Here is a 60,948-nt window from a genome sequence, read left to right as displayed (position 1 = left end):
TATATATGTGTGTGTGTGTATATATATAAAGCTGCCTAACAACTACTTTGATCAGCAGTAAATGTAGAGTGTGTAGCAGAAAACACAGAATATCACAACAGGACATCATAACCAGTGAAAGGGCTATCATGAACAAAAGGCATTATTCACAAATTAAGAATATGGTGCATTATTTGATAGATGACCATGAATTCTAGTCATGACGTCTTATATTGTATACTAGGCCTACACATTATTATCCTTTGCAGTTCAATCTAATTTGATTCAAGATACATTTTTTATTCCTATCAGACCAACTAATATACTTGAGCACATCATCTACCGGTACATATTATATGGTACATGATAGCTAACAAATGGTGATCTGAAAAAGAGGGCACTTTCCAACAAGTTACACAGGACATGTAACTTAATTGTGTTGGGACAAACAGACATAAAATAAAATTGTGAGTACCAGATAAATTTGATCTAAGAAAATGACAACAAAAATGATTAGAAAAGAAAAAGAAAATCCATGTTCACAAACTTTTGAGAAATAATGAACATTCATGAATGTTTATACCCTTTGATCAAAAGGCAATACTGAGCATATCTCGCTTTTTGCAGTGCACTGAGAACGAGTTCATCTAGGTAATTCTTAATATCTTAATTTCACACTTGTCATTTCCATATGCTAATTCTAGTGGTACATGTATTTGAAAGAAATCCTCAAACCTTGCACTTGAAGTCTACCCTCCCGCTTGCCTTGTCCCACAACACACCAAGAGGGGTGGGGATGTGTACTAGTAGCGGGTGCCCAGTCAGGGGCTACTTTGCACAAAACATATACTAGTAACTAGGATTACGTCACAATACGCAAACCCGGAAACATTACGCACGTGTGTAAGATTTGTTTACAAACATCATCACGCGCGCATGCTCAAACGAAGCGGCGGGCCATTCGGTCGTAAGAAGGCCTGTTCGCCCCTCCTTTGGGGTGAGAAATCCACTATGGCGCTTTTAGATTCTAAATTCCAGCCTTGGACCACGGTCCGAGAACACCTCGATCATACCGTAAGGACCACTGATCCAGAGGAGCATTCTGTTATGGTCCCATACGGTCTGCAGGTAAGTGAATTGAATGGGCATGGGCTATGCTATGCTACCCACTCCTAACCGCAAGTTGCAACAAATTAGTGCAGTCCCACATATTGCAAACAGGGGATGGTAAACTGATCTTGCCAAATAGACCCTAAACGTACACTGTATGCGTAAAAAGTACACACACTTCAGCTTCATCCATGATATGCGGTAAAACCAGTTAATCAACACATCATCTTTCTATCAAGAGTATTATAAGCAACATTTTGCTCGGAGCAACAGTATGATATAGACAGTGACCCCAGTCTTCATCACAATTTACTGGGCTAGAGTCTAGTGTTTGTGGGCATGATTCATGAGTCAATTTGATATTTTGTGAAAGTATATTTCATGGTGTAGAACTATCTAGTGAAATGTAGTAGAACAGAAGTTGGCATTGTTAGAACGCTATATGAATTTGATCATCAATGAGTTAAACCATTAGCAGAGATGCCAAGTTCAAAAAACTTTTATGAGTGAGATTTTTATGACTCGGCGTCTCGGCGCTCGTGCGCATGCGCACGCGAACGAGGAGGGTGTCCCCCTCCCATGGTAGGGAGCTTTTTTTTAATTATTAGCTCTTAATGGTGCATACTTAAGTGACTATTTTTTACTATATTTTGAAAGGCAAAAGGGAAATATACCTATAATTGCAACTATCACTCTAATACTTTGTCTTTGAGCTCTGCTCCTTAATTTTGGCCCAAATTGCAGACTTCACCAGATGCGTGAGAAATATGGGTGCCATGCGTGAGATCGTGAGACAGACCCTAAATGCTTGAGTCTCACGCAGAATGCGTGAGACTTGGTAGCTCTGCATTAGTACACCACCAGAGCTGAGTGTAGACTCTACTAAGCAACTGGACAGTCTAGACTTCTTGATATTCGTGATTGATGGGCAAGGGGTAGAAATTACAGTTAGACCTCGATTATCCGGCCATGTCGGGACCGGCGCTCATCCGGATAAGCGAATTGACCGGATATGGGAGACACAATGTTAATGTATATAGCTGCCATCCAAGCTGCCGTCCCAGTGCACTAGCACTAGCAGCTAGGCAGATAGCGTACCCCGCAACGGTTGTGTAATCTGTGCTAGCCTGCGCAAAATTGTAGTCCCTTCTTCACAAAAATAAAGTATATCTTTATGTGAAAATCATACATGTTTTACCTCAGTAGATATTGAGAAACCTATCATGCACATCTTATGAAATTAGTGAAATAGATCCATGAAAGTCACTGTTTTTTCTCAATTTTTGGATGAAAAAAAAAAAGTCCTTCACTGCGTGAACGCGTCCGGATAATAGAGATTTCCGGATAAAAGGAGGCCGGATAATCGAGGTCGAACTGTACATATAAATTAAACCCTTCAACTTAAATGAGTATGATGTTGATGAACCATGTAAATGTTACCATATTTTGAAATTCTACACACTGCCCATGATTTGTGCATCATGGGATTCTTGCGCACACTTTAAAGCAGTTTAATCTATGAATCTTGTTTTCTTTTCTTTTTTTTAAAATGATAAATGCAGACAAAGACCAAAGTAAAAACTGATTGCTTTTCTCATTCCAAAGAAGTTCTGTGTAACCGTGTGTTGCTTGGTTGAAAAGCAAAAAAGGGTCCAGAATTACAGGAATTAAGGCCCTAATGGATTAGATCTGGCATTGCCATCTACAGCTTCAATGTACAACCAGACATCTGCATCTGCCCTGCCTTGTGAGGAGTGACTTTATAGTCGTCTATCAATGAAGATTTGACCTGAGTGTGCTCAGCTCAGATAGTTTGTAACATGTGTATAATAATATACTAATAAAAGAATGTTGTTATGGGAATTTTAGTGGCAATCAACAATTAGATATATTCTGCAGCAATAATGATAGCAAAACTAACATCGTCTTTCATTCCAACAGAAGACAAATAGTCAGGTGGTATCCATAATGTCTTTTTGCTTTCGATCAGTTGGCTCACACTCTGCACCACGCCCACGTCCTCCGCTGCTTGGCTTTCTACCACTATGGTCCTAATGGCAACAACTACATCGCGCATGTGGATACCGGCTACGTCAAAGAGTTCCACTGCTGGTCTCTAAGCACCTTGCAGGATGAGCAGGTCAAATGTCATAGGTCAGTAGGACAAAAAAAAAAGAAGATCACCATACTTGCACCATTACTAAATCTTGTTTTTCATCAGCAGAAGGCCCTACAGCTAAAATCGTTTAAAACTGGTCAGAAATGCATATCTGCCTGTCCAAAACAGTCATACAGGTTTTTATAGTAAAAAGTATGCTACAGTACTCTCTCCTTGAGTTAGTAACATCCTCTCTAGTTTTTGTACATATGCTATTCTAAGATCAGATATTGTAGTCATCATAGTAGGAATAGATTGTGGATGGATTATTGTTCAGTATCAAGACAGAGGAACTTTAACCCGTTGAGGACGAGTCCCGAGTATACTCGGGCAGGGGTCTATGGGAAATGCATGTTGTAGTAAAATCAGTCCGTCCTCAACGGGTTAAATGGCAAGTTGTTATTGAAAGAAAAACAACACCAACATTACCAAGTTCATCGCAGACAAGCTTGGATATGTTTTACAGTTTCATGTCTCACTTTAGTTCCCAATGCCAAAAAAAAAACCTTCAAAAAAAAAAAAAAAAAAAAACCCAGAGAAAATAAAAAGTGATCGTGAATGATTAATATGATTTTATTCACCTTAACTGACTTTGTCAATTAGTCCAATTGTTTCAAGTGATTGGAAACATCTTCCTTGAATCACACAATTTCTGTAGTCCTTATTCATGCATTCATTTCATAACTCATGTAAACCACTGAGCAACAACCACAACAAAGACCCAATGAAGAGCCTTACAATATTGTTGTTTTTGTTCTGTTTTCTCCACAGGATCAAAGTCAATTTCCTGATATCCAAGATCATCTTTGTTCCTCAGCACAGGGTGAGATTTGAGTCTAATTAGATGTCGATCAACTTGACTGGCAGATGAATATTTTTACATCAAGAGTGGCAGCACTATCAATGGCTTCTATGATAATGGCAGTAATTTGAGATATTTGATATTATATATAGTTTTCACCATGAATTAAATGTCTTGTATGTGCCATGCACTTTGTAACCATGAGAGGTTGAACATGTGGGATATGAGTCCTGAGGTTAAAGACTAAATTTTACTGAATTTAACAGCTCAAGGCTAAAATTCATTGTTTAGAAATACTGACTAAGCAGGCGAAATTTTATAATTGCCTAATGTGGTGTGCAGATGAGCTCTAAAGCATGATAAGTCAGACTCTAAATGTAGGTAGAAGGATAGACGATGATGATATACTTTAGTAATGATTACATTTGAGACTTGCCGTTGCAAATTTCGTCAGCTACAAAGGTCTTAAGGTCGTATGTCAAGACAAAGAGTTTGAGAGAACTTCACAGGCTGAAGTGGAGACACTGATGCACAGGCGAGATAAAGACAAAATGAAATCAGTGAAACAAAAGAGATGTTGCAGAGTCATATTTTTTAACGTCATCGTATTGTATATTTCTGAGTCTATAACTTTTCCTTTTAGATTCAACAAGTTAGAACTTCATTGCACAAATCTATTCTGAAGTTTTCTTGTTTTTATTTAATCAATTTTCAATTTCTTGTTTCCATTTAGTTCTCACTTTTACCACTGGAAATAAGACTAATGTACTTGACATCATTATGTAATCAGGAACTTCTTTTTGCCTCTCCATGCCGTGAGCAGGTGTTTGTTGGCTACTCTCCCGATGTCACCCTCCACGTGTTCAGCGACCTCATAAATAACTGCATGGAACTCACCAGCGCCCACTGCACAGAAACGGTTCTCTGGTATGAACAATGGCAGAGATGCCAACCAATACGATTTTATAATATTTTGTACGATAAACAGAGTAAAATACGATATTGCCACTTGAAAGAACTACTTTAATCTTTCAAGTATTGAAAAATATTAAGCCAATATAAACTGCAGAAAACTGGAAAACTGTGTCATCATATAGAAAGATATACTACTAAATTCCTGCAACCCCTACAAAAATTTTGAACAATGAGCCTCAATGGGCAGGAAATATGTGGATGCTTTACAATTTTGTCATCAATGTTAGTGATGTAGCAACATTATATTTGCCCATTCTTACCAGGAAAATATTTTTTTTTTCCTGACATTTCACTGGCCCAGGGCCAGTGGGGTAGTGGTGCAATTGTGTCAAGATTTTGTGAAAATCTGATTTTTTTTTTTTTTTTTTTTTTAAAGGATATTCCATGTGTGTGTGTGTGTGTGTTTTTTTTTTTTTTTTTCTGATGTCAAGAAGTTGGCATCTTTCAAATGGCATGTATAGTATGTGTTGATATGTGATCACTTTCTTGAAGTACGGAAGTCTGTTTATAAGCTTTTTGAAAGAGTTATTTGCCTTTTGACGAGTATTGCGTAGCACTGGCTTGCCCTAGATGATATGCAATTACACTATTGTATTTCTGTTGACATTCTGAATTATTTCAAGTGCAGTGATGGCAGAGTAGGAGTTGATGATATTTGTGCAAGTTTTCTTTTTTCAAATGATTTTGCAGCATGGTGTATAACGAAGACACAGATGAGCTGATCACAGGAGGACGTGGCTTTATCCAGGCTTGGAAGATGGCACATGTTGAGGTATTAAACATGTCATCTTAACCCGTTGAGGAAGAGTCCCGAGTATACTCGGGCAGGTGTCTATTGGAAATGCGTGTTGTAGCAAAATCAATCCATCCTCAACGAATTTTCCGCTGTCAACGCTACAGCCTTCATCAGCGGAATGACCTGTCTTCGCCTTGATCACATGACGCTTACTTGGGACCAGATTGCTTGAATACAAATTCCCCAGCTCCACCTCCTCTGAAGTTTCATAGCACATGCACTCGGAATCTCCAGGCCACCACGTGAACCTAGATAACGTGGAGGTTCTGGACTGGGAACCTCGATACTTCAGTCTTCAGTACTTCAGGGGAGTTAATGGATAATGAAACAACCTACATCAGGGCCTACCAACCTTCTCTCAATAAAGATGGGGGCCTTACAAACTTATGAAAGTCTATGACCCACTTATTAACTGTCGTGTGATCAAGGTGAAGACGGGTCATTCCACTGATGAAGGCTGTAGCGTTGACAGCTGAAAATTTTGGAGGTAAATATTTTGTATTGAGATTAAAAGTTTACCACCAATTACAAGTCGTAATGTTCATCCGATTTTGATCAAATTTTCACTGGTGTGTTTCCAAATTTTTTTTTTTTTTTTTTTTTTTTTCAGGCTAAATTTTGACTGGTTCGGAATTCCCCTTTAACAAGTATCGATATTTTGTTTGTGTTCTCATGATTCATATTCTGTCAGATTCGCGATCCGTTAGTGAGAGGGCGCCCCATCGAGAGTCAGATCAAGGAGGAGGATTGGGTGAGGGACTTGCGTGTGGATCGCAAGCGACGCCAGGTGGTCGCGCTCTGCGATGAGGGTGTGCACATCATCAACTATGACACCAATCGCGAGGTCTACACGATCAGGAATTGGCACGCCTCAGCCCTCACGTGGTAAGAAGTGGTCCGGGATGTTGAGCCCTTTGTGTGCCCAGTGCCCAGACACTTGTATTTAATTTGCCAAGCTGCTTCATCAGTATTCGATTAATTCCTCCAAGTTGGACCTAGTAATAAGTTAGCAAGCCCGCAAGGGTGTAGCAATGTTCTGCAATCAAACATGAAATGAAGGTTATGGTGACAAGATAGGGATGTGGGGGGGATGTGTTATAGGGATGGTACAGCTTCATTTGAGATGGGGCTTCAGGTTCCCAATTTTTTGTGATGATAAGTTTTTTAGATAATGAGAAACCTCTTAATATGAAATATGAAAGTGCACTCCATGTAATTCTCAAGGAATTCAAAGTTTACTTGATGAAAATTGGTTTTGAAATGGCCGAAATATCCCAAACAAAGCGATCCCAATGAAAGTTGGGACCCTCCTTTTGTTAGGATTGCTTTAGTTTACTTTTTCTTTGGCTACATCTCAGCAATTGCAAAACCGATTTCCATCAAATAAACTTTAAATCCCTCTTAATAAAATTGTATGCTCTTTAACATTTCATGAAGGGTTTCTTAAAGTAGGCCTACGTCACAAAAAGTTAAAAGCTAAATCCACACCTCAACCAATACTATACCATCCCTTTAAGTAATCTCTATTCATTGACAATATGGTCTGTAGACACCTGTTCCAAACACCAAAGAAAGCACTCCAGCTTCAGGAAACAAAGCATATGAACCCAATGTTCTTTGCATTTTACTACTTCTACTCAATTGCACTGTTGGTGATGTTTCAGTGTTTTTATAGACTGCAAACATATATGTACAAACGACAGTAATCTGCATTGTTGTTTATTCGTAAGCTAAGGCATAATTGTTATGTTTGTTTTTGTTGAAGAAGTATACTTAAGCTTGCAAGCTCAACATGAGTAGTTGCCTACTAGGTCTTCAAAGAAAAAAAAAATTGTCATTTTTTACTCGGTATTTCCCTGGTAATATTTCTTTTGATCTAAGCATTTTTCTCTCTCTTTTCTACTTTTTTCTTCTCATAAAATATTGGTAAACAGATTCAGTCATGGATGAATACCAGTAAAATGTACAAACCAATACAGGAAAGGTCTGAGGTATTGCATGCATTTGCAGCTCTTTGGAATTATTTGATTTTTCTAACATGTAAGAACACCCCCCCCCTAAAAATAGGATTAATTTCCAATTGCTTTTAGATGGTGGCACATCCTCATTCATTTCAGAAGTGCTGGCAGTGATTTGAGGAAACGTCTGACACTTTTCTTCAAGCACGTGGGCGGGATGACACATTTCAGCTGCCTCTCATTAAAAGTCGCTGGTATCTCAGGCAGGGTGTGACACGCACATTCGATAATTTCTCATTCACACCCATCGCGGCAATGACATTTAAAGTCTGGAGCTGTTGACTGTTATTTCAGCTAACGCGTCGATGGCGGGAAGGAGAAATATCAAGTATACTTCCGACTGCAGGGGTCGATGGCCTCTGGCGTAATGTATAGACGGTTTTTATCAAGAACACTCAAGAACCTGCTGATGCTGTTGTTGTTTTTGTTGTTGTTGTTTTTTATCGTGCCCCATTTAGGAAGTGGAGTATCCATGTTTGCTAGATACTTGCTGGTAGGACATTCGGGTTGATTCTTGATTTACGGCATCTAGTGTTACTCGGATGATGCATCGCATGTTTCCATCCTTGATACCCGATCCATTGTCAACAGTGCAGATCCTCAAAGAAATATATTTGAAGGGTATTATGCTCGAAGCAACAGTTTGACATTCATGTGCCTCGAATGTCATTCCGCTTGCTTTCTTTTTGAAGCAGTCCTGTTGGGGTCTGCAATGAAGGGTGTAGCCTGCAACCGTGCTTTCCGGCTTTCCAAGAATATAGGCTAGGAACTTGAACTCATAAGTGGGCTAAAGGCGGTAAAGAACACTTGTATATGAATTAGCCAGACAATCATCCTCGCAATGTGGCATGAAAAATTCTAAAAATGAAAAAAAAAATGGCTTACTGAATGTGATATCATCAAAAGAGCCCATAAAATGTTAATGCTAGATTACTAAAGTTCATGGCTCATATATATTATATATATATGGCCGATGGCAAGCCTGTATGTACTTTTAACTAATACCCCCATTCCACATGAATTTTCTCTCACCGGTCACTTATCGGAAGCAACGTTTATTACCTTCCGATGAATCCGACCTGTGTTGGTCGATTATCAGGTCAGTGTCAAGACATGTCGGGCAATAATCTGATGAGGCAAGATCGTCCGATAAAGATCACATGCCACACGTCTGACATCTGATAGTCGACCAACCAAGTCGGATTCATCAGACTGAGATCCGATACTCTTCAGTGGGTGGCTAGAAGCAACAAACTTTGCTTCCAATGAGTGACCGATGAGAAAAAAAATCTCTGTGGAATGGGGGTATCCTCTGTTGCAGGCAAAGGTGTTGCAGCTTATGTAAGCACTTGCCCCCTGTGATAGTTCAAAATTATTTGTTGTGAGGTAGTACCATCACGTCTTGGCTGCAGTTGGGTCAGTGGGACACTCCAGCTGTTGCTATACAATGTTTGATTATCATGGGCTGATTTTAGTCCGAACAAGTGAGGTAAAGACACAGCTGCTAGACTGTCTGGACGTGTATGGGGAAAATTAATTTCAGACATCACTTGTATGATGCCAAAGGTTACTGGAACCTGGTAGATCCCCCGCAGAGTCAGGGAGGACTTCAGAATTTGGTAGGAAATTGGTTAAGATGCTGCTGCTTCACCATCATTTCACAAAGCATTGATGTATCTTGCCTCCAGAAAGTTGCTGGTATCGAAACAATATCATCACTCTTTCATGACTCATATATATATAGTTTCAATCATGGGATGTGCTCTTTGCTCAGCTGACATAGTTTTTGAAGTCGTGAATGCATGACCTGTCGGCGACTGACTAATCAGATTACATTAAAAACAAATGATATGGCATATCAAAGTACAGTTTTTATGACCTACAGTTTTGATGTAGGGGGTATTGATGTACAGAAAACTGCATGGACCGACCAGAATCGAATGTGCTGCTTTTGTGAAAGAGTGATTTCACACTGGTGATTATGATAATGATCATCACAATATTTATTGTAATTGCAGTAGTAGCAAAAATGACAATGACAATGATGATAATGATAATGATAATGATAATGATAATGATAATGATAATGGAGATGATGATGACAATGTTAAATGAGGATGATATCTGGATGATGCTGAATCTGATCGTCAGCATCATCATTATCATCATCATCATCATCATCATCATCATCATCATCATCATCATCATCATCTTCATCTTCATTTTCATCATAGCCATGAGCAAATCTTGCTCTTGATATCAAATTACTTTACACAGAGCAGCCTCAGATTTAAGTGTGTTGCTCTGATTACATTGCGAGATACATTGATAAATGTTTGGCCATTTTCCTGATTCAGCATTTCATACCAAAAAAGCAAAATTATTGTAAACGCCATATATTTAGTGAGTCTGATTTTTTATTTTATTATTTTTTTTTTTGCGAATCGGGACTTCCTGACAATTTCGCGAGGGGTTGAATTCGTGATCTTGGAGACAGCACACTAATGAACGGAAAGGTTATGCATGACATCACATTCATGTCAGCATCAGAATTGATATTTTCATGAGATTTTTAAAATTGTGAACAGCACCCAACATGTGAAATTTGCAAAAATGATAACCTTGTGACATATATGGCATTTGTAACATTGTCTTTCATATTATGTACGGTGATTATGCATCTATTCGGTATGGTTTAAATGCACACCAATTCAAGTTATCAAGGCCTTCAAGCTTTGTTTTTCCAACTGGCAGAGGTCACCTTGTATTCTCACATTGCTCTGTTAAACTGTAATCCTGTCTGCACCGTTTCAGTTTTGTCTTCTACCGCAAGCTGGAGTACTGCATCACGGCGTCCATGGACGGGGAAATCAAAGTGTGGAATGCGGTGGTCTTCAAGGAAGTGCATCAGTTTGTCGGCCACTACGACAATGTCACAGGTAAGTGGGGGCTCTTAATGCCAGGGAAGGGAGGTTGCCATCTGTTTTGTCACGTCAAAAAGTAAAGGCTGCGAACCAGTCAGAATAGTGCCTCGAGTCTTATTCTCATAGTTTTTGTCTTGCAGCAAAACCCAGCTCTCTGCACAAGGTTATGAAATTACAACAACATCAAAAAAAAAGAGAAAAGTTTGAATGAAGTAAAGTTGTAGTATATATATTTATATGTCCTCCTGCTTGTGATGTACGGCATACAGCATATATTTAGTGAGTCTGATTTTTTTGCGAATCTGGTCTTCCCAACAGTTTTACAAGTGTAAATTTGCTATCGTGGAGTAGAGTATCATCATGTACTGTACTGCATTCCAGTGCATGTACACATGGCACGTTGCACACTTGTCGGGACCATTTTCACATGTTCTTAAATTTGCAGATTCTAAATGGTGGAAGATGAGTTTTGAGTCCTGGCAAGTATTATGTTTTAGCTTTAATTCCTGTATTGTGTTCCCTCTGCACATGAAATGTGTGCTTCAGTTTCACTTTTCTCTTCTTTTTTTTTTCTTTTTTTATCATCTCTTTCCTCCCACCATACACCCCCAGGGTTGGTGATCCATCCGGCTGACCCACTTCTCATCTCCAGCTCCAAGGATGGTACGGTCAGGATCTGGCGGCTGGACACGTTTGAATTGGTGAGTCGTGGGGTGTCGCTCATCTCTTGACATTGAATTCATACACATACAATGTACAATGTTGTCCAGTAGTACCGTATCAGGGCAATTACCCCACGAGGACAATTATCCCCCCCCCCCCCCCTCGCTAAATACTGGTTAGTGATAAGGTTAAAGTAAAGATTAGGGTTAGGTTTATGGTTAGAGTTTGGGTTAGGGTTAGCATTAGGTTCAGGATTAGGATTAGGGTTAGGGTCAGGCAGGGGAAGGGCCTGGGGTAATTGCTCAGGGGGTAATGCCCTAGACCCCTGTAATACTTGTATATGATACATGGGACCTACACATACAAATATATACATACCTGTATATACATATATACAGACAGACATGGAAACATATATATGTATACAAATTGTGCTTACATACAATATCACATATATACACACACATATACGACCTGTACATACAACATGCATATGTACCGGTATATCTAAGGTACATGTAAATCAAAGCAAAAGTACTTGATTGTGTCCTGAGTGTCGGGCATATTGCCCTCTTTACATTAGCTCCCTTTGATAAGCTGTCATCAAAATCAGAATTCAAATCACAAAGTATTATACACAAGAATGCTTGACGAGGCAGTGATACAAGCCCAATGTAAAGTACATCTTGTGTGTAAATTGACTGTTGAAATATGCCATTGCTATTCCACTTTCAAGGATACTTACACAAAACACATTTCATGTGATGTGCAGTCTAAGCCCAGAAAAAGTACCCAAAGAATACCATTTCATTATTAACTATTCTAATGACTTTTAATACTACTGAATCACTTATGACACAAAATGAATGTTGCACATTGGTAGATTTATGTCTCCTGAGTCTTATGGCAAGTTCATAAGCAAATTATCCAGTTGTTTGTTTGATACCATACGTGCATCTTTGTTGATTATGCTATCAAATCAGACTCAGAGACTGAATGTCGGTGAGAAAGTCCTGGGAATGAGACTAGCCAATCAGAACCAGCTTTACTACTACACCTTGAAGGACATCAAAGTGTGGAACTTCAACCTGGTGAGATATTTGTAAAGTCTCTTATCAACCCTTTGAATGTCAGTGTGTGTATGTGCCAGTTGTGGCACTATGTATACACCACACATCTAATGCATCTGACACTATGGGGTTTAACTTCACTAATCAGCCATCGTGGAAGGTTTGGTAACTGTAGCATTTGAAGGCATAATCACAGCAAATTCTTCTTACATACTTTTACAAGAGAAGGTGTAATGTCAGAAAAATGGCTAGATAATGTAGTAGGAGGAGGAGGAAGAAGAGGAAGAGGAGGAGGAAGAGAAAGAGGAGGAGGAGGAGGAGGAGGAGAAGGAAGAGGAGAAGGAGGAGGAGGAAGAGGGGGACCTTTGCTGTCAGATAATTGAATTGGATGATCTGTCACACTGTGAACAACTTGATTGTGACAAATAGAAGTACATTCCCAGTCTAAACATATCCCAATGGACTGACCTGAATGGGATGAATTTTTTTTCTAGTAATGACTTTTCGTGTCCATGGCATTATACAGATATCGCCTGTTTAGAGGTGCATCCCCCAGAATCCCCACAGAAATTATATTTACCCGAAACGTGCAGCACTGAGGAGAAAATGTTCTCTCGAGGGGAAATATAACCTCCAAGAGACTATCAAATGTTACTAGTATATTAGTCTATTATGATAGACAAGGCAATATTTGTTGTATCAAATTGTCTACATATAAAACATCATTTCATTCTAGCCCGGACGGCAGCCAGTAATATTCTGAAATCATGTTGCTTGATGAAGTCACAGCTCGCAACATAATCATTTTGATCTTTGCTGCCTTTAGTCATGTGACTGCGATATTGACAAATCATCACCGAACAGTATTCATGTAGACCATTTGATATAATGTTATCATCATCTTCGTCTTTTTTCAGTTTCATCACCTGTTCACACCAGTAAGGTCCTGTGTTCACAAGCTGGCCAGAATAGTCAGTCCAGCTACTCCATCCAGGATTCTATGTGCAGCAGAGGTGAGTAATGTTGTTGTTGTTGTTGTTGTTTTTTTCCTGCTGACTTGACCCAGTTATTGAAAAGTTAAATGATAACAGTATATATCGTCGCTGGGGTGATAAGACCTTGTATCTGCAATTTTGGTGAAAATGAGTTTTTTGGATTAATGGTGAAATAATGGGTTATGTGATGTCCTGTCCAAATCCCAACTGTCTTACTCCAAAAATGAAGCCACCACGGCATGTCAAAGGAAAGGCTATCCCATTCGCCACAGTGTTTTGGCCGCCATGTTTTTTGGCTCTCCTGAACATTTGACATTTTGTAGATACGAGGTCTTATCGCCCCAGCGACGATATGTTTTTTTTTTTTAAATATATACATGTATATTGTGCAAAAGCAAAGAATATCTAATTCAGATATCCCTGCAAAGGAAAGTTCCAAACCAAGCTAAATCTAACATTTCGCTGCTGCTCAAAAGGTAAACTCCAGAAAATTGTTGCAAAATGATGATAATTAAAAAAAGACCAATGGTAAACATAATAAATTATAACACCAATAATGGTAATGACTATAACAATAATCATCATCATCAGCATCACCGTTATCCTCATCAGTATAGTAACAGTATGATTTTTATATATAGTAGTAACAGCAGTAAGTGTGTGAAATGTAATGAGAAGCCTCTCAGATTGTAAATTACTACAACTGATTCTGAATTTCTGACTGACAAAAAAAAAATAATGATGATGATAACTCTTTTGCGATCCAGGATGGCGGAGTGAGACTGATATCTGCAGTCTCGGGTACAGAGCTAACCATCATTTATCCCATGCCTTCTTACCAGGTGAGTGATTCTTCCCTTTAAGCCTCCACTGGCTTCTGAAAAGATGGAGCTTAGTTTGATTGAGACTTCCTGTATATGTTTCAAACACTGAATATGCTTAATACTTCGCAAGGTTTTTATTTTCAGAAATTTTGGGAGTCGGGTGCTCTTTGTGAATTTAAAGACATTATTGCTTTATAGGATTAAAAAAAAATAAACACCTCTGAAGCGTACTGCAAAGCATGGGGTATAAACAGTTGGAAATAATAAGTGTGTAAATATTTGTGCACACACACACACACACACACACACACACACACACACACACACATTCTAATGGGAAGAGCAATCCGAGCAATGCAGGGTGATGAAAAGGAGCCATGGTTTTTTTGTTTTTTTTTATAGCTATCATAAGTAGCAGTATTTCACCATAGACACATCTAATCTTGCACACCTGTAATACAAATGTATGTAAACAATACATGTACGTGTACATTTGCATTCCTTTACATTATACACGTATATATCCAGTGCTGTTCACAGGTAGAATTCATAGGATGGTAGCTGAGTTTGTGAAAACAGAGCTGTAATCATGAAAAAGAAAAAGATATATTATACTCTGTACATTGAAAAATAGATGAAGAAAAGTAATTTTGTGAAGGGATCTTGAAATTCCCTCGATCACTGGCCAGGTGCTGACGGACATCGTCTACGACCCCAAGAACGCCCTGATCGTCACCGTCCTTGAGATGGGGGACGTGCTGGTGTTTGACAGCTCTACCAACCCCTGCCAAGCGAGGGAGCTGCTCGTTCCGCTCATCCCCGAGGAGTCCGTCACGTGTCTCGCCCTTGTGAAGCTGGTGAGGGCGCTAATAAACTGCCAAGACCTTTAGCAACACTGCCTGTCTAATCAAAGTTGTAGACTTCTAGTAGTTTGTGGTTTTGGAGTATGGAAAGCCGCCTATAGCATCATCATCAAAGGTCACAAATTTCTTTACATGCAGCATTGAGGTTTGTCTTACCTGTTCAGAAGACTGAAGCAAGTGCGCTCTCTGAGAATGCAGCAATGCAACATTATTACTGTAGCAAATGTTTAAACTCTATCTACAAATGGTATTTCTTTTCTGTATGCAAGTGGCACTCCATAGGTTAAAGTTCACATCTTCAGAAGAAAGCAACTGGTTCATGATTCTCGAGAATGAATCAGTGGTTACATATGGGTGTGCTTGTGCTTAAATATTATGTCAGTCTACATATTTTCTGTCTTCCTCGCTTCTCTACTCGTGTCTACTAATTGTTAATGTTTTCTGTGCATTTGTTATGTGCTTGTGTATGTATGTAGATATGCATACATGTAGCTGTCCATCCACATTTTTTAACCCATTCCATACTGAAATTCTGAAATGCACATAGACTTGATACATGATATGGGCCACCAGGTTCCCCTAGGGGATGGCTTAAATCTGTTATTTTGCATTCATTTATCAATTTATTAACTTTTGTATTGATGCTTGTGTGTTTGTGCTAATCAATCTGTGCAAATTAATGTGTGCTTGAGCATGTGTGAGTATACATCCACATTTGTATTTTCCCTTCTATATTTGTCAATAATAAGGCAAGCCCTGTTCTGTCTGTCTGTAGTCTTCCTATCTTCATGAAATTGTGATTTATCTGTACACTGTTTATCTACCATTTTTTTTTTTTTTTTTTTTTTTTTACTTGTTCTTCATTCCATATTTCGTTCTCTCACTCGCCACTCACCTGCTCCTCCTCCCCCTCCTCCTCACAGGACTGTGCCCTGGGGCTGGGGGAGTCCCCCGACGGCGACTACCTCATCTTTGCCGGCCACGCCAGCGGCCAGATCTCGCTGCTGGAGTGCCGCGCCCACTCCATGAAGCACCCCCTGCAGGCCCACGGGGGTGCCATCCTCGCCCTGGAGTGCTCCCACGGGGCGTGCGGCGGCGGCCGGGAGGGGTCGACGAACGAGATTGGAGCGGCGGACAGACTCATTTCCTGCGGGTCTGACAAAGTGAGTAGTCTTGCATGGAAGAGCAGCAACAATGTGGCCACAAATTTCATGAAAGCTTGATGCCACAATAGAATTAAACGAATTATTTATTGTTGCCATTCTCCTTTTTATATTAGGAACAAAAATAGTACATTCATATTTGCGCAGATGCATTTTACTTATTTCTACATGTAGATAAATGTGTATTATTTTGTTTTGAATGTCATTTAAACATATTGCAGCTGGTGAATATGATATAATTTACTACAGGTGGTACAATTGTAATATTGTGTGTGTATGATTATGTTGTTATGGCTTTACAATTTTTGTCAAAATTTCCCTTGATATACTTTCAAAAAGAAAGATTTATAAGTCCTTTTACATTGCAATTATGATCGTAATACTTTTGGATACACTATCTACTATCTAACAGCAGTGGCAATTTTAGTGTTGGTATTATAGCATGCTAAGTGTACAATATTTCAACAGATTGACAAAATACTGACTCCTGATGATGTGAGTGTTATAAATCACTTACACATTTGAAAAGGTTGTAATGTAAAGATGTGCTTAATGTTTGTCGTACTCAACCAGTCTCAAAACGACTCATACGATTTTTTTCCCCAGGAAAATTTAGGAATTGTTATCATCCTTATCATTGGTGTGGCAAAGACAAGAAAGAAGAAAGACTTTTATTCAAAATATAACATATAACAAAGAAGATGTGTTTTTGCATTAATGAATGATTTATTGGTGGTCAGCAACAAACTTTGTCTCAAAAGGTATGATTTGAATATGATGTTATCTGCAGTTGTTTTATATCATTGCCACGTTTTCATCTCGCCCAATAGATGGTGAAGATTTGGGGGATCAGCGTCAGTATAGGGGTCTCCTCCATCAAACTAGCCTGTTTGAAGTTGGTGAGAAATCCTCCTTTCTTTCCCTTCATGTCCATCAAGCTTACTTGTCACAACACACTACAAAATAAAAACCAATCAGAATGTTTTCATCAAAGCACAGTACCATAAATGTCTCATTGGCGTGTTAGAGATGGGCCTGTACTTATATGCTGTCTTAAGTATTGTCTTAGTCTCTTCATGCATTGCATTTCTTTTTATTGTTTCATTAAAGCTCTGCTGTGCTGAAATGACCTAATTTCCATGTTTTCAATCCATTCACCTGCCTGTATTCTACTCATTTGCATAATAACAACATGTGATGACTATCTAACCTGCCTCCATTCCATACTTTCGCTGCCATTTTCGTGTGCACTGCTGTGTTGCTGTTTCATGTTTTTCCATCGATTGTTCTTTCCCTTGTTCTCTTAAAACTTTGCTTCCACTAACTTTAAAACGTGTCTCGCTCATCACAAATTGCATTTATGCATGTGTGCACCATATGTGTATGTGCATTCCTTTCATCTGCTTCTTATAGGTTGCTTGCACCACACCCCCTACACATATCTCCATGCTAGGGAATGTCTTGTGCACGACACTGGAGACAAAGTGAGTCTTGCAGGAAGGCTAATCAAATTGATAGGTGATAGAAATAGTCACACATTAAATGAATTATTGAAAAAGAGGGACTTTTGTGTTCTTTTTTTTTCACACAAGAATAGATGTGGACAACTTTGTAGGTTGCAACTGATTGACAAATTGCCCTACATCGACGTAAATAAGCACTGAATTGATCAGTGTTTTAGTAGTAGCCATGATAAAAAAATCATGGGCGTACATACTCGAGCAGGATTCGAACCTACGACCTCCTGATCACCGGACAGGCGTCATCTCCACTAGACCACTGAGCTTTCGCCCGACAGCTCGACTTGTCGAGTATGTACGCCCATGATTTTTTTTTTTTTTATCATGGCTACTACTAAAACACTGATCAATTCAGTGCTTATTTACGTCGATGTAGGGCAATTTGTCAATCAGTTGCAATAAAAAACATCACGACGGAAGAATTTTCATGAATTTGAATAACTTTGTAGGTGAATGGACAACTGGATTTGTAGGTGTCTGGAAACTGGTGTCTGTAGGTATCTACAAAAAAAAAAAAGAAGAAATACAGCTGTAGATAAAACTTTCTGTACAAGCCACTAAATCTTTAAAATGACAATTTGGTGTACAAGTACTGTATGCTGAAAGCAGCCTTCTTCCATTACAGCTTTGCATATCAGTAGACTAATTTTTGTTAAGAACAACATATTTCTTTTCTTCCAGAAGAAACCAAAAATATTCAGTAAATGTTGACTGCATCTGTGATTTATCTTTCAATTTCAGTGCTGATAAGTTTGCAAAATGATGAAATGACGAAAGTCAAGAATTGTCAGAATCATGTTGCACAGAGTTCCAGGGTATTCTGGTCTCAAAACTCAAAGGGTGTTTGCGTATACAAAGTTGTAGTTCTCCAACAGAGTGCAGCATTTCTTACCACTGTTTAAACCAAATCCCATCACTCTCAGAATATACAGATGTGCTATCTGTTTTCCTGATCTTTCTGTCTATTCTATATTTCCTTTGCTATGTATGCTGCATGTTGTCTGTCATTCTGTAAATCATGCCAATTCATTATTTGTGATGCAGCATCAAATCAATATTTACGAAAGTGCCATATTATTCATGGGTCTACTGGTACATTGTAAAACCAGACGATTTTGCCTGCATGAAATTTTCATGAATTACCACTGGAATACAAAGGCATTGTTTACCATTTGCAAAAGAAACAAAATTCCAGATTTAGTGCTTCAAAATAGTTCTAAAATGTGAGTTAGGAATAGAAACAACCAATTTAAAGATTTGAATCAGTATAATTAATGAAGTATTGTAACATAAACAGAATGTGAACAATAGTTATGACAAAAATGTTTCTAGACTGAACCATCTACGGTTATGGTTCAGTGAGAAAAATATGATATATCGCCTTATATTTTAGGTTTTACTGCAAAACTTTTACAAGGTAGCATGTTTTGTGATACAACTGACCGACACATATCGTCGCTGGGGTGACAAGACCTTGTATCTCAAATTTTGGTGAAAATGACTTTTTTGCATTAGTGGTCAAATAATTGGTTAAGTGACGTCCTGTCCAAATCCCAGCTGTCTTACCCCAAAAATGAAGCCACCACGGCACGTCAAAGGAACGGCTATCCCATTCAGTATAGTGCTTTGGCCGCCATGTTTTTTGGCTCTCCTGAACATTTGACATATTTGAGATACAGTTAAAGGGAAGGTAAACCCAAAGAGCAATGTGGATTGAGTGAAAGCAGCAACATTAGTAGAACACATCAGTGAATGTTTGAGAAAAATCGGACAATCGATGCAAAAGTTATGAATTTTTAAAGTTTTGGTGTTGGAACCGCTGGATGAGGAGACTACTAGAGGATATGACGTATGAGTGGACAACAATACAAAGAAAATATAAAGGATATTCAACAAAAATTCACTTTTCTAGAATTATGAAAGAGCAGTGGACCAACCGCTTTCAGAAAGCAGGGGGAATAATTGCTACCCTTAACATATGTCAATATCAAGTTGATGGAATTTGTAATTTTCATGAAAAATGGATTTTTGTAGTATTTTCTGTATATTTTCTTGATATTGTAGTCCACTCATACGTCATAATCTCTAGTAGTCTCCTCATCCAGCGGTTCCAACACCAAAACTTTAAAAATTCATAACTTTTGCATCGATTGTCCGATTTTCTTCAAACATTCACTGATGTGTTCTACTAATGTTGCTGCTTTCACTCAATCCACATTGTTCTTGGGGTTTATCTTCCCTTTAAACTCGCATAAGTCGATCTTCTCGGGACTGAGCAAAACACATCGACTTAGGCGAGTTTCGACTTGTGCGTAAGTCGAAAAGATGGACTTACAGTTACACCACGCATACACGTGTATAATGTACATGTATGTTGTCTACTTTGGAGCTGAGAGCTGGAGCGGTGTGCCCGATACTTGCCCTTCAGCAAGACGCTTTATCCACATTGAATATTACCGTTATTCATTTCCAAAATTAAGAGCAAACATCTGACATTTATTCTAGCATCTTATGGAGCCGATTGTTACCGCTGTTCATTTCCAAAACTGAAGGCAAACATCGGGCTTTTTTGTTGTTGTTATTGGCACGGCGTGCGTTTTTGGTGACCCCGGTCGCATATTAACCATTCGCGAAATCGTGATACGATTCGCGAAAAGACTCCGCTAAGTATATAAAGCATATACATCGCAGCGGCTACACTCGGCAGAGGCGATACGTCGTCCTTTCACCAGGTCTGGGTAACGGAAACCAAAATCTCGCGTGAGTTCTTGCGTTACTATCGTTAATGTCAACGAAACATCGTTAATTTGCACTTGGGATCGTTACTCATCGTTACTACAAACGTTAGTTTTCCCGATCGTTAGTTTGCGTTAATAACGATTCAGGTGAAACCGCTTGCGTAAATGAAACGTTAATGTTTTTAACGCAAAGTTTCTTTTGGTATATACTGTATGTAAACAAAAACTGGCGTCTCAAGATTTTGACAATGATTTATTACACAATAAAATCTTATTCGACTTAGGCAAGGTGAATTCAATGGTTTTTACGTGAAAGTGTTCTTGGAATTTCATCGACTTAGGCGAGTATTCGACTTAAAAAATTCGACTTGTGAGTGAATTAATACACGTAAGTCAATGGGGAAAAATCGGGACTTTTTAAAATCTTCGACTTACGCGATTATTCGACATATGCGACGTCGACTTAGGCGAGTTTAACTGTACGAGGTCTTGTCGCCCCAGCGACGATATGCATCAAATGTGATATCTTGAACATTTTTTAAAATCACTGCTCCCAATGGTAAACAGTGCTTTCAATGCATATAGTGTAGACGAGATCTTTTGAGTGCTTTTGGAGTTCACAAATCTTGGCTCCTCACAAAATTCACAAAAATTTCATGCTGCAAAAAGGCTGTTTCCTCCAATTTGTGAAAATTTCATGTCACAAATATTTATGGATTTACAGTAAATAGTTACATCAATGAAAGGCATTTCATCATCTTATTTTTATTTTTATTGTATTTTTTTTTTCCCGACCTGCGTATCTCAATATAACTACATGTATATTTTTACAAATGACTTAAATAATCTATATCAAATACAAAAGCTATAAAAAACCCTTGAATAATATATTATTTACTCATTATCTATCTAGCGATCCACGTCCCACAAGCTTTGCTTTTTTGTGGATTACTATTTTCCGTAATCGAATCTATTTTCTGCACGCCCACGAAGTATATATGCATTGTTCCTCCTAATTATTGTATATATATATAAATATATGTTGTTATATAATTCATCATGGATACTACATGAATCTTTTGCAAATGTTTGAACAATATTATTTTATGACATGTATACTTCGTACTATGTTTTGATTTTCGTTGATTGGAAATAAACTATGATTGAATTGAATTGAAAATTGAATTGAATCAACAGTTGCAAAAAAAACAACTTGATGCAAGAATCGATAATTAGATTAAAATTGATCCTTTTTGAAAGAAAGAAGCATTCTTGATATACCAATGTTTATGACACAGTGAAATCTTCAAATTGTTTCCAGGCTTACATATTTTGATACAACATAGATTAGTCTTGGTAGAGATTTGCGTGGTATTGTAGTCTCATATCATAACAAGATATGAATTTTGTCATTTAAAACCAAAATATCAATTCCAGCGTGGTGGAAATGTACGAGCTGCTTGACAACGATGACAAGTCTCCGCCCCCTAGCGTCCCCCAACGGCAGCTGGCCAATCACATCGCGGCCGATAAGGTGCCCGGTGTCAGACTCCTGAAACACCTCAAGGACCACGACCACACCAAGCAGGTACAAAATTGTACACCCATGACGGACAGAGCTGATGAATCTTTGGGCGATGTCACGAGTTACAGGGTTGGGTTCGGGTTGGGTTCAAATACAAATTGTACATTATGTTATTCATTCAGATCATGTCAATCGCAAGAATATGAAGAGTTTGTTTGCAAAAACCGATAAGTCCATTTTTGAAGATTTTGAAGTACGGTCTCTGTCATAAAGTACAAAATAATACCTTTTAAATGATACATTGGTCACTACTATAAAGGTATATTTTTTAAGTTATGGTCAAAAGAAGCAAAAATTTTCTTATTATTCTCTTTGTTTTTCTTGACCTTTAATCGCAAATATCTCCATTTGACAAATATGGACTTATCGGTTTTTGCAAACAAACTCTTCATATATTTATATGGAATACGATAGCTATACAGAGATCTGATGAAGACTTATGTTGAGATGCCCTGATCTAATATAACAGTGTGAATGAAATGGATGCAAAAATTACCCTGTGTGTACAAACACACTTAATTACACACACACACACACATGCACACACACGCACACACACACACACACCCACACACACACAATAATATGCACGCACACAGTGATAATTGCTTGTCTTTGCACACAAACTTTTTTTCAGAATTGAGAATGATACTTCAAGTTTTTGTCAAATTTTATGAGCCAGAAGGGCATAAATGTAGGAGAGATAATTGTATTTGCAAACAAACACACTTCGTATCTTTGCATTTTGCAAAGTTTATGTCAGTTTCATGAATTTAGTAGTGATTGGGATTGACAAGTCATGTACATTCATGTATGCACACATGTTAAATAATGTAATTCCTGATTGTCATCAAATAGAATTGTAGGACCTATGCCCTTATGGTTATCCTGTTTAAAGATAATGATTTACAAACAAAAGCAAAGGGTACCAGTGAATTTGATCATCCTTCATGTAATTTTGTATTTCTCTTTAGATGTTTGTTGTGTTGTCTTCAAATGATGGCAATTACATGTACATCATCACATTTGAATGTGACTTTACAAAGTTTGGCTTATTAACTAGATATTCTAGAAACAAAATCCTACCTCGTGGAAATAGTCTGATCAATGATTTTTCTTTGTTATATTCATATGCATGCATGTTTCAATATTATGATTAGAAATTGTGAGGAATTCAGCACCTGCTGCCTGTCACAATTGTAGTAAAACATGAATAATAGTGATAATAATTTATTGTTGGTTTTATGCTTCAGATCACAGCTCTGTGCAGCTGCCCTTGCCTTGGTTTATTTGCAACAACAAGCAATGACGGCTCATTGAAGGTAATTGTTCACTGAAGACGAAGATTAATAATGAAGTTCTACTACTGATAGTGACTTTGATAATGAGACTACCTACTAGTACAATGTACTACTACTAGTTACGAGTGTGACAAAACTATTGTGCATACATATACAGTATGTAATACGCCATAAATCAAATTCAGCCGAGGAATAAAACTCAAAGACTAAATAGATTATAATGGGTTTGATGTGCATGAACTGGTTAATTATCAGATACAAAACAGGGATCTGACCTGAAATCAATTGTATTAGGTAATGGGATGACAAGCCATCTACATACTAACAGTAGAATGCAGGTTTTATATAAGAAGTATATGTATCAAGATTATAATGTGCACACACAGACTCACATAAGCACTTCGGGTAGACCCTGGCTAGAGTGAAGTTCGATCAAACACACAAGTAGTCTAATTTTAGCCATAAATGCATGTCATTTGTGTTGATGTCTCTCATTGTTCAAGATCTGGGACCGAACGAACACCATGGTGCGTGAGCTGTGGTTTGACGAGACCTTGCGAAGCGTCTGCTTCGCCAACGACAGGGGCGACCTCCTCGTGGGCTTCCAGAATCATATTTCGTAAGGAAACAACAACAAAGACAACGAAAATTGTCTTTTTTTGCTGATATTATTCTTTTCTTCTCGCTGTTGATAATGTTGTCATCACTATTATTACATTCTTACCGGTTCTGTAATCATTATTGTTATTGATGTTACCATACTTGATACAGTTTTTCTGTCTCTGTCATTTGAATTGTATTTGAATCACATTTTGTAATGTGCACAACAAGAACAAGAACAACAAATACAAAAACCGTTCTCTGTCATTGCTATAGTCATATTTTTATTGCTGTTGATGATATTGTCATTATCATTGCATTCTGTAATACCTGTTCTGTAATCATTATTGTTATTACTATTGTCATACTTTCCCAACTATCATTATACCCATCATCTTTGTCATTAAACGCTGTCATAAATTTACTGTATTAATTGTGTTTCTCATATCCAGACATTTCATCGTTTAGGTCATTTGTTTTAACTGAAATTGCATTGCAGTTATCCTTTAAAAAAAAAAAAAAAATTCTTTTTTGCGGTTTTCCTGACACAGCTATGTCAGCATTGCGTCCTACCTCCCCTTGTCCTACATGAAGGACCTTCTGGAGATGGAATTCCAAGACGAGATCGTGGAAGAGCCGTTCCCATTCAACCCTGATCTTCCCCTGTGGTAAGCTTAGAGAGTATGAAATGTTGCACTGGGATCCAGGGGAGTGTTTCATCAATTTAGTCAGTGCTGACAAGTTGTAAGTCTCTGACAATTTTAGCAAAATCCTTGGTTTTGATTGGCTGAGATGCTCTGGTCACTGACTGTTACTGAGGTGATTGTCAGAGACTGACAACTTGTTAGCACTGACTAACTTGATGAAACACCCCCCTGGCCAGTGTAAAATGTTAAATCCTTTGTAGTGCTTTTTCATAGCAGGGATGTGTCAAGCCAAACAGCTGATAATTGACCGGCCATACAGCTGATGGAAGCAGAAAAAAATTCTAAGGAAAGAAATTGAATCCATGGGACCAGTCAACTCTGTAAGCTTGGCAGGTGTAATTTGTGAAAGTGATCTTTCCCATCCATACATTGCGGTTGACTTTTTAACCGTGATTATGTTTAAGGAGTGTTCATCTTGAAAAACGAGAGAGCGAGATAACCCAGTGATCCTAAATCTTCATCTGTTTTGCTCCTTGATTCATCTACCACTTTTGCCATCCATAGGTTTGACCTGCTATCCCTCCCAACCTATCCCACGGACCTGTTGCTACGGCAGCACGTGAAGAGCAAACTGCCGCAGCTGAGGAAGCAGATCCTGGGGATCCCCATTCCCGGCTCGGCCAACAAAGAGGGCAGCAGACATATGTCGGAGGCAGGCACGGAGGTCACTGCAGAGAGCTTGGGTATGGAATATAAAGCAAGATATGCAGATAATTGAATGCCAGCTTTTGTTTAGCTTTGGTATGAGTCCCACATGCTTCTGATGATTTCAAGAGATAACACTCGTTCAGATTATCGCAGGATGTTGACACATGGATGAAACTTTACACAGCACTATAGAAGGAAGATCTTGAAACATTTGAATGCTTGGAAATTACATTTTGTAGCATTGAAATATGAAAGCTTTTGCAGTTATACTCAGCAAGAAGTTGAAAGTCCACAACTAACCACTGGAAGTTAAACCCAGCTGATGAAATGAAAAGGATGATCTACATAGGTCTTTGTGATTGGAATGACAGCATGATGGCCTTGGCAGGCACAAGCAGAAACAAGCAGGACATTACTAATCAATGTTGGAAGCTAAACCAAAATTTTAAATGTGTGTTTTTGCCATTGTAGACATGCCTGAATTTACAATCCCAAGTTCGTCATCTTGCGTGCTTTTCGCCCATTGCAATTAATGTAGATTTCTGTATGGTGAATTGCTAGGAATAATGTTGGCCACATCACAAAAGATGAGTGAAGAAGTACAGGTATATCATTTGACACATCAGAACCAAAATAAGACATCAGACAAAAATGTAATGTGTAGTCTTTCTTTCAGCATCACAAAGACATATCGTCGCTGGGGTGACAAGACCTTGTATCTGCAATTTTGGTGAATATGACTTTTTTTTGGATTAATGGTCAGATAATTAGTTAAGTGATGTCCTGTCCAAATCCTAACTGTCTTACCCCAAACATGAAGCCACCACGGCATGTCAAAGGAAATGCTATCCCATTCGCTACAGTGCTTTGGCCGCTATGTTTTTTTGATCTCCTGAACATTTGACATTTTGTAGATACGAGGTCTTGTTGCCCCAGCGACGATATGTTTTTATAATCATCTCTAGTGTGCATATTGTTGCCGTGGTAAACTTTAGTGTACTTTTAGTGCCGATTGACACAGAAAACTTCACAGTACTGTACCCATTGTCAAAAGTCTGTGGCACAGGAAAGGTTTAAGCAGTATGATCTTCCTTCACTTATACTCTCTTGTTTTTCGTTCTCTTATGTCAGACAAGTAGCGGTGATGTTTTGTGTCTTGGAATCGTCAAAAGCATGGTCATCAGCATCTATGATTGTTTGTTTGTTTTTTTCTTTTAAACTCCAGTTGGTAGGCACATTTCAAAGCTGGCATCAACCCAACAAATCAGAGCTCCGGCTAAGAATGGGGATGCAGCTAGCAACGTAACAAGCTCACAAGCGCACATCCAGAGAGAGAAGAACCAGCACAAGAAGGAAAAGAAGGAGACAGAGAAACCCGAGATGGAGAAGGAAAAATCGGTGGCGGGGGAGAGTCGGAAGGGTGGAGATGGACAGAACGTGGGAGGGGACGGTGAGGGCGTGGTCGAAAGAAAAGTGGAAGAAGAAGAGAAAGAAGGGGAGGAGATGGTTTCTGATGCTGGACCAAACGAGGAGGAGGAGGAGGAGGAGGAGGAGATGATGGAGAAGGAGAAGATTATCCAGCTCTTGGTAGCTCCCGACGGTGAGTTTCGTGCCTTTCATCTTTATTCTGCTAAACCTGTGTAGGGGCATCACCAGAAATTCTGAATTCAAATAAATTCTTATGTGCAGATGAACCTCTTTATAAAGATGTCAGAGATTGCGAGATACCTGATATAATGAGGTGATTTTACAGGTCCCATTCGTTTTTTTTTATATTCCTTTGTTTTTATCTGTGATATAATGAGATACTGTATATATGAGAGAGACACCAGACTTTGTAAAATTTTGTCTGCTTGATAGGGAAACTTAAAAGCTTTGAAGATGTTTTCTCTCCTAAAGCTTGTGAGAGTTTACTCTCTTGTTGAGTTTACACAAGCCATCTGTTTGTTGTTTTTTTTTTTGTGTGTGCCAAAGGTTACATCCCAAATTCTGTCATCAGGATGCTGGTCCAGCCACCCAAGCCTCCTACCCCACCCCCTCCACCAGAAGAATGGCGACCACGGAGCGTGAGTAGAGATCTTTTTTTTTTTTCCTCTGTGACAATTGTTTTCCAAAGTTTTTATTCAAATCCTCTCTTGCTTTGCCTGTTGACAGGAATATCATACATTGTATTTAAGATGATTCTAGAAATGTGTATTGTATACAATGATATTGCAGTTGTGCAGCTATCATTACATTATTCATACTGGTAACTATGATATGATATTTATTTATGTTAAAAGAGAAATATATAAACATTTTATGAGAAGAAATGTGGTGATACGCATTGTGGCATTGTGTTGAGACAACATTGGAGATGCACCTTGCATATAATCATAATACAATTATGTACGCCATAGCATTGCATATGACAATATCCTGAAATATTTCTCTGTAAAAAAAGAGAGAAATATAAACATTGGATTGGAAAACGGCGGAGATATGCATAATAACATTGTGTCAAGAAAACCATCATTTACATAGGATACACTGCTCTTTTTTCTCTTATTGTCTTTGTGTCATTTACTTTTTTGTTTGTGATAAAACATTCAGAGCATTTCACTACAAGTGCATTCCTCGCTGGTTATTTGGATAGAATTTCCTCACAGATGGTCATTAGTATCTAGAGTTCCAAGATGGACAGACAGCTTGATTCTTTTGGCAAGATACGTGCATAACCTTCAGCATACTTTCAATTTGTGCTCAAACAGGTTCCAACAGGTGATCTACCAGTTGCTGCACAGCGATCTGAGGACACTGAATATGTGAGTCGCTCATGGGGAAAAAATCTTTTTTCGGTCTTTTCCATCTAAGTCTCCTTAAGTCACCATTAAGCTTAGAGTATAAAGATGCCCCTTTCTGGGAAACCTATAAAACCAAAGGGGAAACAAAGCAAGGAAACGTATATACCACCACACCCATAATTAAAGTAATTTTGTCGAGGAGTAGATCATTTTGGAATAGTATCGCTGTCTTAATAATAGCATTGGTAGGGCCAATATATGAAGCTTCTCTAGCTTCTGAGGTGCATCATTGCTTTCATCAGCTTGGGCATGGAAAGTGCTTATTAAACTCAACACTCTCAGTTTAAATTATAATCTTGTTTTTTCCCCAAAGGGTAATGACACGATAGGCACCTTGAAATTAGGCTGAGTATACCCACACAAATGACCTTTTTCGTGTAGGGCGAAGAACAGACTCTTATGATGTATATGATATGACTGTCACTAATGAAATCCAGTGAAATAGCCAGTAAAAATTTTCTGCTACCGTACTACATCTGAAAATATCTGCACCGACTGTATCGACTCTCTCCCCTCTTGTGTGGCACCATGTTGACAGTCTATAGTGTTTGACTGACTACTGCTATTCATCTGGGGCGACCCACGAGGGGTCGGCATCTCCCCTGAATTGATGTCATACAGTGCTCACGTAATGACTGGAACAACTTTATAGGACAAGTTCACCTTCATTAACATAAGGATTGAGAGAATGTAGCAATATTAGTTGAACACATCATTGAAAGTTTGAGGAAAATCGGACAATCCGTTCAAAAGTTATGAATTTTTGAAGTTTTTGTGCAGTCCCCGTTGGATGAGAAGACTACTGCAGTGTATGATGTCACATGCGTACAACAATATAAGGAAAATATAAAGAGAATCTCACAAAATTTCATCTTTTGAAAAAAGTACACATTCCCTTGACTCGTTACTGACATATGTTATGGGCAATATTATTCCCACTGCCTTTAGAAAGAGGCAAGTCTAGTGCTCTTTTATTATGCGAAAAAAGTGAAAATATGTTTAATTTTCTTTACATTTTCTTTATACTGTTGTACTCATATGACATCACGAGCCTTAGTAGTCTCCTCATCCAGCGGTTCCAACACAAAAATTTTAAAAATTCATAACTTTTGCATCGATTGTCCAATTTTCCTCAAACTTTCACTGATGTGTTCTTCTAATATTGCTGCATTCTCTCAATCCTTATGTTTATGAAGGTGAACTTGTCCTTTAATGTAGCTTCACCTGGCTTTGCTTGTCTCTGTCAGGAGAGCCACGAACCATTCACTTGGGCCTCATCCGAAGAGAGCACGGCGGCCGCGGAAACACCCGTCACCACGCCCAGCCCTCAGGCGTCGGCCAACCTTGCCGCGGAGAAACGGGTTGCCAAACAACCGGGTGTTGCAGCAGCGGAGAAGGAGGAGGCAGAGGTGAATCACGGCAAGATCAGGAAGCTGAGCCTAAGTGAGTATCTAGTGAGATAACTCTTGTGATTACTGAAGTGATGTATTTCTTTTTTTTCCCTCCCTTCTCCTCGTCTTTTTCCCCACAATTCTTGCAAAATGTCCTTGATCTACGTCACTCTCTATGTGTCATCCCCTTTCTCTCTGTTAATTTATCTATTTGTCTGTTTGTCTATCTATCTACATGTATCTATCTATCTATCTATCTATCTATCTATCTATCTATCTATCTATCTATCTATCTATCAATCCGTCTATTATATCTTTACATCTACCACTAATTTATTCCCTTATGTCTCTATCTATTCATTTGTATACCTTTCTCTACGTATTCATTTATATGTCTCAATCTGTACCTATTTATTTATATGTCTATCTTTATCAGTTGATGTATATATCTATCTATTCATCTGTAAGACTTACTTTATCTATTCATCTTTGTGTCTTATCAGCCTTATAATGAAATGTAAGGAGTATGATATCACGGCTGATTTTGCATCCAGAATTACTTTTTAACAGAATTAACCAACTTAAGCTGAAAAGAATAACAAGAAATTTTGTGAGATGTGATGTCTGAAAAAGGTAAGTATTTTGACTAGGTGATGTTTGTCAATCAAAATCATATATCATAATCAAGATGAGACTTGAAGTTAATGAGTAGTCTGATAGCAATGCTATCAAAACACCTTGTGTGTTTGAATACGATATGACCTTTTATTTTTGATACTTGACGTTTCTCTCATGCACGATTGTATACCAGTGACAGAAATTAAGACTGACCATTTTTATTATTGTTATCTCTTTTTTTTTTGGGTGGGGTAATCCTATGCTACTCAGCATTACTCACATCCTGGAACATCAATGTTTCCTCATTTGACTTCTTGTGGATGATATCATACATCAAGCAATAAAATGAGGAAAAAGCAAATAAAGATATTTATTAACCGCTGCTCCCATTTGTTACATTTCAGAGACGGTTGGAAGGCTTGTCATATCTCACCCGGGGATGAGCGAAGAAAGGGAGAGGACGGTAGGTTTCACAGAAGGATTCTGGATTTATCAAACATTCTTCACAGATGAAGATCAGACATGAGAACAAATACAGAAGTAAACACAAATGCGTTGAATGTTTATACTCAACATTGTGTTTGCATGATTTGCAGTGGACAGCTGGAGCATCTAACAACCAAAAACTCAATGTGCCACCAGCGCTGAAATGTGTGCTTCTCCTGTAATCACCTTTTTCACATGTATTTTCACAAGTGTGTACATACTGCCTACTGTGTATTTCATGTAGCTGAGATAATCAATGTATTCTCTAACCCTTGAAATATAAACTAGATTTTGTTCTGACCTGTTTTGTCTTTTTTTTCCCCCAGATGCTCTCAAAGAAGAAGAGAAGAAAAGGCAGAGGTATCAACACGGAGCAATCAAAGCGGAAAAGATACGGGAAAGTAAGCACTGTCGTCTCGAAAGCTTTTGATACTTCGAATGGTATTGTTCTCGTTGGTGTATAGTCTGAAGGCATTAACTGTGTCATCCACTTAGGAATCCACATATATATTTAATAATCTTGTTTGTATTTTTCTAAGATTATAATGTCTGTTTTATGTTAAGTGCTGTCTGGGGCAAATTATTTGTATAGGGCCCCATTTTTCTCTCTCTTCTTTCTTTCGATAAAACAACAACAACAACTTAGGAATCCTACATGATAATCTGACATTTGTTTGGTATTTTTGTGAAAATTATCAAAACTTTTGTAATCTTTGATAAAATTTAGACTAAATATTCACTTTTGTGAGCACTTCAACATGAAATTCTACTTTTTCTTATCAGTCTGAATTTTATCTGGTCCTGAATTCCCTTATAAAAGGATGGTATAGTTCTGGTTTAGATGGGGGAATTCAGACTAAGTTTTTGTGAAATAATTAGAAACCATTTATGAAATATTAAAGAGCTTGCAATTCTGAGAAGAATTCAAAGTTTATTCGTTGAAACTTGGTTTTGAAATTGGCTGAAATATCCAAAAACAAAGTATCAAACCAGAGTCGTCCTGATAAAAGGAGAGTTCTAACTTTTTCAATTCAACTTTATTCAATTCAACTTTATTTCCACATAATCATTAAAAGGATACAAAGGATACATAAAATGTGATATAATAAACATCAATTGGAATATACAAACTAAAAGAACAATACACATAAGATACCATATTCACCAAAAGGTGTTTCAACAAACACAAAGTGAATTACAAAGAAAGGAAATAACAACATAATGGATGATTTGTGGAGGGATCAAAACAGGATTACTTTCGTTTCTGGAGATCTCAGCCATTTCAAAACCTATTTTCATCACGTAAACTTTGAATTCCTCATAGAATTGCGTGCTCTTTCATACATGTATTTCATGAGAGGTTTCTCAGTTTCCCTCAGAAAAAGTAGAAAACCTGAATCCCTCTCCTAACCAAAACTACACCACCACTCTTTTAAGTTCTTGTCTGCCAGACATATTGTTCTGCTCTTCCAGTGAGATGAAGGGAGGCATCTTAATATAAACATGTACAGTGTAGTTGAAGATCCTCCTAGAAACATTAAAAGAAAAGTAATGATGATAGCACGATGATTAAAATCTTTCCCAAACTGGTTTTTGGCTCTTCATGAGTATCACTTAACAATGCCCCCAGTGCTTAATGTTATGCTCAATGTTTCTCAGGTCGATGTCCTGGATGACATCCAGGGGGAGAAGGAGGGGAGCGGGGACGATGATGCAGCGGAGGATGAAGAGGAGGAAAAAGGGCCGCTGGACCGCCTTCTCAACCGCATCACCAGCATGTACTGGTATCCCAAGGGGCTGAAGATGGACGTGCTGACCACGGTCAAGACATTGTGTAAGTCCACTCCTGGGCCCTGTTTCATAAAGCTGTTCGTAAAGTTACGCATGACTCTACAAACGACTGGAATATGGACTGCCAATATGTGTGCCCATTTTTCTTTTTCCGTACGTTTTAACAAAGTACAATGGTGTATGACTGCATGTCAATATTTCATCTACATGTACATTGGGGCAGAAATACACTTTCAAATGTTAGTTAAGATGTAAGAATAATCATTATCGGCAAATTTCAACTTTAGCTATTGAAATTAACATTGACTAGGAAACCCACTTGGCTTGCCATAATATGTAAGTCGTTCGTATTAAAGTTGTGCGTAACTTTACGAGCGACTTAATGAAACAAGGCTGTGATGCTTTTAAAGGGAAGGGGTAGGGTGGGAAGTTAATGATAGTGAGAGGGGATGATAAAAATGACAAGTTGGTGTTTGTTTAAACCTAGAGTAGACTTCAGTGTTGGGACTGCTCTCCAAGAGGGCTCCTGTCCTTATCAATACCCCAGCAAGGAACACACTTTAAATGACAAGTTCACCTTCATATACATAAGGATTGAGAGAATGCAGCAATTTCAATAGAACACTTTGGTAAAAATTTGAGGAAAATTGAACAATCCGTTCAAAAGTTATGAATTTTTAAAGTTTCAGTGCCGCCATCTGTGGATGAGAAGACTACTACAGCTGGTGATGTCACATGTGTAGAACGATACAGAGAAAATACAGTACTCTCCGCTAAATCAGGCACTGCTCACCAATGATAGTCGGGTACTCCACTAAATTGACTCCATTGTCCGTCCTATTTTGTTTGCTCTTGGATTAAATCGACAAGCCCACTTGAACATGCAGGCTCATCAATGTCGTACAAGCTGTGAGGTATGCAATCACCAAGAGTGTTATCTCACATGCTTTGCCTACAGGCTCAAGCACTCTGCAAACAGAGATTAGCTTCTGGATCCCTCCAACACACTGGAGAGAACATTGTATTTGCTAGTGGGCATTTGATGTGATAAATAGATTCCAAATCTTTTTGTGACAAAGTTCCGTAGTGTCAGTTGTGAATGATGGGTACTGGTGGTTGCACTTAAAGTGGTCCTTGTATGGAAGTTTACATTTACGTCTTCTCGCTTATTGCTCGATGGTATGTTGTGTTGCAGTGAATCTGCTAGACAACGCGTCGGACGAGCTCTACAAATTCATCTGCTCAGCGTTGATCGAATTGAATGAGTGAGTATTTATCTCCGTGACCTCTTGACCTTTAGGTGTATGATCATCACTGAGGCATTTGATACATATTCTCAAGTTTGCGTTTTGCCCTAACTACAATTTTCATTATGCAAAACACATTGCAACTGATTGACAAATTGCCCTTCATTGACCTAAATAAGCACTGATACTTCAGTGTTTTAGTTGTAACCATGATAGAAAATCATAGACATACATGCTCATGTTGCGCTAGAACCATTGATCAACTGAATACTACAAACTTAACCCTAACTAGGCCGGGCTATTCAGGTAGATGATAGAGCCGGGGGGGGGGGGGCTCCCAGGCCCCCCTCCGGATCTCGGCCGTCGACCGCGTGATCGCGACGAAAATTGGCACACGCATTGCCTATGATGTAATCTAAAGTGCCATGAAGTTAATTTTTTCAAAAATTATCATTTACACTAAATTATGCTAATTTATGCATAATGATGCATGAAATCAGACAATTTGGTATAAATCACTAAATAAAGCTCAAAACAGGCACATTTTTTGTGCAAATAGTCTTTTTAGTGTCCTCAGCAAATGTAAGAGAAAAAAATTGCGCAATCAGAAAAAATTTCCTAAGTATTTTATTGTTTTTTGAATTTCTTATGTATTTCTCTGTTTTTTCGACTTTATGTTTTTCATTGTTTTTTCGATGAAATTTGTCCATGACATTGTTCCGAACAAGAAAATGCGTTATTAATTGATTTTAATCAATAAAACCCCAAAATAATCATGCTTTTATGAAATTTGCCTGGAAACACAGTTTGCATTGAAATTGTACACAAATTCATGTTTTTGAGCAATTTTTGGTCTGACATGCACGTGCATATTTATGCGCAACTTCGGAACCGCACACCCGGGCATCGCAAATTTGGTGTCAAAAGATGCAGGAGACTCGAAAGAAAAAAGTCATGAAACGTCGCGGCGATAGCTTCTCGCGATAGCGATACATCGCGCGAAACGTCGAGGGGGGGGGGGCCTCCGAGGCCCCCCCCCCCCGGCCTAGTTAGGGTTAAAATAATTGCTTCTTGGTTGCATTACACTGAGTTTTATAGTATATCCACTCAGTGTAATTATGTAGTTGGAAGAGCACAATAGATTAATCAGGGAAATGCTTTAGCTTTGTATGACTTTACATATATTGTGTGCGTGTGCGGGCGTATGAATGTATGACACCACTTTGTGACAGTATTCCACATAGTATATTTGTAGTTATATTTTCTCTTCTTACAATTACTTGTCTTTCTCATCTGTCACTTTATATCTATTCCGTGACATCTACTTTAATACTATTTCATAAAAGTTACATATTGTGCTAAAATATATTCATTGATTTTTGTGTACCTTCCCATGATTATCTTTGGTTGGATGATTCTATTGTATCACTTAATTGGTCTGTGCACCATACCTCATTAATGTTTCATTCCTCCCTTCCTGAAGTATTGTCGGGCTCAGCGAAAACCTGCTGGACTCCATCATCCGCAAGTTCCTGCGGGACCTGAAGAGCAGTCTGTTCATTACACGGCTGAACGCCATCAAGACCCTGGCAAATCTTCATGACAACAGGCCCTTCGTCGTGCTGGCGGTGCTCAACTCTATGACAGACGAAGATGTAAGCACACTGTGCAGATGCAGCTGCTGGGGTTGCATCTGTGTTTGCAGCTTGTAGAGTTGCAGCTATGTTACAGCTTTTAGGATTGTGTCTATGTTGCAAGTTTTAGGGTTTGGTCTATGTTGCAACTTTTAGATTGGCACCCATGTGGCTACTTCATCTACAGATTGTGGATTTTTGTTGCAGTTTCTCAAAGTCCATTAAAGGTAAACTGCTAGATATATTATTTCTACATCAGAAATGTGCAGATTACTAGACTGCCTGTGAGAATAAGTTAAAGAAAACAGAAAAAAAAAAAATCATGTGGACTGCGACTTACTTCTCATGGAGACTTTATTGTAGGCCGATTGATGAATGGGTGGTCATGGAAAAAATATTTTCTTGTCTTTTCACATTATAGTGATGATGAAAAATTACGTTTATAGATAGCTAGATTAGATATATGTAGATACATACACGTGGATAGATAGATAGATAGATAGATAGATAGATAGATAGATAGATAGATAGATAGATAGATAGATAGATAGATAGATAGACAGACAGATAGATAGATAGATAGATAGATAGATAGATAGATAGATAGATAGATAGATAGATATAGATAGATAGATAGATAGATAGATAGATAGATAGATAGATAGATAGATAGATAGATAGATAGATTGATAGATAGATAGATAGATAGATAGATAGATAGACAGATAAAAGGAGAGACAGATAGATGGACACTTGTAGATAAATGCATAGATGGATTGATAGGAGGATATAAAATGATCAACTAATTCATGACTAGCTAGTAAGCAAAGACGCTTAACTAATAAGACACGAAAGTGCGCGCTAATCCTGTACAAAACAAATGGACAGCGTGCGGTCTTCAAGCGCATACGCACATCACCTGAGACGCGCTGCCTTGACGCTTGATAAACAACAGCAGCGGCTTCAGGGACAGCGCGTCTCAGGTGATGTGTGTCTTTGCCTGAGACGCGCTGTCTTTGCAGATGTTGTTGTTGTTTATCAAGCGTTTTTGATTGTGAGATCATGTTGTTGCCAAATTTTTACCTCCACGAAATAATCCTTATTACTCTAAAATCTCGTTCTTCAAAATAATCCCCTTAATCGAAAAAAAGCTACGACTATAATTTTTAAATCTTTTTAAGATAATAAAGATACCACTACCTTTGGAAATGAATGATGTTCCTAGGTGTACTGAGTTTGTACTTAGCTCTCTTTTGTATCGTCATGTAGGGTAGCCATTTTATGTCCATTGTTATCGCGCGCCTTCGTATCTTATTATCTCTACTATCTTTGCTAGTAAGTAGATTGCACAGTACTGGAAAGAAAGGGAAACAGACTGACAGACAGACAGTCAGACAGACAGACATACAGTACAAAGCTATTAGAGGTCTGTTAAATAAATATTCAGAGAGACCATATTTGTTTTCAGATTTTGACACCCTTTGCTCCAGGAATGCATATGTTTAACATCAGTTTCTTCTCCATCTTGTATCCCGCTGGTTGAAAGATGCCACGCCTTCCCTTTAATGATAATCAAGTATGAACACTAACATACTGAGAAGGTGTGTCCACCTATACATGATACAACATATATACGTGTACATGTGTTGTGGGTTTTTATTTCCTCCCTACTTTTGCAGGCATCTGTTCAACAGGAGGCTGCAGAGGCGCTGGACAAGCTCGCTGGGATCTCCACCAAGGAAGCCATGGAAAAATACCTGTCCAGCATTGGCATTCTGTCTGGACACCGAGAGGTTAGAGACTAGGGGTGGTATTCTGAAAAAATCCTTCCTAGGAAGAAATTTCTTCCTAAGTCAGGATGTTTTCCTAAGTGGTATTCTGAAAATCTTCCTAAGTTTCTTCCTAAGTCTGTTCCTAAGTTTTTTCCTAGACTTAGGAAGAAACTTAGGAAAGGGGTGGGAGTATGCAAATTTCTGACTTAGGAAGAAGTTGGTATTCTAGAATGCACTTAGGAAAGAATTTTAGGAAAATATGTAGGAAAGCTCCACCCCTGTCCTAAGTACGTTGCTAAGAATAGCAAACTGCAAGCATCGTGATAGGCGCGCTTGTCAGTCACTGCGCGCACATGTACTTTAAAACGCGAAATGAGCGTGAGAAAGGGGACATGCCGCGCACACGTGTATTTGACCCTACGTCATTGTAATATGCGATTGTCATTTGTTGGTTCCTTATGATACGGCATTTTGTATTGGCTTAAGAAAGGACGTGGGCGGGAATAAGGATGGCTTAATTTGCATTAAGAAGTGCCTAGGAAGAAATTTCAGAATACCAATTCTGTCTTTCCTAGGCACTTCAGGAAGAAACTTAGGAAGATTTTCAGAATACCACCCTGGGATGTTGCAGAAAAAAAAAAGAAAATGCAATCAAACATAAATCAGGATATCAAATGTAAATTTGGTATCAGCCAATCAGAATTGAGTATTCAGAGACTTATGTTTGATTTTGTAGCTTACGTTTGATCTCAGCTTTTATGCAAGAGGGCCCTCAGGTCTACAAAGTGGGAGTATTATCTGGATTACAAGCAGGTGTTAGGTCACAAGGTTAAAGGTCACATTCTAAGGCGAAGGATTGTGCCTCTGTCAGGAGGTATTGTCTTCAAGGTCATACTCCTTTGACAAATTCAAGGGTTGTTCTTGAGGGTAAAGATCACACTCCAGAGCAATGCCTATGCCAAATTCAAGGGATTGACCTTGAGGGTAAAGGTCACACTATAGGGTCATGCCATGCCAAATTCAAGATTATAGACCTTGAGGGTAAAGGTCACACACTAGGGTAATGCCCATGTCATATTCAAGATGCTTGACCTTGAAGATAAAGGTCAAACTCCTATATAATGCTTATACCAAATTCAATATTTTTTTGCCCCGAGGGTAAAGATCACACTCTAGGGAAATACCTATGCCAAATTCAAGATTGTAGACCTGGAGGTTAAAGGTCACCCCATAGGGTCATGCCATGCCATGCCAAATTCAAGATTGTAGACCTTGAGGTTAAAGGCATTATTTACTATTTGCAGATGAAACAAAAAGTATTGTCAAATATACACAATTTGAACAATAGTTATAACAAAAAATGTTTCTAGACTTAACCGTCTGCAGTTATTCCTTTGTCGGGAAAAATAGTGATTTCTCCTCATACTTCAGGCTTTATTGCAAAATGTTTTAAATATATGGTAGGATGTTTTGTGATACTGCTGACCTACACATACATGTATGCATCAAAAGTGATATCTTGAACATTTTTTTAAATCACTGCTCCCAATGGTAAACAGTGCCTTTAAAGATCACACTATAAATGCCTATGCCAAATTCAAGATTCTTGAACTTGAGGGTAATGTTTACACTCTAGGGTAATACCTACCAAGGTATGCCAAATCCAAGGATGTTGGCCATAAAGGAAAAAGTCCTATACAAGTGAAATTCCTTGGCCTTGCACATTTATTTACACCTGTACATGTGAGCTCTAAATTTGTTAATCTGTCAAAGTTTGCCCTCATAGATGCTGTTTGCTGTCTTCCTTGATGCTATTACAAAATGAAAGTAAAGGTCAACATATTTTCATTTTCTGCAAGTAGAGTAATACATGAATTGAACTACAGGGCTCCATTGCATACCTTTGCAATTGATCGTAACACTGCACTCAATGGTAACTACCAAAGCAATGCAGTGTCGCAGTCATTGTAGTGTCATTATATTGCAAGCCATGGTGCTCCACAGACAAAGTTATTTGTCTTGTGATTCAGACCCCATTATTAAAGGCCTGTAGACTGGGTAATTCTGGTGAATTCAATTGAGCTACAGTGTGAAATGTATGTATAATTGGAAACAGGGACAACAAAGCATCAATAAGCCGTTTTGGTCTCATGCAGGATCCACTAGCGGACTTATCCCGGCGATGCCGGCAGGAGAGGCAGCGCGGCGAGAGCACGCTCCTGACTTCCGTGACCAGCGTCGTGGAGCGTCGGCTGTCGTCGATCTCTCCTCCCCATGAGCGGGTCTACAGCCCGGAGATGGTAGAGGAATGGCTGGAGCGCACGTTTCACGACCGACAGCCCTACGAATACAAACACAAGGTCCGCCATTTGGAGGAGTGAATGGCTAGGGTGAAAGAGGGGAGGGGGTTGGTAGGGCAAGTTAAGGAACTTTCTTCTATCAAAAAATTTTTTGTTGGAAAGCCATGTAATCATATTTGTTTGTTTGTTTGTTTGTTTGTTCTATTTTATACAGATCATTCAAAATTTAACTTTAGGTACAGGTTGATAAAAAACCAGATGAAACTAATGACTAGAGCCTATGTGTCAGCAGCCATATGATACACCCGTACATCTCATGTGTATTTTGAAAGTGTATTTTCGGTGAAAGGCTGATCAGTTAAAGAATACCATAGGATGTTTGGTGTACGAAATGTCACCTGTTTCAGAGTGTGTCTCTTCTGGACTCGACTCTAGACGGGGTAGGAAAAAATATTCAGATAATGTGCCATATCTCACCACTTGTAGTCATAGTAATCAATGCCACTTTATCCTCTGGTTTATCATCTTTAATCTGTTGAGGACGAGTCCCGAGTATGCTCGGGCAGGTGTCTATGGGAAATGCGTGTTGTAGCAAAATCAGTCTGTCCTCAAGGGGTTAAAGCAGAGAAGATAGATAAAAGAGACTGTTTTGGAAGAGATTAGGACGATGAATGATGATGATGTCTGAACTGTATTCATTGCACTGCTCGAGATATGTGGGCATGAATTAGCTAAAATGGAAACTCTGATGATGGACAGGATATTTGGCAAGGCATTTTGTTCTCAATCTTGGATGCGTCCATCAAGTAGTTGTAGTGTTAGAAGTGTCAATGAAGTATATAAACTTTGTCAGTCAAGAAAGATATAGTGTGAAGAAAAAAAAAAACATACAAAAGATGTAAAGATAATGATCAGAACAGAGAATGGTATTTTCACCATCTGGAAAATGTAAATAGTCATAAAGTAACATTACTAAATATGACATAAAGAAAGGGTGCAGCCACAGATATTTAAAGGTGTGATTGTGCCCTTCTTTGATTTGCATATGCTTGTGTGTGCATAGGAAAGTACAGTCATGCTCTGAAAATATTTCATATGTAAATTTGTTTTGTGTTTTTTTGTTTTGTGTGGTTTTTTTTTTTTTACAGGGCAAACCTCATGCTCCCATCCAGAAGAAGAAGAAGCGTGGAATGTCCCTCGCCCATCGACCCCTCAGGCAGGCGGGGCAAGGTGAGGATCTGGAGGAAGAAATTCTGGAGGAGGAGTTTGAAGATGATGAGGAGGAAGATGAGGAGGAGGAGGAGGAGGAGGAGGAGGAGGATTACTATGATAGCGAAGATGAGGGGATGATTGAGGAAGATTCTCAGCCGAGCGAGGATTACTCTGTCTCGGAGGAGCAGCATCCACGGCAACGGAAACTCAACAAGCACGAGGCGATGATGCTTGCAAAAGAGGCGTCGATGCAACGGGAGAAGCTCCTGATGGAGAAGGCGGCGAAGGAGAAGATGCGGAGGCACATCGAGGAGTACGAGAAGGCGATGAAGAGGAAAAGACGGAAGATGAAGTGCCTCCTGCCCTACCATGCCAGCTTCTACTCTTACTATGACAGGCTGGAGCTCCTGGAATGCCAAGGTCGACTCCATCATTTCCGCCAACCCTGTCACCAGGGACCGGTGAGTAAGAGCGTCTTGAACTCCGTTTCAGATCTTGTGGAAGCGACCGTCAGCAGCACGGTGGAGACAAGCCAGAGTGCCTGGGAGCAGGAGAAGTCCTCCGCCCACCTCAAGGAGGATGCTCTCGAGAGCAACGATGAGATGTCGCATGATTCTGATGTCACTCCAAACCGGCAGAAGAAGTTAGGCCTAGCACTGGGAGGCGATGTGCCCGGTGGAGATGAGTCCGCTGGACCAGCTTCTCGTGGAGCGGGAACTGGTGTTCGCTTGGAGAGGAAGAAATGGAAGGCATACGACCAGCTGATCGCAGAAGGGCACGCCACGCCGTGGCATCCCAAATTTGGCAGTCCTGACGAGCAGGCGGGTGACTCGGGCCTGGGTGACAGCATGGCGACGGGACCCAGCCAGCTCCTGACACTGGAATCCACCGGCCAGAGAGGGGCGACCAGTGACACCCTGTTTGGCACTGAGCAAGGTGGTGAGGGCGTGATACCCACAAACAAGTCAAACCCACGTGACCTGGACATCCGCCCAAAGTCCAACCTGACCATGGCTAACCTGCGGAGGCATGAACTACTCAGTGCTCATACTGAAAAGCAAGGAGATTCTTCTCATTGCAATGGCAAACAAGGAGTGAGTGTACCTTCTCGGTCGTGATTTGGCAAAAAGGTGTATGTCTGCCGTTTTACAGCGACTACAAAGCCGAGAAAATCGACTTTAAAGTTTTGGCAGTTTCCTTGACCGTAGAAGCCACCTAAACTGTGCAACGCTCAGGGATTCAATTCCATGATTTAGTATACACTTCAAATTTCATTTCATGATAATTTTCTTGCATCTAACTTTAAAGAATACTTCAGAATTAGCACTTTTAGCATGTTTAGAGACATACACCTTTTTGCCAAATCACGTTTACAGGGACTGCGACCCACGCTATTTTGGCAAAAAGGTGTATCTTCACATACACCGTAAGAAATCATGCATTTAACTTGGCAAAAAGGTGTATGTATAGAGATACACCTTTTTGCCAAATCACGTTTACAGGGACTGCAACCCACGCTATTTTGGCAAAAAGGTGTATCTTCACATACACCGTAAGAAATCATGCATTTAACTTGGCAAAAAGGTGTATGCATAGAGATACACCTTTTTGCCAAATCACGTTTATAGGGACTGCAACCCACGCTATTTTGGCAAAAAGGTGTATCTTCTCATGCACCGTGAGAAATCGTGCATTTAAGTTGGCAAAAAGGTGTACGTATAGAGATACTCCTTTTTGCCAAATTAAACAATAACAAAATATACCAGAGATTTTGTAGGGAGAAGGGTGTATGTGAGACCATTTCTAATCAAATGTTAACTCTTGACAATCTTTACTTCATTATTACAAAAAGATTTAAAAAATAACAATAAAGAAAAATATCAGGATGCACAACTTGTTCATCAAACATAGAAAAATGTGCGCAAATTACAACTCACCCTAGAGTCTAAATATTAACAAAACATGGTCTCATGGATATGCATGGTTAAGGATTACAGCTGAAGAATTTTTCTTCTTCCTTCTCCTCCCTTTTTTTCAAAAACTTCCACTTCCAATGAGATGATTCATCATATTTTTAGCTTTGTGCCCCTTTTTTTCGACAAAAGGTTCGTTTGTTTTCTCTACTGAATGCTTTAGCAAACAAAGAGGCAGTTGTTTGCACATCATGTATCTGTTCTTAAAAACGCAGTTATCATGCTGCTCCCAATTTTTGCAATAAATTCAATAAATGTGAAAATTCAGGTAGGATCATTTAACTGTTTGCATCCACTGAGCACTTTGAGCAGTACATCCAAGTATCATTTCCAAAGACAGGGACACATCTTTCTCTAGACCTTTGTGTGTAACTGCCACTAAATGTCTGTTAGGTAACAGCCCCATACGCATAGCGTAATGGGTAGCCGATCTTACAGTCACACAGCACACCATTACACTATGTACTAACATACACAGCCCAGTCGCTGTACATGGTACGTCGCGACAGGGCTGTACGCTCGCGACCACCAACCACTAGGAGAGCGACGTAATCGTATTACGATAGCTTTGAATTTTGATACTTAACATCATTTTTGTCACCTCAAACTCAACGAGTATACTTTTCAATATTTACTCTACATCTGATGCTATCAGTATTCAAATGTACGCAATGAAACTTACCGGAATTGATCATCATATCCAGCATGTCCACACGGTACACAATCTTTCACGCCAGGCCTAACTATACACAGCCCAGTCGCTGTACATGGTAATGTACGCAACGTACATTACCATGTACAGCGACTGGGCTGTGTATAGTTAACTATGTACAGGCTTCTACATGCAGTGCACAGCACGGACAGTGCAGGGATCACTGTCATTTTGAAGCGTAGAGAACTCTCATCCCACAGCCACACTTGCCGGAAAAGCTGTCATTTCAACAGAAATGCTAGATTTTACGAATCTGCGCATCTAATGGCATAGAAGTGGCCATAGAAGTCTAGGACAAACGCCGTAGATCTGAACTTCTAGATATTAGGCTCTATCTACTCACCGACTAGCAACAAGGAGAAACTTCTGCAGTGCAACGGGCTGCCAGTTTGAGTCAGGTCGGAGCATGGCCCGCCACCGCACCGACCGGTGAAACGGTACACATACATGCCAGCAGCACGTATAAACAACAGAGTATATAATATACACAGAGTATAAAAGATACACCTTTCTGCCTTATCATACTTCGCAACTATAATTCATGATTCATTCGGCAGATGGATGTATCTAAAGATACACCTATCTGCCAAATCTTTAAGCTCTCCCCAGCGTGCACGGTTAGAGGTGTATCTAGAGATACACCCTTTTGCCAAATCATGTAGTTCTCTATCCTGGTACGTCATTGTACGTCAAGGGTGTATGTAAAGATACACCCTTTTGCCTAATCAAAAGCAGGAAAATTGATAAAATAATACAGAGATAGCCCCAAGTATCTCGGAAACAAATGATCGATGACTTACGAAAGTTGGTCACATGAAAATTTCGGCATCGAAAACCCCCCAAATGGTAAAAACCAAAAACATGATATTTTTCAGACATACACCTTTTTGCCAAATCACGACCGTTCTCTTGTCGAGGTTGAGAAAGATACATCGCAAAATGCTTTTACATTAGATTGCTTCCCGTTTCAATCGCACACTTCCTGTTGAAATGCGATGCATGCTCAGCACTGGCAGGCTTTTTTATGCTTACCATATGATCACATGCATGCATATGCTGTTTTGGTTTAATGTACATTGAATCTTCTTGTAATCTAACTTTTCACAAGGGGATATTGAATGAAGCAAAGTTACTGAAGATTAATATTAAACCTTCTCCATGTACTTAAAAATTTCTCAAATGCAGTGATTCAACTGTCCAAAAGAGAAGTTAAATTAGAAAAGTACAGTGTATGTGGTACCCGTTTCTGTGCATGCTAAACTGTGCCTGATGTCTCTTCCAGCCACAGCCCAGGGCCAACTGGCGCGACTTCTTCCGCCTCCCCGAGATCCAGGAGCGGAGGCAACAGTATGAGGCTCTGAGAGCTCTCCAGGATGTGCAGAGCCATTCCCTAGTAACAGAGGGTGGGGCTCGTTTTCATCACCTCCCCCCTGCCCCTGCATCCAACCGTTGCTGCCTTGATGGAAAGGTGGACACCGTAATCAACTGCATCCCTCGGGGTGTGGTGTTCACGCCCGGCAGCAGTGGGCGGAGACTCCTGCACACAGTCACCATGGGGTCAAGGGGCAAAGGTCAAGATTGCCTGCCAGATTTGGAGCTCCCTAAACACACAGAGTAAGGGCAGTGGTGATACCAAAGTGTTCTTACCAGCCTCAAATGGAGGTTTCTTGCTTTTTATTATTATTATTATTATTATTTTTTTTTTTTTGGGGGGGGGGGCGATTATGAATTGTGTCAATCCCCCAGCTTTTTTTCTTTCAGTGATTATGAAACATGGTATATGTTTTCCAAATCTATTAGTGTATACTGTTACAATTTTGTACGGTTACACTTTAATCATACCACTTTTTCCACTATGTGTAAAAGTATGTTTGTTTAGTCATCTTCGTTTGTTGAAGGAATGTAAAAATGAAATGAAATCAGATCAAATATGAATGTATCGTGTCTGGGTGTGGCTGGCTTAACTCATAGATTTGTGTATACCAGGAAACAAGGAACGACAAATTACGGTGCCCTGCAGATGTCGTGGGCATGCGTGACACCACAGAAGGCCAGCTGGGAGAGGATGCGGCACCTCGTCGCCCCGACGATGGAGGGACAGTCGGGCATCCCATTGCTAGGAAGGGCCCGGCAAGAAGGGGATGAGAGGAGGTGCAGCGAGACATGCCATCGGAACTGGCTGAGGACTCAGATGTTGTACCCATCTCTCTTCAAGCTGCAAGAAATTGACCTGGCCAAGCAGAGGTATGCAGGCAGACGTGCCTAACTAGTAGGGGCAGTGCCGTATATAAAGAGAGTCTGGATAACTGCTAAATGGGGGGTCATGTTGTTACTCAGCGTACAGTGCACTCAAGGGGTTAGCTGGTATGCTCAGTGGGCTAGCGTGTACGCACAGACGTCACAAGGGCAAGCTAAGTAGCGTGTAGTCAGGAAATGTAATAAACAATGGGCAGTGCATGTGAGCTCTGCTTACACGCACGTTATTGAATTTGGTAATGACATGGCGCCTGTATTTCACGGGACCAGCTATTGACCAATCGCAGGCTTCAAAACTCACAAGACGAAAAGCAAGATGTCAAGACTTTATACGGCACTGGTAGGAGGGCCACGGAACGGGGGGGGGGGGGGGGGGGGGGGGGGGGGGGCTGTTGCTCTTTGGAAAAGAAAGCACAAAAACCCACACAGAAAAAAATTCCCAAGATCCTGACTAGTATTGTCTTGCAATATACAGTATCTTCTTTCTTCATCCAAGAGGAGTGGTAGAAAAAGTATGCTTTTAAAATGAACAATATGGTGCTGTACGCTGAGCTTTATTAAGTATGCATTGTGTGCACCATCTCTCTATTTTGAAATATTTGTTGTCACAAACCACAAGAAAGAAATACAGTTGTTACAGTTCCGAAATGTATTCCTCACGTAGATTGACTGCAAGTGGACTTGATTAGATTAACATTAACCTTAGTATTTTGAGTTGAATTTTTACATTTTCAAAGTTATGAACGTTACAAAAAAAAAAAGCCAGTGTGCATTAGATGAAAAAGAGAAAACATGAGATGGAAAGGAAATGGGAGAAGAGGAAACTCAGTAGTGTTTAGTATGTGCTGAACTATAAGTTATTGAGATTGTCGATCTTTCATAATTATAGTTTAAAAACAAAGCAAAACAAAATGAGAAAGCCAAAGAGATTGCAGCTAGCAAACTACTAGTATTGATTCTTGCGTTTTCTCCAATTGGTCTGGAAGATTTGCCAATGCCGCTCGTCCGACCAGATGCAAAGATATCTACCGCTGGGAGCGCCCCCTGCCAATCATCGTCAGCAAGTCTACCAGAAGAGTCTGTGGTATTCACCATAGCAATGGCGGCATCGGGCAGCCACCCAAGAAGGTAAACCTAGATGCTTTTCTTGTGATTCACAAACACTGAATGTGAGAGGAGTTGTGGGGAAATTCATTGCTGTTTAGGTGCATTTTCCTCTGGAGTGTCTTGCTGGTTCTAGTTTCCTTCTTTTTTTAGGGTTTTTTTTTTTCTACTTCTAAAAAAAAGGTGGTTTTGGAGGAAATTATGGTAAGGTTTTCAGTGTTTGTGTGATCATTTGTTTTTGTGTTCGTTGGTGTGAAAGATTTCATAATGCCCCAATAAAAAAAAAAAAAAAAGAAATCAGAAATAAAACAATCTGACCATGTACACATAATGGTCACTGCAGGCCTTCTCTTGAAAATGACTTGTAACTGATGTATTTAAAAAACTGGTTTACAGGTCTTCATGAAAATTTTGTCATGAATATTCATGCATGAACTGCGGGTGCATTTTGGAAGGTACAAAGATGTTAATATACAAATGATGCACAAGATAGAGTTTGTTTTATAAAATGGGTCGAAAACTAACAACATTTTTCACGTACCTTTGTGGATCAAGATGTCCGAAGATGTTCGTTCCAAACACGTCGCACTCGGAAATCCCGCACAGTACGTATAAGAGTATACGTACGCCACACACTGTTATGCACACAAGAAAGGCCGGCCGGCAGCCCGAACTAGAAGTTGTTTACAGGATTGACAGCGCGTATAGTAGCGCGCGACGCACTTGTAACAACTGATTGAGTGCCACTGCTAGTGCAAACATTGTGACGTCGGCCGTGGATCTGGACGTTAGTGAGAAATTAATACAAGCACACGTGACTTATTTCAGCGCTTCCAATTGGCTACATTCTTGAACCCATTTTATAATGTGTATTCTTTTCAACCGCACTTTACAAAATCCATTCATGCTGCACTAAAATGTAGGTACCACTTTCTGCTTGGATGTTGTCAACTGCTCTTGTACACTAATCAAAAGATTATACCTTATTTTGAAAAGTCTGGGGTGAAGAGGTCACCGCAGACCATTGTTAACTGTGAACTGGCTTATTGTGACCAAATCCGAAAAAGCAGGATTTTTAGAATTTTTTGTCACTTCTATCAAACTCCATGCTCATTTCAATTTCCCTCACCAGCCTAAGCAGCTGACAGTGGAGAACAATGGCAATTGCATGATGGACAGTTCCTCGGAGCTGGAGGTAGCTGAGGGAACCCCCATCGTGCCCCGCAATTCCATGGCGTCCACGGGCGACCCCGTGACTCTGCCAGCCTTGATGTGTGGGCCCAATAGGGATCAGGTGCCCACGGGTGCGAGGATAACCCGTAAACCCCGCCCAGAGATTAAGACCAAGTCTTAAAAAGAATAATCACTCAAAAGAAGAGCAAAAGGGGGACAAGATTCTTTTTCGTGCTGTACTGCCAATTTAACTCTCACTGCAAGTTGCATCATTGCCCACTGCATTTTAGGGTTCCACCTAATGCAAGCAATTTTAGTAATCCTTACCAAATCATGTCCAGTGTACAAATTGGCAACACCTTGATATGTATAAACAATTGTGGACTCAAATTGAGGTATCATTCATATCCACTTGTGTCCTTTTCGATGGAGTTTTTGAAGGAACATAGGCCCTTATGGTTCCGAAGCAGACAAAGTACAAATCAGGCATTAGATCATGAATGGTTGTTATTATTATTTTTTTTTCTGAAGTCACTTCTGGAGGTATTAAATGCTGCATATACTTTTTATGTATTGCTCACAAGTTAATTTTGATTCTAATCTGCCTACATCTTGCCAACATAATGCAGACATGTTCATTTATTCTTAAGAATCATGGCTAAATGATTTCATGCAAAATCTGCTTAGACAGGGAAGACGAGGTTGACAGGATTGGCCAACAATTTTTGCCGACTGTGACCAATTATGATGCCATTTGAGATTGAATAAAGATGACAATGCAAAATACATGATCAAAATGAAGTGAGGTTCATCTTATGGTCTCTGTGTACTGTATTTCTGGGTGTGGTCGCTTTATTTTAGCCCCATGAAGCCAGACGGAGTCATTGTCACTAGACAAGGTAATGCAATCTGCATCTACAGTGGAGACGGGGGAATCTTGACTAGACAGGACCAGAGAAAAAGAAAGAGATTAAACGTTTTACAATTCTGTGAAAAGGGAGAAAGATGGTGAGACGGAGAGAGAGAGGGAGAGAAAAGACAGAGAGAAATATATTTCTCTCTCTCTCTTTCTCTCTCTCTCTATATGTATATATATATAACAATATAGAAACCCTGATGTCCAGTGTGTTTACTTCTAGAATACAAAAACTAAATTGCTCATTTTGTGGCTTTGAATTTTGCTAGGTATTTCAAGGAGTTTTTACCTGAAAAGACCTGGATATAGACTTCGACAGCACAAGAGGAGAGATGAATAGAAACATATGACCCAAAATATATAATGTAGCATGTGAAACTGAGTGTGTACGTATAAATGTGCCTGCATTTATCTGGTTTTACGAATGAGGACTGTGAACAAATAAAGCATGATAATATCTCTATATCTCAAACAACACTGCCTTTTGTACTGATTTACAGGGTTGGGCACCAACTTGCTCCAGTTTTGTTCGATTTTAACAGTTGTAGAACAAATTGTTTGTTTTTTTTTTTTCCAAGTCAAGCAGACTATGTATGGGCAATCATGAATGCTGATCTGTGTGCATGTGCGGTGTTTGCTACTTCGAGTGATCTCATGTGTTGTATGTGCTTTGGGCCAGTTCTGTGTGGTGTGTGGGCTTATGCTTCTCGCACAATATGTATTCTACATCTCTGACGCATTTTCACTTGTACATATTCATGACAAGGCAAATATTCGTAATTAATTCTCATTGTCTTGACCTTCCAATTTCTATTCATTACGTTGACATGCGCACACACACAAGCGCACACACACAAGGACTACAGGACTACATACACGGGTCACCTGATTTTGATTTCTTAACTGATGCTTTATTTTATAGTTGTACAGAAAGAAAGTTGATAGATTTTGATTTCTTACTGTGCTCAAAGGCACTTGCTCACAATTTCAGTCATAAAGAAATTGAACGTAACCGCTACAAACTTAATAAACATATATTTGCATAATTACACTGTGTTCTTCATAACAAGTCTTCTGTCCCTTTAATACACCATACATTTCTCTATCTATTGTCACAAATCTCTGATATGTTGACTTTATTCAGAAGAAGAAGAAAAAAAAAAAACTCTTTTATATCACTCCCCCCATGCATGCTTAAGTATCATTGAAAGTTTTAAAGCATTTGACAGAAAATCAAAAACATTATCCACAAATAATTACTTTCAGTAGCATCAACACCTGGGCTCGGGAAGTGTTGTGGTTATGTACATGGAATATACAGCATTACAACATACCCTTGTTAACCCATCGAGGATGGACTGATTTTGCTACAACACGCATTTCCCATACACACCTGCCTGAGTATATACTCGGGACTTGTTCTCAACGGGTTAATAGTAATCATGTGTCATGATAGAAGGTCAAAAATGAAGCAGGACTACCAACCTTTTACTGAGGCACTCTTTTTGGCTGGTGCCTCAAGGACATTTGGGATTTCCTTTTTGAAATTACAGTGTAGCAATTTTCTTGATCCTTGAGTTGAGGTAATATCAAGCATGAAATAATTCTGCATCACTTCTCTGAAATAAAGATCACAAACCTGCATGCACTCACATACAGATACACATGCCCAAATATACACAATTTTTCTCTTTCTCTCTCACACATACACACACACACACACACACACAGACACAGACACAAGCACACACAGGCACACACACACACAGAAGGGCATGTTATTCCCTGAAATACGCATACTCCAGTATCCCACCTTTAAAGTAATTGCATGTAGTTCAATAATCTTACTACATACATGTACCTGCCAAGTAAGGAACTGGGAAAAAATCACTAAAAACTTGGAATTTTCACCCATTTCATTTCCTGTACATCACTAATAGCAGGTGGTGACAAAAATACAAACATACGAGTGACCGGAGCTTCTTTCCCAGAAAATAGGAGTGTTCCTATTACTGTAGATTGTACAGTTGGCAGGTATGATATTAATGATGCATCAAAGTACAGTATTCATCGCATAATCGGGCATCTGATAATCGGGAACCTCGCTTAAATGACATACGCTTCCCAGAAACATTTCCAATGCACGTTATTTTCACTGGATAATCGGGCCGGGACCTCTGATAAACGGGACAATTTTTCTTCAAGCGATCTTTGATTTTGTTGATATTTTACACAAAAAATCTACCAAAATACCACAACAATATTTCAAAGATTCCCTGTCAGTTGTCGTTTACATCAAACTTACAGAGCAAGCTTCGGACTGGTGTGTTTTGACCTCCGTCCATCCAGTACACGTACATTTCAGCTCGCTGCCCGCCTTCGCTTTTCTGTACATGTGTATATATGGCGAGCTAGATCGCTACAACACATGTACAGTGCAGTGATCGCGGCAAGTAAACAATCAAACCGTGATGATTGAATGATTGAAGGATTTTTCATTGACGTTCCCACATCAGTTCTGGGTAATCATTTCCCATGGTTGTGGATATGTATTTATACAGAACACCCTACGTGTCCAAGAATTCTACGAATGTTTAAGAAAGTGCTAGCTTTTAATCCACATATTTTGTGTTCGAAGAGAGGTGACATTTAAGAACCCGGTTGCGATTACTCTACATCATTGCGAGAATGCAGGGACAGCTAGAGGGTCGCGCCAAGGGGTAGCGTGGTTGTGTATTCATGTACATGTACAGTAGTGGTACATCAGTATGCATGTGTGTGTGTGTGTGTGTGTGTGTGTGTGTGTGTGTGTGTGTGTGTGTGCACTACATAATGTACATGTCGTATGCCGTTAGTGTATGGTGAGTGCTCATCGCGAAATCGGGCACCCCGCTTAAAGGGGCCGTGTTTGCTACTCCCAACCTGTCCCGATTATGCGATGAATACTGTAGTACAATGCGACATCCATTTTTTTCTCAAAGCTGAAAAGGCCTCGCACACTCACATTTTGTGATCATTGCGACAAATATAAAAGTGGAGCAATTGTTACCAGATTTGGGTATGGCAGAAATGCAAGAATGTACATGTTGTTACAATCACTCTGCAGTCTGTATCTCAAGTGTGCACTTTAATGCAATCATGCGTCATGATACCTACACCCTGTACCTCAAACCCTTTTGGGACCACAGAACTAAAATCCTATTGACTTTCTACACGTTTCTGTCTGGAATGAAAAGAGTCTGCATTGTACATCAAAAGTGCTGGCAAGATTACATCATCAAAGAGATATGGTGTGTCCTTCTTTCTGTACTGAAGAAATAAAAAATACAACTTATGAAGCCTTAAATTCAAATACCCTTTGATTCTCAAGTGATGAATCGATGGCAAGGGTAAAACTACTACCCTTACCAAAAGTACAATGATTTCAAATACACATCTGCTTAATGACTGCAAATCAGACAATCCATACTTCAAGTTCAGGATCACTGTCATGATATATGGTAAACGAATGAAATTTATCTCTTTAGCATAAAATCAAATTATACATTGTACACAAAGTTGCATATCAGGTGGCTCGGAATTAGTAGCGTGCATAATGACAACATGATCTTTCTCTTTTTTCTTATAATTTCTAGACATGACAGACAAAAACAAAACAAACATCAAACAAACATGACTCATCATTTCCTCACACAAAAATAATCAAACCACCAGACATAAAAAACCCAACCACCTTGATTGACTGATGATGAACATGTGACTTGCTTGGGACATTAAACCATGATTGCATGTTCACCGTCAAATGATATACAGCGTACTTCCCCTATCAAATGATATCGATCTAATCAGACAGGAACTCAATCACTTCCCTCAGCATGATATTTCCTCCTCCCCGGCGCCTCACCGACAGAACTGTTAGCCCAGCAATGGATTTAACTCACTATCAACCTCCTCAGTACTGCTAATTTGTAATCCCAAGCACAGTTGGGTCGGTACCTACAAAGAATGTGCCGACCATTGACATCAAAACGTCTTCAATGGGTTAAAGAAGACCACGAAGGCTCGTCCCGCTTAAAGTCGCCCGATTGATGACCACTTTCATATTTTATGTTATCATTACATGCTTGCGTCCTTTCCCCTCATATAGTCATGGCTCTAGACTTCATACACACGTCTCTCCACAAATTTCCTGTGTGTCAAATTGCTTTTCTTGGAAAAGTAATCTTGTCGTAACTCACAAATCAGCAACGGGGAAAACACGATTGTATTGCAATCTCTTTATCATGCGGAACCTTCTTTTTCTTCTGTTTTGTACAAAATATATAATGTATGCTCTCCCACTTTGCCCATCTCTGTGGCTTCAAAACCTCTGCTAAAACTTTCTCAGAGAAACTCCTTGTTCTTTTTCCAGTGATCCTTTGTAAAAATTTAACTTGCACATTCATGATTCCTTAAATCTGAACAAAGTACAAAACTTGTCCTATTTCAAGATGAGGCTCATCAATGAATTTTGTCAGTGAGGAAAATACTTGTTGTGGAAACATTTCTCATTGGCAGCATATTGTGGGTGAAACACAAAGTCTTCAGAAATCAGAGGTCGCTGTCACCCAATCTTGCGCATCATCGATTAGTTCAGGACATTCAAAATGATTTACTGACAACAAGATACTGCAAAAGTGGATATTTTTGTGCGATCAATTTTTCGTACTTGGCCCGGTAAGAAGAGTTTTGCGTATTCTTAATCAAGACATCAACCACTGGAACATATCATGGCAGGCAAAAATATTTGAATGCTTTTATTTTCGCGCCAGGTTCTATAGTTGTGCGAAATGCGTGAAAATTTCAACACCGCGAAAATGTCCACTTCTACAGCAATTCCTGCCTAATGGCAGTTTCCCTGATTTTCCATACATCAAGTTGCATTCTGTTTGGCTGCTTCATCTAGATATATAAAGAAGATTTTTAGGAGACAAGAGATTTTCCTCAGAAAAAGCTCATCTTATAAATCTTCAATAAAACATATACTGTACTTCAATTGTCTCTCAGTGCCACATTTGTCAAGCCTACTCCTCCTCATCTACTCATTTGGCAACACACCAAAAATGGCTCCAACTCGTCCACATGATTGTGACTCACTAATGGACTCAAGTTAATCAATCTCATAATAGTGGACGGAGAAACAAGTACCCCATACCAACTCCTCCCATCTCCAATCCCCCCACCCTACCCTCAATCTCGACCATCTCCTCAGAATCTTCTCTCCTCCTGCTCAAAGCTGTGCTCCTTCTTGTGGGCGGCGCGGCGGGTGTGGATCTTGGACAGCGTCTCGTACGCCCCCTGGATCTTCATGAACTGCTGGGCGGCCGCCTCCTTGCCCGGCCCCGTGTGCTTGTCCGGGTGCCAGGTGCGGGCGAGTTTGCGGTAGCGCTGGGTGATCTCCTTCTGTGTGGCACCCTCCTCCAATTCAAGGGTCTGTAAATGGACAATAGCAATAATCACAACCAAGGAAATATGGTTAGGGTCATAAACAGGTGCCATGGAATATTTCCGGGGGGGGGGGGGGGCTGCGGGACCTGGAAGGTGTCAAGGTCAATGGAACCTCCTGTCCTTTTTTTGATAAAAGGTCTGTTCCAAAAGGTACTAAAATCCATGAAATCCCAAAACTATTAATTTTTTAAAATTCTATGTTACAGTTAGACTTTTCTGAGGCACATTTTATCTAAACCCCATGTAATATGGGAGTTTTCTCCTTTTCATTAAAAGTGGATTTAGCACATTTTAGAAAGGAACTCATCATCTGCTGACCATTAAAAAATTTCCTAGCATTCACAACATTTGCTCCATTTTTTTTTTCTGTGATGATATGCTGCTTAACATGAAGGCTGTTGCTTTAAAAAGAGTAGAAATAGTACATACTTCAAATAGATTCCATAAATAGAAGTCATAGTGAACTAGAAAAGCACTTGGAGAGTGCAGATCTCCGCTGAGCAGCTCACTTACGCCCATACACACGCATGTTGAACATTGCCTAAATTCTCAATATAGAAGCCTTTTGTTTTATACGTCTCATTTTTCTTTTAGACCTTTTAGCTCAAAATGCTTGGTGTCCATCACACGTTACATCAACTTTACAAATAAACATATTGATGCTTCTGATGTTATACAGTGATCAATACCCCATATTCTCTTCGAAGGTAAAAACTTAGAGCAATTAACTCTTCACAATTTTCATTTTCTTTTGAGAAATCCATGAAGTCATGTGTCATTTATCACTCAAAATTATCGATCACCAGCACTAGGTGTTCAATTCACAGCACCGCGAGCTCCGCGGGAATTGTGCGACGAAAAAAGTGATGGCGCATGTTTAAAGTCAAATATCAAAAGATGTAGCAATGACTGCTCAGTTTTAGACATGTAACGAGGAAGACTGATTCAAATGCCACAAATTTAAACCCTTCTTTAAAGGACAAGTTCACCTTCATAGACATGTGGGTTGAGTGAATGCAGCAATATTTGTAGAACACATCAATGAGAGTTTGAGGAAAATCGCACAATCCGTTCAAAAGTTATGAATTTTTGAAGTTTCTGCTCAGTCACGGCTGGATGAGAAGACTACTATAGCTTGTGATGTCATATGAGTACAACTATATAAAGAAAATTCAAGATATTCTCACTTTTCTCACATAATAAAAGAACACTCGACTTCTCTCTTTCAGAAGTCAGGGAGAATAATATTACCCCTAACGTAAGTCAGTAACAAGTTGAGGACATATGCACTTTATTCACAAAGTCAAGTTTTGTGAAATTCTCTTTTTATTTTCCTTATATCGTTGTACGCATGTGACATCATACACTGTAGTAGTCTTCTCCTCCAGCAGTGACTGCACAGATATTTTAAAAATTCATAACTTTTGAACAGATTGTCGGATTTTCCCCAAACTTTCACTGATGTGTTCTACTAACATTGTTACCTTCACTCAATCCACATGTGTGTGAAGGTGAACTTGTCCTTTAAAACACAATTATCTTTATTTTGCTCCCAGGCTCAGATTTCTATGGCCATGTCTGGAGTGTTCGCGTTCTTTACGTGGACGACCATGGCGTTAGCATAGACTTTGCACGTAAAACGTGGGACTCTTATGGAAGGGAATACGGGTCTCGCACGGCGACGATAACACCAGCAGCAAACTTGAAATGAAGAAAATGATAATCCCCAGGGGCTAGTGTTAGTCAATAGGGAAAAAGCACGTAAATCGCTAACACAGACTGCGGAGCTCGGTTCAGCAGACAACATTCAACACCAAGCCCAGCACCAGCAACTGGAAATACGTCATAATTTTTTAGGTCAACTCCCAACACCGACGTGATTTCAAGTTCGGTTTTATTGCCGGTGCTAGTGCTGAGATAGCACTAGCACTAGCACCGAACTTGAAATCACCCATTGTTTTGAATTTTTCAATGAATTTTACAAACACACATTGGTTGGTAAATATAGACAGGTTTGACCGTTCATACACTTGTTACATAATAAACATTCAGATTTTCTCTCCAAATCCCCCATGAAGAGGGCAAAAGAGATGTTTACCTTGTATGCGGCGGCCTCCCCCTCTGGATCCAAAGCTTCCACGAATTCCCTGTAGGCCTCTCGCCAGCCCCGCTCCCAAATCAGGTTCACCACGTGGCCCAGCACCTCCTTGAAGTCCTTCCAGGCTGGCGACTCAAAGAAGTGGTTGAGGGCATCCTTCACACGTATCGACTCACCCTCGGCGGTTGTGACCTTCATGTTGTAATAGATGGCAGAGCCCCATGCGGTGCACACGACGCAACCTGCGGTAAACACAAAAAAATTACTTGCTGATCGCTGTTTGCTCTTTAAGGTCATATATCCTATTTTGCAAAAGTCACAATTTTTTTAGGGTTGAAGAAAATGTATCCCAACATTGTGTGTGAAATGGTAATACAGCTCAGAGTCTGTTTTTTTTTTTCCATAAAAAACTAGCCCAATGCCACTCAAGAACATGCTCCACTTTTGTTCCAAGAATAATGGCAGGAAATAAGAAGCACTTTTCATAAACAGCATGGAATGAGTTCTATACTGCTAATGAGTTATATACTCCTAACTTTTCTTTGCTTTCAATATTTAGGCACATATTTTTCTGCAAAGGATATGAGCAAATTACAGGGTACATTACACAAGATGCTTTTCACAATAAGACTGAAAGACAATCAACAAAAGAAGTAATGTTTGTATTGTACAATGTGATGTGTTATCCAAACCATTAAAGGAGTTTAGGATCTTGCATGACATGGTACACTGAAGAATCATTTTGCACACAAAATGAAGTCTCCAGAACACTTGTGCAAACTTGTTCGCTGAAATCAAGCTTTTGTGTAATCATAAATGCCAAACAAACATCTCTCACATGACTCTGTCAAACTGCACAGATTCACTGACAATGACTTCAAGAGCAAAAAATATTTACCTGCTAACCCCAATATAACTACTCTTTTACACAGGCCTTCTCTTTTCCACTTTTCTGGAGTCCTCCTATACGAAACACCTCTTCTGAACAATACTGCGCTGAGGATGGCTATGTAAACAATATTAGTTGGATCTGCATAGAGTAGCAATGCAGGAATGTATGCTCCAATAATAGCATATTTTAGTGGACCCTCCTCACGTCCAATGTTTCCCACAGTGTGAACTCCGATGGCGACAGCAATTGGAGTGATGAACGGTCGTATTAGCGGGAAGAGCTCGTCCACTTCATCAGGCACGGAGACGGTCGCAAGCAACCCAAAGAAGGATCCCGTGAAGAGCTGCCCGGCAAAGCGGGATACGCTAAATCTCGGCGACTGCCGCGTCCGTAGGAGCTCAGTGTAGTACCTGACAAATTCGGGAGTGTCGTTGGCCGTCTCTACGTACCGCGGTATGCAGAACAGATCTCGCAGCCACCCTAGACCAAAGAATCCCCCTAGGGTGCACCACCACACAAAAGCTTGCCGGTCACGTCCGAGGTAGAAATGGTGGAGACCAAGCCATCCCCCCACCAGCCACAGTAAGTATGCTACACTGCTTCGTTTCTGCATTCTCCACTATGGTGCGAGTCAAATCGATGTCACCTGTCAAAAAAATTGCAAAATAGATTTCTTTAGTAAATTTTGCATTGGAGAAAGCATTTCAACAATATGGCACTGTATTAAATCATGTAAATCCTCATCAAATTACTTTGTATTCACAAACAAGTCTTGAGAGATATAGTTTATAGCTCCCAATCAAGAACCATTGCAGCAATGAAAGGAGAAAGAAGTACCGTAAATATATCATACTTGCCAACATTTTCATTTGAGAAAGCGGTAGAATCCAGGATGCCTATGCGAGCAGCGCTAGCTTGAATGCTAATGAAATCTGTCAAAAGCGGTAGTCTACCGCCAAATGTGGCAGAGTTGGCAAGTATGATATATTCCCACTTCTCAACAGAACAGTGGGTGATTTCCAACTTGGAGATAAGCCTTGCTTTTCTATTTAGTAGAAAAAGAGAGTCATTTCTTTTTCTTTCCATTATACAGGATATGTATTTAAATTTTTTACTTTTACTTCAGCAGATATCAGTCAACTCGCAAAATATGACAATGAGATCTACATCATCTGTACATGTAACTATTCTAGATGATAAAAGAGGTCTGCAGTATGAAGTGAATTGAAAGTGTATTAGATTCTACTAATTGATGATGATAATTGTCAAATTGATCATACAGCTACAGTGCAGTCAGCAGTTAGACTCCTAGAGGGCAGAGGGTTTGGGGTTTAGTCCAGGATAAAATCAGTGGGGACTCTGTCTAGCCTGGAATCCACATCTCCTCCGGAGGACTGGAACTTCTAGACTAGTATAGCAAGGGTACTAGCTCTCGCGCAGGGACTTAATGGTCGCGCATAGCGAAACAGCATACATAGCAAGCGATATTACGCATAGGACTAAGTGCAGAATTTGCCGATACGCCCATGAAATCAACATACCTGACAACCACTAAACATGAGAAGGAAGCAGGTAAGAAATTTTGATTTCGAACAAATTTTTCACTAAATTTCCTATTTTTTCAAACAAATTTTTCACTAAATTTCCTATTTTTTCAAACAAATTTTTCACTAAATTTCCAATTTTTTACCTTGTAATTTACCTACCTTAGCTTAACTGTTTTAAGGATGTTGTAGCCTAGAGACGTGTCGTCTCGCTTGCGCTTGTCTTGTTCGTAGCCAATAGAATTCCTAATTTGCTCGATCAGTCGTTTATAATATTCTACGAAAGCCGAAGAGCACGTTACAGCCGCAGAGGGGCAGACACTTTCACCCATGAAACTACATAGCCTGGGCAGCTGCGCGACCGTAACATACCCCGAGAAATTGAACGCATAAAATTAAGTCCGACATACAAACGGCGACAGCGCACTACACCGTCGTCGTATCATCATGATCATCAGGACTGACAGGAGATTCTGCACCATCTGGGAGGTGATTTTTTCTGCATTTTCGTGATATTTATTGAGAAATTCAGGTACGATTGTGGAATAATTTCTATCATAAGAGCATGACAAATTTTCATGTGATCCCTCAACCATATATAATTGAATTTAAATATTATAAAACTCCTCCGGGATCCGGACAGGCACATTTTTCTGCCTAGATCTATACTATAGTTTGCTTTAGGGCTCTGCTAGTAAGTTATGGATAAAAAAAGAAAAAGAAAAAAAGAACAAGGTTCGACCTTTTTAGCCTTTAATAGGTGTCAAAATTCTGCCACGTCCAAAACTAAGCTAATTTTACAGCCTCAGTTTCTAATTGTACTTGGTACTGCAGGGCTGCCAACTCTCACTCATTGAGAGTGAGAATCACTCATTTTGGTCCTTTCTCACTCTAAAACTTTATTTCATTTGCATGCATTTCTATTGATCTCACTCATTTTGACTCCTAAATTATAGCATTGGCCTATGGGAGTCTCACTCTCAACTGGTTTCAAATGTTGGCAGCCCTGGTACTGTACTTCTACTTGGTGGTGGAGGCGGAGGGTGGACTCACAATTTGGGAAAACGTACTTTAGAACAGCAGTAGAACTAAGCCTAGTCATCTGCATCGGCTAGAAAATTTCAAGTAATTTCACTTAGAGCAGTTCTAGAGAGAGTAGAGGCGTAGATCTAGAGCTTAACACCGTTTACAGATAGATCTGGGCCCCTAATTTAAATTCAACTCTGGCAGTCTCTCGCGTTAGGTAAATTTTACCTAACGTTACTAGATCTAGACCTAGCTAGACTAGAACCCCTAACTTGTTAGGTAAAACTCCTGTTAGATCTTGTCGATATTTTATTAAACATGCACTACAAATGCAACACAAAGAAGCACACAGAGCTTTTTATCTGCTCTTGTTGGATACAGATAGTCATTACTTACATTTTAACTGATCCTTGGAGAGAGAATCCGACGTATTCTAACAAATGATTACACGGGTGATGATGCCCGGTGTCAACTGTGTTTCACTGGTTTATTATCAACGTCTAACAACCAACCAGCACTGTTCGCAACGCACGGGACTATGATAACACTTTGTGCATGTGTCAGCTGTGCATTGGCTTGAGGTCAAGGGTCACAGAGCTGAGAGATTAGGAATGTGAGAAGAAACCATTCGTTGTAGGGGGTATGTGTGAATGATGGGCAGTATGTAGCAGTATACTGGTAGGAGATGAGTGAAGTTTGCTTGTTTGCTTGCTTGTTTTTCTCTTTGTCTTTGGATTTGATGGCAAATGTTTGCAGAGACTCCAACTCTCCCGTTTTCGACGGGAGATCTCCCGCCGAAAACCCACTTTTGCAAAATCTCCCGTTCTCCCGTTTGAAATTTAATTTCTCCCGCCCTGGCTCAATGTCTCCCGTTGGAAAGGATTTCTTACTTATTGCTATCGTATATTGCAAAAATAAGCCTTGGATAGCACCAGAGAGCATCTATAACCCTAGGAACTTCGCGCTTCGCACACATAACACTTGGGTCTCCCGTTTGCTAGGGGTTTCAGGCGGGAGAATCTCCAGATCAGAAG

The 60,948-nt window shown here is 39.5% G+C and overlaps 2 protein-coding genes across 2 annotated transcripts; one reads left to right on the top strand and one right to left on the bottom strand.

Moving 5' to 3' along the window:
* The first annotated feature begins 954 nt into the window (after positions 1-954).
* LOC140245124 (uncharacterized) lies at positions 955-48,737 on the top strand. Its single transcript, XM_072324724.1, has 36 exons — positions 955-1,107; positions 3,080-3,243; positions 4,019-4,070; positions 4,873-4,976; positions 5,715-5,796; positions 6,512-6,705; positions 10,653-10,777; positions 11,375-11,463; positions 12,409-12,516; positions 13,413-13,508; positions 14,258-14,332; positions 15,004-15,171; positions 16,101-16,340; positions 17,171-17,239; positions 17,754-17,824; positions 22,036-22,186; positions 23,437-23,505; positions 23,988-24,103; positions 24,636-24,752; positions 25,296-25,474; positions 26,665-27,039; positions 27,414-27,505; positions 28,190-28,243; positions 29,530-29,725; positions 30,696-30,754; positions 31,104-31,178; positions 32,437-32,611; positions 33,764-33,833; positions 35,299-35,470; positions 37,129-37,242; positions 39,378-39,581; positions 40,670-41,827; positions 44,701-45,032; positions 45,405-45,662; positions 46,661-46,802; positions 47,911-48,737. Exons 1-36 carry the CDS (start codon positions 991-993, stop codon positions 48,130-48,132), a joined length of 6,084 nt encoding a protein of 2,027 aa, XP_072180825.1. The 5' UTR covers positions 955-990; the 3' UTR covers positions 48,133-48,737.
* Positions 48,738-54,038: 5,301 nt separating this feature from the next.
* On the bottom strand, positions 54,039-57,991 carry LOC140245410 (dnaJ homolog subfamily C member 22-like). The gene is made up of 3 exons (XM_072324987.1): positions 57,351-57,991; positions 56,453-56,694; positions 54,039-54,339 (listed from the first exon to the last, which is right to left on the bottom strand). Exons 1-3 carry the CDS (start codon positions 57,955-57,957, stop codon positions 54,115-54,117), a joined length of 1,074 nt encoding a protein of 357 aa, XP_072181088.1. The 5' UTR covers positions 57,958-57,991; the 3' UTR covers positions 54,039-54,114.
* Positions 57,992-60,948: the final 2,957 nt, after the last annotated feature.

Source organism: Diadema setosum, chromosome 22, assembly GCF_964275005.1.
Source record: "Diadema setosum chromosome 22, eeDiaSeto1, whole genome shotgun sequence".
Classification (NCBI taxonomy): Eukaryota; Metazoa; Echinodermata; class Echinoidea; order Diadematoida; family Diadematidae; genus Diadema; species Diadema setosum.
The sequence above is the reverse complement of the archived record's forward strand: the minus strand, read 5'-3'. Positions and strand labels throughout refer to the sequence as shown.

Bases quoted from the DNA above. Each gene is read 5' to 3' on its own strand.
- LOC140245124 (XM_072324724.1), top strand. From the start codon at position 991: ATGGCGCTTTTAGATTCTAAATTCCAGCCTTGGACCACGGTCCGAGAA. The intron at 6,706-10,652 runs GTAAGAAGTGGT...GCACCGTTTCAG, and splicing joins CACGCCTCAGCCCTCACGTG to TTTTGTCTTCTACCGCAAGC. The intron at 27,506-28,189 runs GTGAGTAGAGAT...GTGCTCAAACAG, and splicing joins AAGAATGGCGACCACGGAGC to GTTCCAACAGGTGATCTACC.
- LOC140245410 (XM_072324987.1), bottom strand. From the start codon at position 57,957: ATGCAGAAACGAAGCAGTGTAGCATACTTACTGTGGCTGGTGGGGGGA. The intron at 56,695-57,350 runs GTAAATATTTTT...TGTTTACCGCAG, and splicing joins AGTTATATTGGGGTTAGCAG to GTTGCGTCGTGTGCACCGCA. The intron at 54,340-56,452 runs GTAAACATCTCT...GTCCATTTACAG, and splicing joins GGGAGGCCGCCGCATACAAG to ACCCTTGAATTGGAGGAGGG.